Consider the following 68,877-nt stretch of genomic DNA (forward strand, 5'->3'; position numbering starts at 1 on the left):
TCTCCAATAAACGGCTTCAACCAGCCTTTGAATTCAGGGTTTGATTCCCACTCCTTTCTGTATTTTGAGTGTACAGTTTAGACTGTGACATGATGAGCTAGCCAGCTAGATGTTTATCTTATGTCACAGAGAGGAACACACACAGTGGGACAAGGTGAGTAAGTGACTGAGGCTGTGTGAGTCAAATGCAGTGATTTATTTTTGTGCAGTGATTTATTTTAGACAAAGAACATTTCACATTTACATCCCGCCCTGAATGTAAGCCAGGGCGGGATCAGCCAGCTTCCCGCAAGCGCGAGGACTGGGCTGCAAGTGAGTGCTTTGGGACAGGGGTGGGGCCCACTAAGAACAATACATGCTTTCACGTCAGAGTCTCCAATAACACCAGAAAAAGTCTCTAGATTTGTCACTAGTAAAAAAAATTTAAATGTGTCGCTAGAGGGGTCTGAATACTCGCTAAATATAGCGAAAAAGTCACTAAGTTGGCAACCCTGCTTGGGAAGGCCCTACCCCATTACATGATAAGGGGGTCGTAGCCTCCTCCGGGACACGTCTCCTTTGCATAGAGTTGATCAAGATGTTGATTGTGTAATGCTATTTCAAAAATATTGATGATAAAATGATTGTGGGGGCTGACTTGTTAGACTTCAGTGCAGCTTTTTACACTATCGGTCATAGTCTGCTGCTGGAAAAGCATATATGTAATGGCTTTACACCTCCCCCTTACACCCCCCCTGCTATAATGTGGATAAAGAGTTAGACAAGTAACCGAAGACAGAGGGTGTTCATTAATGTGAGTGTCTCCAACATGAGGAATTCCCCAGGGTAGCTGATTAGGCCCCTTGCTTTTTTCAATCTTTACTGATGACATGCCACTGGCTTTGAGTAAGGCCAGTGTGTCTATGTATGAGGACGACTCAACACTATACACGTCAGCTACTACAGCGACTGAAATGACTGCAACACTTGACAAAGAGCTGCAGTTAGTTTCAGAATGGGTAGGGGACAAATCATTCACTGAACGCTAAAAATCTCGTTATGAATAATGTCAAGCAAAGAGGCACTGAGTTTGAAGGTAGGCCTTGAAATACATCTCAGGTACACCTCCAATTGACTCAAATTATGTCAATTAGCCTATCAGAAGCTTCTAAAGCCATGACATCATTTTCTGGAATTTTCCAAGCTGTTTAAAGGCACAGTCAACTTACTGTATGTAAACTTCTGACCCACTGGAATTGTGATACAGTGAATTATACGTGAAAGAATCTGTCTGTAAACAATTGTTGGAAAAGTTACTTGTGTCATGCACAAAGTAGATGTCCTAACCAACTTGTCAAAACTATAGTTTGTGAACAAGAAATTTGTGGAGTGGTTGAAAAACGTGTTTTAATGACTCCAACCTAAGTGTATGTAAACTTCCGACTTCAACTGTAGGTGTTCCTTTTGTCCAAGTGGGAAAGGGCAGTGTGGAGTGCAATAGAGATTGCATCATCTGTGGGTATGTTGGGGTGGTATACAAATTGGAGTTGGTCTAGGGTTTCTGGGATGATGGTTTTGATGTGAGCCATGACCAACCTTTCAAAGCACTTCATGGCTACAGACGTGAGTGCCATGGGTCGGTAGTCATTTTTTTATTTTATTTTTTTTTTATTTTACCTTTATTTAACCAGGCAAGTCAGTTAAGAACAAATTCTTATTTTCAATGACGGCCTGGGAACAGTGGGTTAACTGCCTGTTCAGGGGCAGAACGACAGATTTGTACCTTGTCAGCTCAGGGGTTTGAACTCACAACCTTCCGGTTACTAGTCCAACGCTCTAACCACTAGGCTACCCTGCCGCTACCTTTAGGCAGGTTCCCTTAGTGTTCTTGGGCACAGGCACCATGGTCATCTGCTTAAAACATGTTGGTATTACAGACTCGGACAGGGAGAGGTTGAAAATGTCAGTGAAGACACTTGTTAGTTGGTCAGCGCATGCTCGCAGTACACGTCCTGGTAATCCGTATGGCCCTGCGGCCTTGTTAATGTTGACCTGTCTAAAGGTCTTACTCACATTGGCTGCGGAGAGCGTGATCACACAGTCTTCCGGTACAGCTGGTGCTCTTATGCATGTTTCAGTGTTATTTGCCTCGAAGCAAGCATAGAAGTAGTTTAGCTCATCTGGTAGGCTCGTGTCACTGGGCAGCTCTTGACTGTGCTTCCCTTTGTAGTCTGTAATGGTATGCAAGCCCTGCCACATCCGACGAGCATCAGAGCCGGTGTAGTACGACTCGATTTTATTCCTTTATTGATGCTTTGGCTTTTTGATGGATGGAGGGCATAGCGGGATTTCTTATAATCTTCCGGCTTAGAGTCTCTCTCCTTGAAAGCGGAAGCTCTAGCCTTTAGCTCAGTGTGGATGCTGCCTGTAATCCGTGGTTTCTAGTTGGGGTATGTACGTACGGTCACTGTGGGGACGACGTCATCGATGCACTTATTGATGAAGCCAATGACCGAATGCCCTCAATGCCATTGGAGAAATGCCGGAACACATTCCAGTCTGTGCTAGCAAAACAGTCCTGTAGCTTAGCATCTGCTTCATCTGACCACTTTTTTATTGATCTAGTCACTGGTGCTTCCTGCTTTAATTTTTGCTTGTAAGCAGGAATCAGGAAGATGGAATTATGGTCAGATTTGCCAAATGGAGGGCAAGGGAGAGCTTTGTATGCATCTCTGTGTGTGGAGTATAGGTGGTCCAGAGTTCTTTTCCCTCTGGTTGCACATTTAACATGCTGTTAGAAATTTGGTAAAATTGATTTAAGTGTCCCTGCATTAAAGTCTCTGGCTACTAGGAGCGCCCCCTTTAAAATATATATGTAAATATCACATTTTATTTAACCAGGTAGGCCAATTGAGAACAAGTTCTCATTTACAATTGCGACCTGGCCAAGAAAGCAAAGCAGTGCGACAAAAAACAAGAGTTACACATGGGATAAACAAAAGTACAGTCAATAACACAATAGAAAAATCTATATACAGTGTGTGCAAATGGAGTAAGGAGATAAGGCAATAAATAGGCCAAAGTAGCGAAGTAATTACAATTTAGCAAATTAACACTGGAGTGATAGATGTGCAGATGATGATGTGCAAGTAGAAATACTAGTGTGCAACAAAAAAAAAAGTAAATAAAACCAATATGGGGATGAGGTAGGTAGTTGGATGGGCTATTTACAGATGGGCTGTGTACAGCTGCATCCTCCAGGTGAGCGTTTTCTTGTTTGCTTATGGCAGAATATAGCTCATTCAATGCTATCTTAGTGCCAACCTCTGACTGAGGTGGTATGTAAACAGCTACGAAGAATAAAGATGAGAACTCTCTCGATAGGTAGTGTTTTTTTTTGCTTATCATGATGTAATCAACCTCAGGCATTGCTCGAGACTTCCTTAGACATAGTGCAACAGCTGTTTTTTTTTTTTTAAGTACATAGTCCGCTGTCCCTTGTCTTACCAGACACCACTGTTCTATCCTGCTGGTACATCTATAACCAGCCAGCTGTATGTTGATATTGTCATCGTTCAGCCACGACTCTGTGAAGCATAAGATGTTACAGTTTTTAATGTCCCGTTGGTAGTTTAATCTTCCCCGTAGCTCGTCGATTTTATTGTCCAAAGATTGCACGTTTGCTAGCAGAATTAAGGGAAGTGGGGGTTTATTCGATCGCCTTCGAATTCTCAGCAGGCAGCCCGCTCTCCGGCCTCTCTTTCTCTGCCTCCTCTTTACGCAGATCACGGGGATCGGGGCCTGTTCCCGAGGGAGCCGTATATCCTCCGCCTCGCTCGTCAGAGTCGTGAAAGATGTCCTGATGTCTAGAAGTTATTTTCGGTCCTAAGAGATGGTAGCGGCAACATTATGTACAAAATGAATGAAAAAATAAGTTACAAACGAAGCAGATAAACAAACAACAAAAAACAAATCGGTAAAACATCTGCCTTCTGCTCCGGCAGTGTGACTGTTTGAGGTTGTGGACAGGTGTCTTTTATACTGATAACAAGTGCCATTAATACAGGTAACGAGTGGAGGACAGAGGAGCCTCTTAAAGAAATTACAGGTCTGTGAGAGCCAGAAATCTTGCTTGTTTGTAGGTGACCAAATACTTATTTTCCACCATAATTTGCAAATAAATTCATTAAAAATCCTACAATGTGATTTTCTGGATTTTTTCCCCTCATTTTGTCTGTCATAGTTGAAGTGTACCTATGATGAAAATTACAGGCCTCTCTCATCTTTTTAAGTGGGAGAACTTGCACAATTGGTAGCTGACTAAATACTTTTTTTGCCCCACTGTATATTTTTTTTCTGATTGCTTGGTAGTGTAAACACAAAATAAATGTTAGCTGTACCAGAGTTGATCTGTACAAAGCCTTTACTATTATTATTAAGGCCATTGTATACTGTAGGCTAATTATTCAAGATAATGCTTGACTGGATTTAAATGCAGGACCAGTAGGCTGTGTGATGAAATGAAGTAATAATAAGGACTAATTGATAACAGGCCAGAAAGCTGAACAAAACCAGCGTAATGACATACTAGAGAGTCTAATGGAGAAAAGAAACATGGTGAAGCATTTATTAGGGCTAAAGCATAGCAAAATAAATAAAACAGAATTTGAGAAAATGTGACGTTGGGCAGACCATTATACATTTTTAGAACTTGCGAGTCAATAGGTTAAAAGGCCATTAAGGTCACATGATCACCTCATTCAAAATTGCCAAGCTCCTAAACCATTCTTCTCAAAAAGGGACCATACAAATTACCACCATGCAAATTCATAATTGGTTTAGAAGACAAAATAAGAATCTAGCCTATTAAAACAGACAGAGCAGGTCATTTTGATTATACAACCTTAGTGACCCTTTAAGGTAGGGTGTAGTTAAAGGCTTTTCTTATGCATGTTAGAGTTGCGTAAATTCGAATCTGGTATCAGGATAAATATAACAATGAGTCACCGATTGTATACTATGTATTTTTTATTAGCTAAGTAATAAATGGCAAATGCAACTTTCGTATATACGGGCTCTCTGTAATACCACGCAGGGCAGAACAGAGAACTGACAAGATGTATGTAAACAGTATTCTTTATACTGTGATACAGTTCCAACCCGTCAGTTGGCCTATCACAGTAGAGGCTGGGCGTGGTTTAAACTTGCTCAGCCTATTGCAGGCGCTCAGGCGGGTCCCCGCCTCTTGGCGCTTCTGTTGATAGATGTAACTGTTGCTGTGAAGAACATCCAGGCTCTCATGCTCCATACCGTTATCTCGCACCTGGCTCCTGTTATCTAACAAAAGACCTCTTGTTCTGCAACCCCACGCTCTGAATGTGCCCCCCCCCCCCCAACTCATTGCATAGTTCCTGTCTTCTGTATTTTTCCATCATGAGAAAGGCCAACACAGGATCCAACATGCACAACGCAACTCAGCGCGGCTGGATACAGACTGTAACCATGTATTGTGTGTCCCAGAGGACTTCGCTTTTATGGCTATGACACTCACAGCCATGATAAATGTCATCATAACACATGGGCACTCATGTATTATTGCTTAAATATACCATGGCTGTTAGCCAATCAGCTTTCAGGGCTCAAACCACCCAGTTATTAATACAAAATATACTACAGAATAATTACATGTTTGTAGGTACCATTGACAACAGAGTACACAGTTGTGTTTCCTAGTCCCTGCATTGCGTGATGGTCGTTGAAGTTGAACAAGGACATCAGGCCATTGGTAAAGAGCCTGAAAGTCAAGCACACACAGGATGTTCTTTGTGAATTGAACACTATCAAACTGCTGAGGAGATAAGGCTGTTGGATTTACTGTCTTTGTTGCAGACGGTTTATCACTAACGATACCTTTAAAATTACTTACTGGATCCATTCTAAAGATATGACATACCGGTCCATGACCTTGTGGGCACAGTCCTTTGTGTTCTTACCACCAATGTTGCTTAACCTTAATCTGTGTCAAGAGACTGTTTGAAACCCTGGAAGTTATGCAGTAACCTCTGTCTCAGTAGGACTAATAAAAAATACATTCTACAGGCATTGCTTGTAAGAGTGGAATTAACCAATTGTATCGCTTTAGGTAGTGTGAAAGATGCTGACTAAATCTACAGTGTAAATGAAATGTAAAAAATAAATGTCAATTTCACCATCAGATTCTGTGCATCCACACTTCGGCGCTGCTTCTCTAGTTGCTCAAAGTCTTGCTCCGTCTCCATCATCTTGACATGGAACTCAAAGAGTCTCGGGGCTCTGATCTCCCAACACGTTTCCCCTCCAATATCTCTACCAATTTAGTTAGGACATTGTGTTAACATTGTGGAAATATGGGGTTGTCACACACAAGATGATCCTGACAGACAAGTTGATTGCAAATAAAAGTTAAATTCTACTTGCAATAATACATATAGTTCAACATTTCAATAATAGTATATATTCTAATGGATCAGTGATAACTTTAACACAAGTTTAAAATTTGTAGTACATTTTGTCATTCTACAAAATAGGTGCCTTTTGAATTAGTACATCACTTATACATAACATATCAGAGAGAATCAAAAGGCACACATTTCGTGGAACAATCCACTTACTGGCATTATTCATGGGAAACAGCTCTGGTCTAGCGGAGGGAATGGGAGGGTGAGAGCTCCGATGCTCTTGGCTCTGTTGGGCCTGGCAAGTAGAAGCCCTGGATGAATCTTAAAAATTCAAAGCCAACTCAGTGTCAACCCAGAGGTAAACAGCAAAAATAAATAGTACTTGATTTTTGTCAACCTACACACTACAATACATATTTTAAGGATAGTTTTAATCTTCAGTTATCAAGACTGAACAAGATGTGTATAATTTCTGCTCATTGTAAAGAAACTAGCACTGATGAGCAAACTTTAGTTACTCCATAACTTCTCTCACCTTGTCTGGTAGAGTAACAGGGGGGATTTGGAAAACGTCTGTGCTCCCTGCTCTGGAGGTGGGACTGGCTAGTAGAAGCCCTGGATGATTCGGTAACATTCAAAACCAATTAATAAACCTTCCTTAGTAGTTGACAGGTTACCTGATTTAAGATTTCTGGACTTGTCTGACAAGCTGTACTCTTGACTCACCGTGTGTGAAGTGAGATGGGGAAGGAGAGCATCTAGAACGGCCAGCTGAATCCCTGGATTGCCCTGAAACACAAATAAAAACCCAATTTGGGTGTGATCAGGACAACTTAAAAGCAAGGATTTGGATAGGAAAATGTATATGTACTGTATATCATGTGTGAATAATGATCCTGATAGGCAGTGATGCCTGATACAAAAAGGAAAATCCCATCTATGCTACCCTGTGAAAGGTTTGACATTTCCCACTGACTCTCCGGTTTCTCTTACCACGTCTAGGCGTGTCCCCGTTAAATTCATCCTGGGCTGGGGTAGAGAGAGAACAAGACTGGCTTTTCTGCCTTTTTTGGGCCTGCCCAGGTGAACTTCTGGATAGTGCTGCAACAAACATTTAAGCTCATGACATACAGTAAATCATGCATGTGTGACAGGTTAAAGGAAATATTCATAGCCTGTTATACATTAAAAAGTATTAGTAAGTTTATAGTATGTGAGGATCTTAAAACATCTAAGGTTAAAAAGATGCATTCAGTATTAGTTGATAGAGATTGATAACATTCATATAATTGTGTTAAAGTTAAAATCTGTCAAAGGGTACGAATTGTGAGAGTAATGTGTAAACGTTATATTGATTACTTTATTTTTGTGGTGCCTAAAAGTGTTAATCTGTGATCTACGAAATGCTCTTAATCTATGAGCCGGAGATCGATTGCTCTGGTCTCCACCCATATTCCTGGGGAAAATCGCGGTCTTTTCTCATTACACCAAACGTTGAATTGAGAATACAACACCGTATCACTCTTGTGATAATTTCTCCCCTGTTTTCAGGTACTTTATTGATGATAAAAATAGTAATTTAAATGTTATAACTCGCTAACATGTCAAGAGTGTTTAAGGTGTGTCTTAGTAACGTCTTGAGGAAGTTAGAGTTAAGTTTGAAGAGAGTCATATTAGCCCTGCTCGGTTGAAGTGAAGAATAGCATCGTTCTGAGAGTAGCTGCCATTTTATGTCGACTGTGAATGAACATGTACGTTGTTAATAAGATATTTTGCTGTGTTAGTTGTATAATGGGTTTTCTGTTGTTTTGTAATGTGTTACTTTTGTGAAATATTACACTAAACGTTGAATTGAGAATACAACACCGTATCACTCTTGTGATTATTTCTCCCCTGTTTTCATGCACATCAAAACCCATAATTTATACATAAAATATCAGAGGGAATCAAAAGACACACATTTTGTGGAACAATCCACTTCCTGGCATTATTCAAGGGAAACAGCTCTGGTCTTGATCAGTTGTGGATGTATAATTATAATCTTCACTTTTCATTTTCTGAATAAAAGTTAATAAAAGGTCAATAGTAAACAAACTGTAGTAATGAATACACCGAGAGCAAGTTTGAACTACATTTTGACAGGCTTCTTAGCTAGTTAATTTTGGTCAATGCATTTTACACATTCTCCTCTTAAATGTAACATATCAATGCCCTCTCCCCTGTGAGCTAACGTTCTTAGCTAGCTAGGTAGATAACCCATACTACAGTTAGTTAGCAAACCAACCAGCTTCACAGTAGGTACCCAGAGAGTAACGTTGATGTTGGTCTCTAGCTAGTTAATTTAAAAAAAATGTCTGCCAAAAAACAATGACCCGTTACCAGAAAACATAGATAACCGTAGTTAGCTAGACCGATAGAGTAAGCTAGCTGACTGTTTGTACAACCATAAAATATGTTAGCCCTGCTTTCTCGCCTTACTATCTAACGTTAGATAACGTAAACTCACCTCATTCCGTACAAATGTGCGCTACCGCAACATTCAAACGGGGCTACAAAGAAAACTAATGGGACTGTGTTGACTTCAAAATCGGGGGTGTGAACTAGGTTTCTATTCAAGCGTTGATCGACATGGTAATAGCTCTATAGTATTGGAGAAAAGTTGAAAAAACGGACCCTCCGTCATGTCGTATAAAGCAACTATTTCTGTCTTACAATCTCTCTCCACCAGGTGTAGCACTTCTCTTATCGTTTAAAAACAAGAAATGGACAGTGACGGGGGTAAGGAGGGGATACCTAGTCATTTTTAGCGTCATCATTGCATGAGATCATCATTCTCAAAGCCGCTGTTTACTTCTAAGATCACTTTAGCACCGCCCTAAAAACACGATTCAAATTCGACAGAAACCTTCAAACAGGTATGTAATGACATATTATATAAACTCTTTATAGTATTTTATTGACATTTTAGAGGTGATAAGTTGGACAGATCGAGTGAAAAAAAAACTATTTTCCCACAAGACATCTCTCCTTCTCACTATCACGCATTAGTTTCGCTTCACCCGCAATTTTTAAAAAGATCCAACGGGGCTCATTGCCTGCTTGAATTATGCAGAAACGGGCAGCGTTTAGGCCATGCAATTGATTCATTCTCCCAGTTTGGAGACATGACGGTTATAAATTGTAATAAATTCCATTGTGAAATTGTAAACTAATGATTTAAAATTACAGGTAATTTTCAGTCATTCTGTCTATATCAGAACATCAAACAAGCTATTCGATTTGATTTTAAATCAATATATTTCATTACATTGTGTATATCAAAAAAATAATCAAACTTATACTATATGCAATATTGTATAGTTATATTCGTGTATCTCAGGCATTTCTATGAGTACAAGCTGATCAGGCTGATCTTCGGCTCTTTTTGCAGTGCAGGAGTTAGTCCGTAGCGGGGTGTGTCTTGTTTTTTTTGTAGGGAAATATGGCGAAGCGGAGGTGCTTGTTCGAGACTGATATCTCCCAGTTGAGTAAAGTTGGTAAGAATGAATGGAAGACGGGGACAACGAAAAATGTACCAAAAATACCAGCAGTTGTAAACTAACATCGGGTTCTTTTGGAGTGCGATTCATCAACAATTATGTATTTTTGGGAGATCATTTGAGGCCAGGAAGATGGTAAAGGAGGCATTAGGAAAGGTAGAGTCAGCCAGAGTGACCAGTAGTGGTTTTGATTTCATGCGTCACAGAAGAGCAGAAGGAGAGAGCATTCTTTTTCGGAGCAGGGCACGGATAAAAGGTGTTATATCTGGAGTTTCGTTGGGAGAGTTAAGAGTTTCTGTGAATCTGTGATATGTAAGATACGCAGTGATTTTGGTATTTATTAGGATCCCCGTTAGCAGCTGCAAAAGTATCAGAATTCTTCACTTCTCTCATTGACTTGTCAAACCCAGGCTTGGTCTGCTTCGCAATCGTTCTCTGAAGTCTCGCGTTGTTTACGTCTCTGGGTTTAGAAACTGGTAGTGGGGGAACAGGAAGTTCCGCGCAGGCGCACATCATTCTTCGGAATAAAGGATACGCCAGAATTGTGCACTAGAGACAACTTCTGTGTCAGTTTCAAATATATTACTACTGGTATGTAATAGCACTTTATAATATCGAAATAACATGTCATAACAGGCTAGGTAACAAATACGTCAAGTTATTATGACGTTTTGATAAAGGTTTTATGTGCTATTTTTATGTCAAACCGCATGAGTGAACGTGATCACTTTTTTTTACAAATCACATAGTGACTTTGGTTTAGTCTGAGTGGATGTATATCATTTCGTCAAGGTCATTTCATAAAGGATCAATTTCTTTGAGATTTCTGGGTTCGTTTTACATGTCCTTTTTGGTTTTGTGTAAAATTCACGAGCTGGTAAAATGGCGGATTCCACTCCGTCTGCATCGACGTACTTCAGTGTAGGCACTGAGGGTGCAACAGAGAGACAATTTTGTGGTTGCACTACTGTTTTGGAGCTAAATGTAATTATTATAAAAAAAATTACACGTGTACTAATATTCAGAGACATTCAGTTGTTTCTGTCTATCTATAAATGTTACTATGGTGTGAAAGGAAATACTATTGGTTTTTGATTGGAGTAATTCAGTGAAGACCAGGTTATTCAGGAAAATAGTACATAGTGCTGCCTGAAACATACTACAACCTTGTACTAAATGTTTTTTGAGTCATTTATGCATTTGTGTATAGGGGATATCTACTACAGATTAAGTGCATTTACAGTTGTGTAGCCTAATTTTAAAGTGTATAATTTGTCTAATATTTATTAATTAATTTTTTGTCAATGCTTAGTTACCAGATCTATTGAAATGAGATCAGTGCTCGACTTGGACAGGAGCTCACTGGAGCTGAGTACCGTCACCTCAAATTTCTAGTGTTTGAGCTCATGTTCCTCTTATAGAATATTAGCTCAACAGTATTGTGGAGCTCCTGCAGCTAAATATCAACATTACCGGCACCTATTTCAGTTCAAGTCAAGCACTGAATTAGATAATTGAACAGGAAAAAATGAAAAATGACAGTGGAGCCCAGTTTGCTCTGCAGGATCCAGAGATGGTATCAGTGAAGCTGGAAGACTGCAGTCAAACACTGGAGCTGAATGTCAACATTAAAGATGACGAAGAGGAAGAGAAGATTGGGAAATCTGTTTCTCATGGTGAGATCAGGTTCTATCTAAGTTTGTTTTTCATTCCAAAGTTCCACTGCATGAGAAGTTGCAGTAGAATTGTTTCAATGAAAAAATGAAAAAGTAGCTGTTTTTTCATGCTACTGAGACTTGCATGGTTTGACACCAGTATTGTCAGCATTTGTTTTATTCACTGGTCTATCTGGAGTGATCAGAGAGTAGACTAAAGAAGTGAAGTAGACAAACTGCCCGTGTTTTAAAGTCCTATGAAATGAGTCTGTGTAGTATCTAACCCTTGTTATAGTTAGTAGAGGATGACAAGCTCCCTTTTAGCTTTCATCTCTTACCCACTTTTAGAATAGTTTTATTCCCCTGTATTGTACAGGCTACTGATATGACTACATATGTCACCCGGTACAGCCAGAAGAGGACTGGCCACCCCTTTGAGCCTGTTTCCTCTCTACATTTCTTATAAGGTTCCTGCTTTCTGGGGAGTTTTTCCTGGCCACTGTGCTGCTATATCTGCATTGCTTGCTCTTTTGGGATTTTAAGCTGGCTTTCTATAGAACACTTTGTGACAGCTGCTGATGTAAAAAGGGGTTCATAAAATACATTTGATTGACATGTTTATCACACCAACTGACTGTTTCTTCTGATGTTGTTCACACAGGAGACCATGTTGAGACATTCTCTACATCCAGAGAGCAACAGAGGGAAGATCACAGAGCTAACAGGTCTCACCACTGCCCACATTGTGAGGAGATTTTCCCAATTCTATCGAAGCTAAAAATACACCAAAAAATACACACAGGACAGAATCCGTATTCCTGTATTGACTGTGGGAAGAGATTCACAACATCAGGGAATCTGACGGTTCATCAGAGAGTGCACACTGGAGAGAAGCCTTACTCCTGCTCTGACTGTGGGGCGAGTTTCTCTCGACTGGGCCACTTAAAAACACATGAACATATACATACAGGAGTGAAGCCTTACTTCTGCTCTGATTGTGTAAAATGCTTCACAACATCAGCTGAGCTAAAAGTTCACCAGAGAACACACACAGGAGAGAAGCCTTTCTTCTGCTCTGACTGTGGAAAGAGTTTCTCTCAACTTTCCCACTTAAAAACACATGAACGTATACATACAGGATTGAAGCCTTACTCCTGCTCTGACTGTGTAAAATGCTTCACAACATCAGCTGAGCTAAAAGTTCATCAGAGAACACACACAGGAGAGAAGCCTTTCTTCTGCACTGACTGTGGAAAGAGTTACTCTGTACTGTGCAACTTAAAAACACATGAACGTATACATACAGGAGTGAAGCCTTACTCCTGCTCTGACTGTGGAAAGAGTTTCTCTCGACTGGACATCTTAAAAACACATGAAAGTATACATACAGGAGTGAAGCCTTACTCCTGCTCTGACTGTATAAAATGCTTCACAACAACAGCTGAGCTAAAAGTTCACCAGAGAACACACACCGGAGAGAAACCTTACTCCTGCTCTGACTGTGGAAAGAGTTTCCCTCTACTGAGAACCTTAAAAACACATGAACATATACATACGGTAGTGAAGCCTTATTCCTGCTCTAATTGTGGAAAGAGTTTTTCTCAACTGGGCCACTTAAAAACACATGAACGTATACATACAGGGGAGAAGCCCTACTCCTGCTGTGACTGTGTAAAATGCTTCAAAACATCAGCTGAGCTAAAAGTTCATCAAAGAACACACACATCAGAGAAGCCTTGCTCCTGCTCTGACTGTGGGAAGAGTTTTTCTCGACTGGACCTCTTAAAAACACATGAACGTAGACATACAGGAGTGAAGCCTTACTCCTGCTGTGACTGTGTAAAATGCTTCAAAACATCAGCTGAGCTAAAAGTTCATCAGAGAACACACACAGGAGAGAAGCCTTACTCCTGCTTTGACTGTGGAAAGATTTTCTCTCAACTGGGCCACTTAAAAACACATGAACGTATACACACAGGAGAGAAGCCGTACTCCTGCTCTGACTGTATAAAATACTTCACAACATTAGCTGAGCTAAAAGTTCATCAGAGAACACACACAGGAGAGAAGCCTTACTCCTGCTCTGACTGTTGAAAGAGTTTCTCTGGAATGTGTCAGTTAAAAAGACACCAAGGTAAACAAAGAGAAGCCTTAGCACTGATCTGACTGTAAACAATTGTTTAAAACAACAGCTGACCTAAAAGGTCATCAGTGAACAGACACAGGAGAGAAGCCTTAATTCTGCTCTTAATGTAGCAAGAGTAACTCAAGTGAAAGTCACCAAGTAAAATACTACTTGAGTTAAAGTCTAAGTATTTGGTTGTAAATAGACTTAAGTATCAAAAGTAAAATAATTAATAATTTAAAATTCCTTAAATTATCCTCTTGGTGGGCATTTCCAGTCCTCGAGGGCCTGATTGGTGTCACAGTTTTGCCCCAGCCCCAGCTAACACACCTGACTCCAATTATCACCTAATCATGATCTTCAGTTTAGAATGTAATTTGATTAATCTGTTGTGTTTGGTGTCACACTTTTCTCCATCCCTAGCAATCAGGCCCGAGGACTGGAGTTGCCCACCCCTGCTCAACGGGATGGGTGTCCCTAAACCGGGACGGTTGTTGCTAACGTGCGCTAATGTGACTAGAATGAGGTTGTATACAACAGACGACTTTCTGGTACATAGACATTTCTTTATATCGACAGAAAGCTTAAATTCTAGTTAATCTAACTGCAGTGTTCAATTAACAGTAGCTATGAAAGTGAAAAAAATATAATGCTATTGTTTGAGGAGAGTGCACAACAACAAAAAATATCTAAACATCATTGCCAATCAGATGCGTCCCTTCATGGCAGGACTGTATGCATCTGCAAATATACTTTTTCAGCAGGATTATGCCTTGTGCCACAAGGCTTGTCCAGTAATGGTTCAAAGAACAGCTGAATTCACTGTAATTGTGCATCTGTGGGAGGAGATGGAACGGGCTATTCAGAGTAGATCCAGTCCCAGCCAACTTGACACAATAAAGCATTGGAGTCAACATGGACCAGCATCCCTGTGGCACACTCTCAACACCTTGGACAGTCTATGTACTGATGCATTGAGGCTGTTCTGAGGACAAAGGGGGGTGCTACTCAATATTAGGAAGGTGTTCCTGATGTTTTGTACACAGTGTATATCAGATAAAGATGGTGTGATGATCAGTTTTTAGCATTAGTTTGGGTGGATTATTTTATATTACTAAACAAATTTTGTTTAATGATGAACAGGCTATGAATCAACTACTTGTGTTTATTAATTTGTCTTTTAATACTAGATTTATTATTTTAGTCATTGATGATGAATGTGTTTTAATCACTATGTTGAAGTTAATTGATCTGGCAGGTAGCCTAGTGGTTAAGAGTGTTGGGCCAGTAACTGAAAGGTTGCTGGTTTGAATCCCGAGCTGACTTGGTGAAAAATCTGTCATTGTGCCCTTAAGCAAGGTAATTAACTCTTATTTGTCCCATAAGTTGCTCTGGATAAGAGCATCCGCTAAATGACAAGATTGTAATGAAAAATAATGTTTGTACATACATGTTTTTCTCTCTTGTGTATAATTCAATGAAATAAACTGTTTGAAGTGAAATTCTGTATATACAATACACAACATTACAACTTTGCCTTCCCTGGCCAGAGGTACAGGGCCATAGTAAGTTAGTAGCCTACAATTTCCAGGCAATACAGCATGTCAGATCGCTAATGATTAGGTGTATAGGCTGCTACATTTTTGCCTGTGTCTGTCGGGAGTGATGTGTTATCAGGCTAAGTAACTACTATTATGTTGTTTTTGGTTTGCTAGTTGCACCAGTAGCATGGTATTTTCCTGCAATGGTAGTGACCAAAAAACAATATGTTTTCCATTGTACTAGACCTAGAAACATAGATGACACTGCCAGATGTGTCATAATAGCCTGGAAGTAAAGCTGCACTGGGAGAATACATTGAATACATTCAGCAGGGTGGAACAATCACAGTAAAACATGATTTAAATGTATTGTTGGAAGGGCTGTGGTCACCAGTCATGTAATACATTAAATATATACATCAGATGGTATTGGGGAGCTATTTCATAGGGTTTTCATGGGTACATTATTTACCCATTTCAATCTTATACCAACCAACCCTATGCTTGGTGTGACTGTTATGGACAGAGCAGACCATCTGATATGCCCTTAAATTTTGTAATATGTGTTGTGGAAATTTCCTGTATTTGCCAAATCATGAGAGAAAACCACACACAAGTCAGAGTTAGTGATCACAAAGTCCATCTTTAATTATATGAGCTCCATCACAACCCTGTGACTCTCAGATCAATTCAGTGTCTATCAATGAATTCTCTGAGAGTCCCTTACACATTGCAACTGAGATCCTTTATAGCAAAGACACACATAGCCAGACAGCATCGGCATAATTTATTGTTCAGCTTTGTCTCCTAAACGATGTTATTTTCTCAAACTCAGAACCTTAACAAATCCTCCATATCAACAGACATATATCAAATCCATCCTATCTTGACAAGATCACAGAGACACATTGACTGGCACACAGACATTGTGGAGCCAAGAGATACACGCTTGACCTCTCCCGTCTCTCCGGCCCAAATAACTTAGTCTTGACAGAGAACAGACACTGCAACCCCGCCACAGTATTATACAAACACGTTCTGATGAGAAGTAACTTACAAACATATGATGAATATAAAACATCTTACCTATGTTACCAACTAATTCTGATTATTCCCCAACATATGCAACCTGGAATTAAAATGTAAGAGGACCAGTGCTTCTACAGTGTAAGTTGATAAGAACTGCCTAGTTAAATAAAGGTTCAATAAAAACAGCCGAAACAGTTCGGAAGAGTTCGTGCATACAGTGGGGCAAAAAAGTATTTAGTCAGCCACCAATTGTGCAAGTTCTCCCACTTAAAAAGATGATAGAGGCCTGTAATTTTCATCATAGGTACACTTCAACTATGACAGACTAAATGAGGGAAAAAAATCCAGAAAATCACATTGTAGGATTTTTAATGAATTTATTTGCAAATTATGGTGGAAAATAAGTATTTGGTCAATAACAAAAGTTTATCTCAATACTTTGTTATATACCCTTTGTTGGCAATGACAGAGGTCAAACTTTTTCTGTAAGTCTTCACAAGGTTTTCACACACTGTTGCTGGTATTTTGGCCCATTCCTCCATTCAGATCTCCTCTAGAGCAGTGATGTTTTGGGGCTGTTGCTGGGCAACACGGACTTTCAACTCCCTCCAAAGATTTTCTATGGGGTTGAGATCTGGAGACTGGCTAGGCCACTCCAGGACCTTGAAATGCTTCTTATGAAGCCACTCCTTCGTTGCCTGGGCGGTGTGTTTGGGATCATTGTCATTTTTATTTTATTTTTTTATTTCACCTTTATTTAACCAGGTAGGCTAGTTGAGAACAAGTTCTCATTTGCAACCGCGACCTGGCCAAGATAAAGCATAGCAGTGTGAACAGACAACACAGAGTTACACATGGAGTAAACAATTAACAAGTCAATAACACAGTAGAAAAAAAGAGAGTCTATATACATTGTGTGCAAAAGGCATGAGGAGGTAGGCGAATAATTACAATTTTGCAGATTAACACTGGAGTGATAAATGATCAGATGGTCATGTACAGGTAGAGATATTGGTGTGCAAAAGAGCAGAAAAGTAAATAAATAAAAACAGTATGGGGATGCGGTAGGTGAAAATGGGTGGCTATTTACCAATAGACTATGTACAGCTGCAGCGATCGGTTAGCTGCTCAGATAGCAGATGTTTGAAGTTGGTAATGGAGATAAAAGTCTCCAACTTCAGCGATTTTTGCAATTCGTTCCAGTCACAGGCAGCAGAGAACTGGAACGAAAGGCGGCCAAATGAGGTGTTGGCTTTAGGGATGATCAGTGAGATACACCTGCTGGAGCGCGTGCTACGGGTGGGTGTTGCCATCGTGACCAGTGAACTGAGATAAGGCGGAGCTTTACCTAGCATGGACTTGTAGATGACCTGGAGCCAGTGGGTCTGGCGACGAATATGTAGCGAGGGCCAGCCGACTAGAGCATACAGGTCGCAGTGGTGGGTGGTATAAGGTGCTTTAGTGACAAAACGGATGGCACTGTGATAAACTGCATCCAGTTTGCTGAGTAGAGTGTTGGAAGCAATTTTGTAGATGACATCGCCGAAGTCGAGGATCGGTAGGATAGTCAGTTTTACTAGGGTAAGTTTGGCGGCGTGAGTGAAGGAGGCTTTGTTGCGGAGTAGAAAGCCGACTCTAGATTTGATTTTCGATTGGAGATGTTTGATATGAGTCTGGAAGGAGAGTTTACAGTCTAGCCAGACACCTAGGTACTTATAGATGTCCACATATTCAAGGTCATGCTGAAAGACCCAGCCACGTTTCATCTTCAATGCCCTTGCTGATGGAAGGAGGTTTTCACTCAAAAGCTCACGATACATGGCCCCATTCATTCTTTCCTTTACACGGATCAGTCGTCCTGGTCCCTTTGCAGAAAAACAGCCCCAAAGCATGATGTTTCCACCCCCATGCTTCACAGTAGGTATGGTGTTCTTTGGATGCAACTCAGCATTCTTTGTCCTCCAAACACGACGAGTTGAGCCTTTCCGTTCAACTTCACACTCCTGGGCCAGACTACACTCAATCATATGACCCACTGAAGAGATGAGTCTTCAGTAAAATACTTAAAGGTTGAGACCGAGTTTGCGTCTCTCACATTGTTAGGCAGACCATTCCATAAAAATGGAGCTCTATAGGAGAAAGCCCTGCCACTTTAATTCACTAATCGGCTCCATTTCAAGTGGATAATATTATAACTGATACATCTGGTAGATATATTTTGACACAGGAACGTCTTTGAATGAGCATATTAAATCTAGTTAATGTTTATGTTCCAGATGATGATGATGATCCCATTTCTATTGATAACCTCCCTTCCAAATGGCAGGGGATTTTAATTGGTCCTCCTCTAGATCACTCTTCTGGTTTAGACACTTTCCATTCGCAAAGTAGAAAGAAATTACAGCATTTCTTTACGGACTTTAATCTATGTGAACCTTGGAGGATTCAGAACCCGAGGAAAAGGGAGTAATCACGTTACTCATCAACATTTTAATCATTCTCCTATAGATTACTTTTTTAGTTTCTTGCTCATTGCTTCCCAATGTAGCAGGAAGTGGATATGATAGTGTTGTTCTGAGTGACCTTTCACCTGTCATTATTCTATAGGGATACAAAACTGGTAAAAGGATCCTCCTAGATGGCGTTTGCATCCCAGATGGTTACAGGACCCAGACGTCTTACATTATGTTGTAGTGCATATAGATGTTTATTTTACATTGAACACTGACCAAACGTCAGCGACTACCAGATGGGAGGCTTTCAAAGCATGTATTATGGGCCAATTATACATTTTACAACTTTGAATCTCCTGAGAACTTAACTAATCAGGTCTTGATTTTCCCTCTATGTCAGAAGACATTAAATTGGATCTGGAAAAGGAATTGGATTGTGTTGAAACATCTATTTTCAATATGAAGGGAGGTAAAAAGGCAGGTCCAGACGGGCTCCCAATAGATATGTAGAAGATAATTAAGGACAAACTTCTAGGTCCACTTCTGGATATGTACATTGTATTGGGGTATGTTATGCTCAAGAGACACACCCACTCAGTCAAGGGTTTTTCTTTATTTTTACTCATTTCTACCTGCCGCCAGATCAATTAACTTCAACACAGTTATTCAAATACATTCATCATCAATGACTAAAATAATGAATCTAGTATTAAAATACAATTTAATAAACACAATTAGATGATTCATAGCCTGTTCATCATTAAACAAAAGTTGTTTAGTAATATAAAACAATTCACTCAAATTAATGCTAAAAACTGATCATCACACCATCTTTTCTGACACACACGGATAGGAGAGAACAGCCTCAATGCATCAGAACATGGACTGTCCAAAGTGTTGAGAACGTTCCACAGGGATGCTGGCCCTTGTTGACTCCAATGCTTCCCACCATTGTGTCAAGTTGGCTGGGAAATGATATCTACTCCGAATAGCTCGTTCCATCTCCTCCCACAGATGCACAATTGGATTGAGATCTGGTGACTCGTCAGGCCACTGCAGTAAACTGAATTCACTGTCATGTTCTTGGAACCATTCCTGGACCAGCCTTGTGGTGTAATCCTGCTGAATAAATCTATTTGCAGATGGATACACTGCTGCCATGAAGGGATGCACCTGATTGGCAATGATGTTTAGATATCCTGTGGCATTCAAATGTTGTTCAACTTTTATCAAGGGGCCCAATGTGTGTCCTGAAAACACACCCCACACCTTCACACCACCAGCCTGCAATGCTGACACAAGTCATGGATGCATACAGTGGTGTAAAGTACTTAAGCAAAAAAACCTTTAAAGAACTACTTTAGTAGTTTTTGGGGGGGTATCTGCACTTTACTATTTATATTTTTGACAATTACTTTTATTTCACTACATTCCGAAAGAAAATAATGTGCCGTTTACTACATACATTTTCCCTGACAGCCAAAAGTACGTTTTTACAATTAGAACAGGAAATAAAATGGTCCAGTTCACGTACTAATCAAGAGAACATCCCTGGTCATCCCTACTGCCTCTGATCTGGCGGACTCTCTAAACAGAGAACATCTCTGGTCATCCCTACTGCCTCTGATCTGGCGGACTCTCTAATCAAGAGAACATCTCTGGTCCTCCCTACTGCCTCTGATCTGGTGGACTCACTAAACAGAGAACATCCCTGGTCCTCCCTACTGCCTCTGATCTGGTGGACTCACTAAACAGAGAACATCCCTGGTCATCCCTACTGCCTCTGATCTGGTGGACTCTCTAAACAGAGAACATCTCTGGTCCTCCCTACTGCCTCTGATCTGGTGGACTCTCTAAACAGATAACATCTCTGGTCCTCCCTACTGCCTCTGATCTGGTGGACTCACTAATCAAGATAACATCCCTGGTCCTCCCTACTGCCTCTGATCTGGTGGACTCACTAAACAGATAACATCTCTGGTCCTCCCTACTGCCTCTGATCTGGTGGACTCTCTAAACAGAGAACATCTCTGGTCCTCCCTACTGCCTCTGATCTGGTGGACTCTCTAAACAGAGAACATCTCTGGTCCTCCCTACTGCCTCTGATCTGGTGGACTCACTAATCAAGATAACATCCCTGGTCCTCCCTACTGCCTCTGATCTGGTGGACTCACTAAACAGATAACATCCCTGGTCCTCCCTACTGCCTCTGATCTGGTGGACTCACTAAACAGATAACATCCCTGGTCCTCCCTACTGCCTCTGATCTGGCGGACTCACTAAACAGAGAACATCTCTGGTCCCCTCTACTGCCTCTGATCTGGTGGACTCTCTAAACAGAGAACATCTCTGGTCCTCCCTACTGCCTCTGATCTGGCAGACTCACTAATCAAGAGAACATCTCTGGTCCTCCCTACTGCCTCTGATCTGGCAGACTCACTAATAAAGAGAACATCTCTGGTCCTCCCTACTGCCTCTGATCTGGCGGACTCTCTAAACAGAGAACATCTCTGGTCATCCCTACTGCCTCTGATCTGGCGGACTCTCTAATCAAGAGAACATCTCTGGTCCTCCCTACTGCCTCTGATCTGGTGGACTCACTAAACAGAGAACATCCCTGGTCCTCCCTACTGCCTCTGATCTGGTGGACTCATTAAACAGAACATCCCTGGTCATCCCTACTGCCTCTGATCTGGTGGACTCTCTAAACAGAGAACATCCCTGGTCCTCCCTACTGCCTCTGATCTGGTGGACTCACTAAACAGATAACATCCCTGGTCATCCCTGCTGCCTCTGATCTGGCGGACTCACTAAACAGATAACATCTCTGGTCCTCCCTACCGCCTCTGATCTGGTGGACTCACTAAACAGATAACATCTCTGGTCCTCCCTACTGCCTCTGATCTGGTGGACTCACTAAACAGAGAACATCTCTGGTCCTCCCTACTGCCTCTGATCTGGTGGACTCACTAAACAGAGAACATCTCTGGTCCTCCCTACTGCCTCTGATCTGGTGGACTCACTAAACAGAGAACATCTCTGGTCCTCCCTACTGCCTCTGATCTGGTGGACTCACTAAACAGAGAACATCTCTGGTCCTCCCTACTGCCTCTGATCTGGTGGACTCACTAAACAGAGAACATCCCTGGTCCTCCCTACTGTCACTGATCTGGTGGACTCTCTAAACAGAGAACATCTCTTGTCATCCCTACTGCCTCTGATCTGGCGGACTCACTTAACACAAATGCTTCGTTTGTAAATTATGTCTGAGTGTTGGAGTGAGCCCCTGGCTATCCGTGTTATAAAAAACAACACAGTTGTGCCATCTGGTTTGCTTAATTTCAGGAATTTGAAATTATTCATACTTTTACTATTGATACTTAAGTATATTTACAAACAAATACTTTTACTCCAGTAGTATTTTAATGGGTGACTTTCACTTTTAATTGAGTCATTTTCTATTAAGGTATCATTACTTTCACTCAGTCTGACAGTAAGGTACATTTTCCACCACTGGATGTATGTCCTCGTGGTTTCCTCCATACCCCAGTCCTCCCATCAGCATGAAACAGCAGGAACAGGGATTCATCAGACCAGGCAATACTTTTCCAATTTTCCAGTGTCCAGTGTTTTCATTCCTTAGCCCACTGCAACCGCAGTTTCTTGATTTTTGCTGAAAGCTAAATGGGGATCCATAATAAATACACAACAACTACATTACTAACGATCATAGCTTTCACCTGGGTTCACCTGGTCAGTCTATGTCATGGAAAGAACAGGTGTCCTTAATGTTTTGTACACTCAGTGTATGTTGTGTCTACTAGCTCATTCCCACAGAAAACTGCAGAGTGAAGCAGTACCACCCAGTCAACCACTCCATTGTGAGACGCCTCACAGAGGATATTCAACCTTAAGGGCAAATCCAAGGTCAGATCAATATCTTTACAGTAGAAGCTAACAAAACTCACCAAAACCGACAAGGTGCACACTGATCAGTAAAGTAAAGAGAGGCTAACATTCTATAAACGCCCCCTTTCCTCTGCACACTTCTCTCACAGTGAGAAACAATAGGATTACAATAGAGTGTTCTACACTTTCTTTATTTGAGCCAATTCAACGTTGCCAATTACTTAATGAGATGAGAATTAAGTGGCGTGATTAATCTTAGCTGGTCTGAGAGAACTGATGAGGCTTCTCTCCTTTATGTATACATTGGTGTCTTTTTAAATGGCCCAGTCTGTAGAATATATTATCACAGTCAGTGAAGTGATAAGGCTTCTCTTAAGTGTGTATCTGTTGGTGTGTTTTTACATTGCCCAGGCTTCTCTCCTGTGTGTGTTCTCTGATGAACTTTTAGCCCAGTTGATGTTGTGAAGCATTTAACAAAATCAGAGCAAGAGTCAGGCTTCTCTCCTGTGTGTTCTTTGATTAACTTTTAGCTCAGCTGTTGTTTTAAAACATTTTCTAGTCAGATCAGTGGTAAGGCCTATTTCCTTTATGTTTACGTTGGTGTCTTCTTAACTGGCCCATTCGAGAGAGACCCTTTCCACAGTCAGAGCAGGAGTAAGGCTTCTCTCCTGTGTGTGTTCTCTGATGAACTTTTAGCCCAGTTGATGTTGTGAAGAATTTTACACAATCAGAGCAGGAGTAAGGCTTCTCTCCTGTGTGTTTTCTCTGATGAACTTTTAGCCCAGTTGATGTTGTGAAGCATTTTTCACAATCAGAGCAAGAGTAAGGCTTCTCTCCTGTGTGTGTTCTCTGATGAACTTTTAGCTCAGTTGATGTTGTGAAGCATTTTACACAGTCAGAGCAGGAATAAGGCTTCTCTCCCGTATGTACATGTCGGTGTCTTTTTAAGTGACCCAGTACAGAGAAACTCTTTCCACATTCAGAGCAGGAGTAAGGCTTCTCTCCTGTGTGTATATGTGTATGTCGTTTTAAGTGGCTCAGTAGAGAGAAACTCGTTCCACAGTCAGAGCAGGAGTATGGCTTTTCTCCTGTGTGTATATGTGCATGTCGTTTTAAGTGGCTCAGTAGAGAGAAACTCACAGCACAGTCAGAGCAGAAGTAAGGCTTCTCTCCTGTATGGGTTCTCTTATGAACTTTTAGCCTAGATGATGTTGTGAAGCATTTTACACAATCAGAGCAGGAGTAAGGCTTCTCTCCTGTATGTGTTCTCTGATGAACTTTTAGCCCAGTTGATGTTGTGAAGCATTTAACACATTCGGAGCAGGAGTAAGGCTTCTCACCTGTATGTATACGTTCATGTGCTTTCAAGTGTTCCAGTACAGAGAAACTCTTTCCACAGTCAGAGCAGGAGTAAGGCTTCTCTCCCGTGTGTATACGTTCATGGTGTTTTAAGGTGCCTAGTTGAGAGAAACTCTTTCCACAATCAGAGCAGGAGTAAGGCTTCTCTCCTGTGTGTGTTCTCTGGTGAACTTTTAGCTCAGTTGATGTTGTGAAGCATTTTACACAGTCAGAGCAGGAATACGGCTTCTCTCCTGTAAGCACTCTCTGATGAACTGTCAGAGCCTTTGATGTTGTGAAATTCTTCCTACTGTCAGTACAGGAATACCGATTCTCTATTGTGTGTATTTTTAGGTGTATTTTTAGCTTTGATAGAAATGGGAAAATCTCCTCACAATGTGGGCAGTGGTGAGACCTCTTAGCTCTGTGATCTTCCTGCTGTTGCTCTCTGGATGTAGAGAATGTCTCAACGTGGTCTCCTGTATGAACAACATCAGAAGAACCAGTCAGTTGATGTGATATACATGTCAATCACATGTATTTATGTAGCCCTTATTACATCAGAAGTTGTCACAAAGATCTTTACAGTAACCCAGCCTCAATCCCCAAAGAGCAAGCAATGCAGATGTAGATGCAAAGTGGTCACACAAAAAACTCCCTAGCAAGCAGGAACCTAGGAAGAAACGTAGAGAGGAACCATGCTAAAAGAGGTGGCCAGTCCTCTTCTGCTGTACCAGGTGACATATTTATTCATATCAATAGGCTGTACAAAACAAAAGAGAATAAAACCTTTCTTAAAGTCGTTAAAATTATGAGTCACATCATCTTCCACTCACTATCACAAGGGTTAGTAACAAGGCTGTATCACATGATTGGAAGTCCCATAGGGCGGTGCACAATTGGCCCAGCATCGTCCGGGTTTGGCAGGATGTAGGATGTCAATGTAAATAATAAATAAATGTACATTTAAAAAATTAAAATAAATTCAATCATAGAACTTTAAAAACACCAGCAGTTTGTCTACTTCACTTCTTCAGTCTCCTCTCTGATCACTCCAGATAGCCCAGTGAATAAAACAAATGCTGGCAATACTGGTGTTAAACCATGCAAGTCTCAGTAGCATGAAATAACATCTACCTTCTCATTGAAACAGTTCATCGTGAAACAGTTCTACTGCACATTTTCAAGCACAGTGGGAAGTTGGAATGAATAACAAACTTGGATAGATAGAACCTGTTCTTACCATGAGAAACACATTTCCCAATCTTCTCCTCCTCTTCTTCATCTTTAATGTTGACATTCAGCTCCAGCGTTTGACTGCAGTCTTCCAGCTTCACTGATGTCATCTCTGGATCCTGCAGCGCAAACTGGGCTCCACTGTCACAATCAGGACCCAGTGACTGTAGGTTTGGACTCAGTGTGGAAGGAGAGGGGCAGGCTGGGTTTGTCCTCACTATTGATGTTACCGGCCTCAGACTTAATTCTAGTCGTCCTGAGGTAACAATGTGAAACAGACACAAAAAGTTCATTGTCTTGACATTTCTGGCTCTTTTTCTCTATTAAAATATATTATATTTCTTCTTGTTCAATTATCAAATTCAGTGCCTTACTTGGACTGAAATAGGTGTATGTACTCATTATGGGTGCCAGTACTGTTATTATTTAGATACACAATACTGTTGAGCTATTTTTCTATAAGAGGAACATGAGCTGAAGCAGTAGAACATTGAGGTGCTGGTCCTCAGCTCCAGTGAGCTCCTGTCCATCTCATTTCAATAGATCAGGTAGGTAAGCATTGACAACAAAACATGAATAAATTCAAAATTAGACAAAAGTACACGCTACACAACGTAACTAAACTTAACCTATAGTAGATTTCTTGAATTTACATAATTTAATGAATGACTCAAAACAGTTTTCTGTTCCCAAAACTAAAATCTGTTATGAACAGAGTGGACTAATATTTGTAGACATTACCCTTTGCAGAAGTTTTTTTTAAATTGCATTGTTTGGAAGGAATGCAAAGGTGAATTGAGTTATTGCACACGAGCACTTCAGAGCTCGAGAAATGTGCAGATGTGTCCTAGAAATCAGGTGCAGTCCATGAGGAGGAGATACACTGCAGTACTTAATGCAGCTGGTGGCCACTTTTGATTTTGACCCCCCCCCCCCCCCCCCCCTTTATTCAGGGACACATTATTCAATTTCTGTTAATCACGTCTGTGGAACTTGTTCACTTTATGTCTCAGTTGTTGAATCTTATGTTCATACAAATATGTACACATGTTAAGTTTGCTGAAAATAAATGCCTGCCCATACCATAACCCCACCGCCACCATGGGGCACTCTGTTCACAAAGTTGACATCAACGTTAACTTGTTATTTATTTGTCTGGTTGGTATATGTTTTTGTCTGTCTTTGTGTTGGGGGGGGGGGGGGGGGGGGGAATAAAACAAATCAATTGTAGTTCTGTAATTGTTGATTGTCCTACTAGGAACAAATAAAATACACATTTAAAGAATGATTGATGGAAGCCACTGTGTTCTTGGGGACCTTCAACACTTCAAGGGGCTCCTGAGTGGCGCAGCGGTCTAAGGCACTGAATCTCAGTGCTAGAGACTTCACTACAAACCCTGGTTTGATTCTCGGCTGTATCACAACCGGCTGTGATTGGGAGTCCCATAGGGCGGCGCACAATTGGCCCAGCGTAGTCCGGACCGTTATTGTAAAAAATAATTTGTTCTTAAACGACTTGCCTAGTTAAATAAAGGTTACGGGGACACACACCAAAAAGTTATTTTGTTGACATTTACATATGTCCCCATTACCAGTACAACATAATCAAAACCTAGTTATTTCACTTACTTGCTGTGCTGTTTCGTTCATTTGTTCAGTCGTTTCATTCTCAACCAGGATTTCTATGGAACGCCGTTTGGGTCTTTGCGTGTCGAAAAATATACATGTCAAATAACACTTTTTGACGTGTCAAATAAGCTTGTTGACCAATCAGGACCTGAATATGACTTCCCGTCACATATTCATTTTACACGTTTACGTAGTTATTACACATTGATTACACTCTCACTTGTATTTCATATGTCAACGATTCATCACTACATATGCTATGATGCTAGTTGTCTCGTACACCTACAGTGCTGGTCATTAAAAAAAAGCTAATGGATGCAAACAATGTTCTTCCCCAAAAACATAGCAAACCGACATAATCTGTTTCAGTTGCTAGCCACAATAGTGGACTTTGGCATAATTCTACTATTTGTATTCATTGGCATCACTGTAAATGACATACTTTTATTTTGAAGACCAACGGCAAATTCCACTTTTGTGCCTAATCCTTATTGTGGCTAGCTTCACAACACATAACCCGGTCCAGTCGAGCCTCACTAGCCAGATGAAGCTAGTTGGCTGCTTATAACGGAAACTTTCGGCAACAGGGTTAAGTAGCTGGCTAGCTATTTATTTTCATGAACTGAAGTTCATTTTCAATAGGCGAACATCAAGTGGCAACCTAGCTAATACTTACAATGATTCCTAAATCATTGCTAAGAATAATTAAAATGACTGCAGTTTCTACTGGTCATTGGCTGGTTGTATTTGTGCTAGCTAAGGTACCAGGCTAAAGCTAGCTACCCCAAAAGTTGCGTTCGAACAAATGATGCTTTATTACCAACGTGGTATTGTAAATACATAGTTCGTGACCGGTGTTTGCTTGTTTGCAGACCTTTTTTTGTACAGCTTTGACAGTGCAACTGTGTCTTTTTTGACACGCAAAGACCCAAAAGGCGTTCCATAGTATGTATGTCGTGAAGCTAATAGCAGTGACAATATTACTGTGTAACTCCGGTAGGGCAACATCGGAAAATTAGCGCACTTGGTTGTGTTGACCGGTGCTTGACCAGTCGGCGAAAGCCAACATCACCCACCGCAGATAACGGTTGATTGTCAAGGGCAATGAATACCATTATATTGGCTTTAATGGATTTCGCCTTTGTTTCACTGAAATGTCCTTACTCTTTCAAATGACTGCTCGATCCACACAGCAGACATGGTGGGCTAAGTTAGGAATGCTGTGTTGTAGCGCAAAATTTCACGTGAGTTCATTACGTCCTGTACCTACGTTATATAGGTTGGAGGCAGGGCTTTCTCCTATAGATCTCTATTTTTGTGGAATGGTCTGCCTACCCATGTGAGAGACTTGCAGACTCGGTCTCAACCTTTAAGTCTTTACTGAAGACTCATCTCTTCAGTAGGTCATATGAATGAGTGTAGTCTGGCCCAGGACTGTGAAGGTGAACCGCCCTTGCTGTCTCTGCCTGGCCGGTTTCCCTCTCTCCACAGGGATTCTCTGCCTCTAACCTCTAACTCTAATTACAGGGGCTGAGTCACTGGCTTACTGGTGCTCTTCCATGCCATCCTTAGGAGGGGTGCATTACTTGAGTGTGTTGAGTCGCTGATGTGGTCTTCCTGTCTGGGTTGGCGTCCCCCCTTGGGTTGTGCCGTGGCGGAGATCTTTGTGAGCTATACTCGACCTTGTCTCAGGATGGTAAGTTGGTGGTTGATATCCCTCTAGGGGTGTGGGGGCTGTGCTTTCGGCAATGTGGGTGGTTATATCCTGCCTGTTTGGCCCTGTCCGGGGGTATCATCGGGTGGGGCCACAGTGTCTCCTGACCCCTCCTGTCTCAGCCTCCAGTATTTATGCTGCAGTAGTTTATGTGTCGGGGGCTAGGGTCAGTCTGTTATATCTAGAGTGTTTCTCCTGTCTTATCCGGTGTCCTGTGTGAACTTAAGTATGCTCTCTCTAATTCCCTCTTTCTTTCTCTCTCTCGGAGGACCTGAGCCCTAGGACCATGCCTCGGAAATACCTGGCATGATGACTTCTTGCTGTCCCCAGTCCACCTGGCCGTGCTGCTGCTCCAGTTTAGTTTCAACTGTTCAACTGCCTGCGGTTCAACTGCGGCTATGGAACCCTGACCTGTTCACCGGACATGCTACCGGTCCCAGACCTGCTGTTTCCAACTCTCTAGAGACAACAGGAGCAGTAGAGATACTTTCAATTATCGGCTATGAAAAGCCAACTGACATTTAGTCCTGAGGTGCTGACTTGTTGCACCCTCGACAACTACTGTGATTATTATTATTTGACCATGCTGGTCATTTATGAACATTTGAACATCTTGGCCATGTTCTGTTATAATCTCCACCCGGCACAGCCAGAAGAGGACTGGCCACCCCTCATAGCCTGGTTCCTCTCGAGGTATCTTCCTTGGTAATGGCCTTTCTAGGGAGTTTTCCCTAGCCACCGTGCTTCTACACCTGCATTGCTTGCTGTTTGGGGTTTTAGGCTGAGTTTCTGTACAGTACTTTGATATATTAGCTGATGTAAGGAGGGCTATATAAATACATTTGTATGCACGTGTAACAGTATAACTTTAGACCGTCCCCTCGCCCATACCCGGGCGCGAACCAGGGACCCTCTGCACACATCAACAACTGACACCCACGAAGCATCGTTACCCATCGCTCCACAAAAGCGATGGGTTCCCCTTGCAGAGCAAGGAGAGAGCAAGTGACGTCACCGATTGAAACGCTATTTAGCGCGCACCGCTAACTAAGCTAGCCGTTTCACATCCGTTACACGTTACACACGTCAGCTTTGACATCGGTTTTGCACATCGGCGTTAAACTACACATCCGATATGTTCACCGATATATCATGCATCCCTAGGCAGTAGCATGAAATAACATCTACCTTCTCATAGAAACAGTTCATCATGAAACAGTTCTACAGCAACCTTTCATGCACAGTGGGAAGTTGGAATGAAAAACACAAACGTAGAACCTGCTCTTACCATGAGAAACAGATTTCCCAATCTTCTCCTCCTCTTCTTCATCTTTAATGTTGGCATTCAGTTCCAGTGTTTGACTGCAGTCTTCCAGCTTCACTGATGCCATCTCTGGATCCTGCAGTGCAAAATGGGCTCCACTGTCACAATCAGGACCCAGTGACTGTAGGTTTGGACTCAGTGTGGAAGGAGAGAGTGTCGTGGAAATATTCAGTCAATGTCTTTCCAGCCTTGGCACAAACTTTGTTTATACAGTTTTCCTCCTTACCTCACACACATATAAACTCCTCTTTATGTTAATGTTTCATCCCGCTGGCATTTACCCACCCTTATCTTATTGCCTTGCACTAATTTTAGCTTGGTTTCACATTAGGGCATAGATTCCATTTGTGGCGTAACCATAGCAACAGTAAATATTAGGCCATAGCATTGGTACAAAAATAAACAGACACGCCCACTCCCAAGACAGGTGCATGTAGGGCATTTGTGGTGTAACCATAGCAACAGTAAATATTAGGCCATAGCAATGGTACAAAAATAAACAGACATGCCCACTCCCAAGACAGGTGCATGTTTAATGGTGCCTAATGACCTAGACACATATAGAGTGCACTTATTCTGCTGACTACTCTAAGATGTATAATGTGCACACATTTACTGGAAAATTCCCAATAAGAGGCAGGCTGGGGTCTGTCCTCACTGTTGATGTTACCAGCCCCAGACTTAATCTGAGTCGGCCTGTAGTAATAAAGAGAAACGAACACAAAAGTTACTCTTGACAGTTCTGGCACTTTCTTTATTCTTTAAAAATATTGTTTATATTTAGGTGCAGGAGCTCCACAACACAGTTAAGCTAATATTCTATAAGAGGAACATGAGCTCAAACAGTAGAAATTTGAGGTGACGGTACTCAGCTCCAGTGAGCTCCTGTCCAAGTCAAGAACTGATCTCATTTCAATAGATCTGGTAACTAAGCATTGACAAAACATTAATTAATTCACACTAGACAAAGTATACACTTTATATTAGGCTACACAACTGTTAATGCACTTAATCTATAGTAGATTTCCTGAATTCACATAAATGCATAAATTACAACAACAAAAACATTTAGTACAAGGTATGTTTTAGGCAGCACTATGTACTATTTTCCTGAATAACCTTGTCTTCACTGTATTATTAAAATCAAAAACCAATAGCATTTCCATTCACACCATAGTAACATTTACAGATAGACAGAAACAACTGAATGTCTCTGAATATTAGTACACATGTAGAAAACTGATAATCATTACATTTAGCTTCAAAACAGTAGTGCAACCGTGAAATTCTCTGCTCCACCCTCAGTGCCGACACTGAAGTGTGTTGACGCAGACCTGATAGGAGCCGCCATTTTACACAAAACCAAAAACGACATGTAAAACGAACCCAGAAATCTCAAAGAAATGTATCCTTTATGAAATTACCTTGACGAAATGATATACATCCACTCAGACTAACACAAACTATCTAACTATGGCCTTTTTTTGCCTTTACCTCCCTTCTCACCTCATTTGCTCACATCCTATATAGACTTGTTTATACTGTATTATTGACTGTATGTTTGTTTTACTCCATGTGTAACTCTGTGTCGTTGTATGTGTCGAACTGCTTTGCTTTATCTTGGCCAGGTCGCAATTGTAAATGAGAACTTGTTCTCAACTAGCCTACCTGGTTAAATAAAGGTGTTCTCAACAAGCCTACCTGGTTAAATAAAGGTGTTCTCAACTAGCCTACCTGGTTAAATAAAGGTGTTCTCAACTTGCCTATTTAACCTGGTTAAATAAAGGTGAAATAAATAAACTTGTAAAAAAGTGATCAAGTTCACTCACGCGGTTTGACCCAAAAATAGCACAAAAAAAACTTTAACAAACGTGATAATACCTTGACGTATTTGTTACCTAGCATGTTATGACATGTTCTTTCGATCTTAAAACGTGCTATTACATACCAGTAGTAATATATTTGAAACGGAAACAGAAGTTTCGTCTCGACTGCACAATTCTGGCGTATCCTGAAGAATGATGCGCGCATGCGCGGAGCTTCCTGAAAAAAAGCCAACAACTAATCAAATCAAATCAAATCAAATTTGATTAATTTCACCCTGGCTCTGCCATGTCTTGCAGAGTATTCTTAAAATATTCAGACCCCTTTTTTTACACATTTTGTTACTTTACAGCCTTATTCTAAAATTGATAAAATATGCAGACAATACCCCATAATGACAAAGCGAAAACAGGTTTTTGGACCTTTTTCCAAATGTATAAAAAATATAAAACAGAAATACCTTATGTACATAATTATTCAGACACTTTGCTATGAGACTCGAAATTGAACTCAGGTGCATCCTGTTCCATTGATCATCCTTGAGATCATTCTACAACTTGATTGGAGTCCACCTGTGGTAAATTCAATTCCTTGGACAAAAACCAAGACATGAGGTCGAATGAATTGTCCGTATAGACCCCCAGAGACAGGATTGTGTCAGCGCAGATCTGGGGAAGTGTGCCAAAACATTTCTGCAGCATTGAAGGTCCCCAGTAACACAGTGGCTTCCATCATTCTTAAAGAAGTTTAGAACCACCAAGATTCTTCCTAGAGCTGGCCACTCGGCCAAACTCAGCAATCGGGGGAGAAGGGCCTTGGTCAGGGAGGTGACCAAGAACCCGATTGTCAGTCTGACAGAGCTCCAGAGTTCCTCTTGAGATGGGAGACCCTTCCAGAAGGACAACCATCGCTGCAGCACTCCACCATTCAGGCCTTTATGGTAGAGTGGCCAGACGGAAGCCACTCCACAGTAAATGGTCACATCACAGTACGCTTGGAGTTTGCCAAAAGGCACCTAAAGGACAAGATTCTCTGGTCTGATGAAACCAAGATTAAACTCTATGGCCTGAATGCTGTGGGGATGTTTTTCAGTGGCAGCGACTGGGAGACTGGTCAGGATTGAGGGAAACATCCTCTCAAGCTCTGTTAGGTTAGATGGGGAGTGTCGCTGCACAGTTATTTTCAGGTCTCTCCAGAGTTGTTCAACACCCCCCCCCCCCCCCCCCTATATTTCACATTAGGACCACACCAAATTATTTTCCCAATTTCCTTTGTGTCATCACAACTTTTGGAGATATTTACACCAAATTATTTTGTGGTAAAAAAAATACATATATATTATGGAAAAAAAAGTTGTAGATATATATTAATTAAGTTAGATCTATAATAGTTTTTTAAAACATACAAGTAGGAAAGCCTTAAGATAAATAATAACTTGTTTAGAGAGAAACATTTGGGGAAAAAATTGTAAAGTTGTAATATGGTGGATGAGTGTGTTGGGGGCAACTCGCCCTACTTGGGGGTAACTAACCCCTGGGCTAAATGGTATAGACGTTGTGCAATCTCAATGTACATTCGGGTTCTTTCATAAATTTGCTCGGGCTATCCACACCGATTTCAGAGTTATCTACCCTGATTTTTCTCATCTGAGTGTACCAGAACGCAGAATAATGAATTTACGAGCGCTCAACACTCGTTGAATATGGCCGGTGTCAGTAAACGCAAAAAAAGCGTCATTAAATTGTTGCCAGCAGCACAGTTACAGTCACCAACGCTCTGGATAACATGAAAACTGCTTAACTAGCTCTGCTAGGGCGAGTCAAATGGTCAGAGTGGTCTCATTTGAGTCTGGAAGTAGCTAGCAAGCTAGCCAATGTTAGTTTGGGTGTTTGAATGCTGTTGTAAGGTCAGAGTGCTCAAATCAACCCTATTCCTCAGCCCGAGTGTCTAATGTGCGCTCTGAATTTACAAACGGACAATCTGACAATGCTCTGAATTTTGGAGCACACTCTGGCACTCCAGATTGAATTTAAGAACACACCCAGGCACTCCAGGTTGAATTTAAGAACACACCCAGGCACTCCAGATTGAATTTAAGAACACACCCAGGCACTCCAGGTTGAATTTAAGAACACACCCAGGCACTCCAGATTGAATTTAAGAACACACCCAGGCACTCCAGATTGAATTTAAGAACACACCCAGGCACTCCAGGTTGAATTTAAGAACACACCCAGGCCCTCCAGGTTGAATTTAAGAACACACCCAGGCACTCCAGATTGAATTTAAGAACACACCCAGGCACTCCAGGTTGAATTTAAGAACACACCCAGGCCCTCCAGGTTGAATTTAAGAACACACCCAGGCCCTCCAGGTTGAATTTAAGAACACACCCAGGCACTCCAGATTGAATTTAAGAGCACACCCTGGCACTCCAGGTTGAATTTAAGAACACACCCAGGCACTCCAGATTTAATTTAAGAACACACCCAAAGTCGTAAAATGTCTAACTAGTAATTTGTTACGCTATAACTAGCTAGACATGTGAAGAGCTAGTACGCTCAACTGAGAGCATACTGTTCATTTACAGTATACTAAAATGAACTAATAGTATGTAGCATACACTCATTAAGTATGTAGTATACAGTATGTTAGTATTCGAACACAGTTAATGACACAGTTAGTACTAGTTTATTCTAACTTGCTGGCTAGCAACTTCACTAGCAGTAAATGCTAGCTCGTCAGCAAAAGCTGCTAGGAGTGCTAGTTAACAACCTTCCTTCCAGATCGTCTGAGGTAAAATACATTAAAAAGATACCGTAGCTTAATTGCAGTTGTAAATGTTTGCACTAGTGACTGACCGCTTTAGAGTTAACGTTACTTCATAGCCTTGTAGATATTTTACACAGCATTTTATGTCATGTAGCTAGATAGCTAGCTAAGCGTTTGAGAGAGCTTTTAAATTGGCATCTCTCCCCCTATTTCAGTAGGGACTAGATTAGGTCTGAGCAGTGCAGGAGGTGGGCTCATGAGTGCTCCAATTTTACTGGGGATCGCTTTATTTTTGACCTTTATACAAATTAGAATTGTGCAATAGCAGAGCATAAGAGAGTCGCCACATCAATGTTACACTGAATTAATTAGTTACGTTATTGTTGTAAAATGTTGTATTCCAGTGTTCTTTAACGTTCTTTTACATTCCAATTTGTTTCATGAATTTAAAACAACTATTAAAAACCTTTTGCTCCTGAATGTCTTTTTAAAGACTGCTGGGATTTTAAATATTCAAATAATATTTAGTGCAATTGTACATCATGGATTGTATGGAAAAGGATCCACAAATAAAGTACAATGAAAATGAATGTGCAGGTAGTGCTGATATTAATGGTGACATGTGCAACACCATTTCCACCCCCACATATTTTATTAAAATAATTAAAAGAAGACAACTAGACTTAGCTTTGAAGTATTACTTACCAAATAATTTCTAAATAAAACTAGATTAACACACCTGTGTGAAACCCTATGCCATAATCTTCTACCAGGGTAACTGTAGCCATTAATTTCCCTTTACAGTTTACTCACCTAAGCGTGACCTTAATCTACATACCATTTTTTCCCCCAAACGTTGCTTTTTTTATGTCAGCAATTCCCCCATTGTACCCTTACTTGTGACAATGTAGGACTACTGAAATCATTTGTAACACATCATTTTTTCACATCAGTTTGTCTAAGGTGCAAGCATGCTTCCCATTCGAAAGAGTTTGGAAGAATTATGTGCATATATTATGATGCCATTTTGTGACCTATGTTTGTAAACACAGAAAGGGGTCTATGGCGTCTCAAAGTGGACATACAGCTGCCGACTTTTTTCTCTTTTTTTAAGCAAAGGTCTTTTAAGGGAGTATGAGAGCACACTCGTTAGGTTCGCCTAGCCTCCTTAAGATAATGTTTATTTATAGCACATGCTTAGAGCAAATCCATCTCTAACTAAATGAAACTCCAATGAAACTCCAATTAAAGGGATAGTTCATTAAAATGACAAATGTACACATTGGTTTCATCACCCTGTATACAATCCCAAATAATGTACACGTCAACAGTGAAGTTCTGAAGATGGAGGACTTTCAGTACAGCCGTGTTCCCCAATCCTGGTCCCAAAGGGGTGTACATGTGTGTTTTTGCCCTCGCACTCACATACCTTATTCAATTCAAAGGCTTGAGTTGCTTAGTTGAATCCAGTGTGTGAGTGTTAGGGGCAAAAAAAAAAAAAAACGCACCTCTTTGGTCCCCTGGACCAGGATTAAGAAACACTGCAGTACAGATCAAAAAGTGTGATGATGCAATTATCATTTTGCTCATTTGCGTATCATTTGCATCATCACACTTTTTCCTCAGTACTGAAAGTGCTCTATCTTGAAAACTTGATTGCTAACAGGAAACATGCAACATTTTTGGCATTGTAATAACAATGGACTAATGAAGGAAATACAAAGATTTCATTTTTTTAAACACCCCTTTCATAGCACCTACCAGTCCATTAAAAGAGTAGTTCACTATTTGAAGGCCTGTATGTAAGATTACTAGGTTTGTATTCAGGGGACTAGGTATGTACTCAAGATTCGATGGTTTGTACTCAGGAGATTAATGTTTGATTTTAGCAGCGCCATTCTTCCACCTTCATGTCATTGTGCTGTGGTTCTTCAATGTTTTCCAGATTTTTTTTGGGAGGGGGGGTTGTTGATTTTTTTTATATATTTTTTACATTTTGAACACTGGCTTCCTAAAATGCTGTGGTGCTGACTAACACAATAGGAAAGGTTGTGGTAGACGTGGGCCATCACAGGAGAGTTCACAGCTCTTTCACTCTGAACATTCATATTAATGACTCACCCTCAAATGGACCATCAATACCACAGTTCTACAAGACTATTTACATAACCAAACTGCGTTTCGACAGCCTGATGCTCAATATAGTACTGGGGATACAGTATATTAAACTCTAACAATGGGGTTTATGAAAGGGTTTGCAAGATGGAAGGCCACCTCAGTTCAAGAATGAATGTTCCATGTAGTGTCACTATTGTTTGGTCACCTCACCAGACCTCCATTTTGGTTTCTCCCTGTTTGACTATTCTATCTTCTATCCTTATTGAACCGTATTGAAATAACATTGTGCAGTCAACCCAAGCATATTCATCATTTTGTTAAATTAATAGTACTTAAAACATTTTTAATTGTGTGCTCTCACTGAGTGCAAAAAGCAGGGAGGGAGGAGCCCTCCAAACAGTAATCTTTGCCTCTCTGTTATGTTGTCAACAAGGCAGCTAGGTGCATCGACCAGAAACATGCATTTATTTTCCATAAAAAAAAGTTTACATGTTCAGACTATACTGAACAAAAATATAAGCGCAACATGTAAAAATTTTAAGAAATGTTCTACATGCACAAAAAGCTTATTTCTCTTAACTTTTGTGCACAAATTTGGTTACATCCCTTTTAGTGAGCATTTCTCCTTTGCCAAGATAATCCATCCACCTGAAGCTGATTTAAACAGCATGATCATTACACAGGTGCACCTTGTAAACAGCAGGGGATCCTACAGATTTGACAGATTTTAGTATAACTGAAATAACTGTTTGATACATGGAACTAGGAAGCACTGAATTAAGTGACATATGTGTTGTCATGTGTAAACACGGGAGCTACTTTGTCCCAAAATGCTAAATAGAATTCTTGAATTCTAATTCCCCAATAGTAAGTGGGCCATTCTTGAATTGTTGTGGTAATGCTGTGGACTGTGGCACCTTATAAAACTATTGGAAATGAAAATAGACAAATACGTTTTTAATTTTATTTAACTGGTTTTACATAAGAAAACATGTAAGTCCTTTATACTGATTACCATATATTTGTATGCATTGTAGAAAAATATTGGTGGCTAGCAAAGTGGCTTGTCCCCGTGGTGATGTGTAAAGGTGTATTGACATGTTTTTTGAGTAGATTCATGTAAATATATTTTGAATGGCAACAAAAACATTGTATTTTCTGTAAAGATAACCCAGAGGTTGACCAGCAAAAATGTATGTAGAACATTTATTTTTCAGTAGTAATTCAATGACATTCATTGCAGTTATCCAAATACATTAATCATCAATGACTAAAATAGTGAATCTAGTTTTAAAAGACAATTTAATAAACCCCTTTGTTTTATAACCTGTGTATCATTAAACAAAAAACATTTAGTAGGAATAAAAGTATCCACCCAAACTAAAGGTGAAAACTGATCATCACATCATCTCTATCTGACATGTGTCTACTAACTCATTCCCACAGAAAACTGATCATCACACCATCTCTATCTGACACATGTTGTGTCTACTAACTCATTCCCACAGAAAACTGATCATCACACCATCTCTATCTGACACATGTTGTATCTCATTCCCACAGAAAACTGATCATCACACCATCTCTATCTGACACGTTGTCTACTAACTCATTCCCACAGAAAACTGATCATCACACCATCTCTATCTGACACATGTTGTGTCTACTAACTCATTCCCACAGAAAACTGATCATCACACCATCTCTATCTGACGCATGTTGTGTCTACTAACTCATTCCAACAGAAAACTGCAGAGGGAAGCAGTACCTCCCTCCATTGTTTTAACAAGAGATCTCTCAGAGGGTTTTCAACGATAAGGGCAAATCCAAGGTAATCTCAATATCTTTACAGTAGAAGCTAACAAAACACACTGGAACTGACAAGGTGAATACTGATCAGTAAAGTAAAGAGAGGCTAATGTTCTATAATGCTCCCTTTTCTCTGCACAGTTCTCACAGTGAGAAACAATAGGATTACAACAGTGTGTTACTCTCTCGTAATGTTATCAAATTCACTGTTACCACTTCCTTTATGAGATGAGAATGAAGTGATGGAGTGACTAATCTTAACTGGCCTGAGAGAACTGATGAGGCTTCTTTCCTTTATGTATACGTTGGTGTGTTATTAAGTTGCTCTGTTGAGAGAAACTCTTCCCACAGTCAGAGCAGGAGTAAGGCTTCTCTCCCGTGTGTGTTCTCCGGTGAACTTTTAGCTCAGATGATGTTGTGAAGCACTTCACACAGTCAGAGCATGAGAAAGGTTTCTCTCCTGTATGTATAAGTTGGTGTGTTTTTAAGTTGCTCTGTTGAGAGAAACTCTTCCCACAGTCAGAGCAGCAGTAAGGCTTCTCTCCTGTGTGTGTTCTCTGGTGAACTTTTAGCTCAGCTGATGTTGTGAAGTACTTCCCACAGTCAGAGCAGGAGTAAGGCTTCTCTGCTTTATGTATATGTTGGTGTGATTTTAAGCTGCTTTGATGAGAGAAAGTCTTCCCACAATCAGAGCAGGAGTAAGGCTTCTCTCCTGTGTGTATACGTTGGTGTGACTTTAAGCTACTCTGTTGAGAGAAACTCATCCCACAGTCAGAGCAGTAGTAAGGCTTCTCTCCTGTGTGTGTCCTCTGATGAACTTTTAACTCAAATGATGCTGTGAAGCATTTTCCACAGTCAGAGCAGTAGTAAGGCTTCTCTCCCGTGTGTATATGTTTGTGCGAGTTTAAGCTGCTCAGTTGCGAGAAACTCTTTCCACAGTCAGAGCAGGAGTAAGGCTTCTCTCCTGTGTGTATACGTTGGTGTCTTTTTAAGTGACCCAATCCTGAGAAACTCTTCCCACAGTCAGAGCAGGAGTAAGGCTTCTCTCCAGTGTGCACTCTCTGATGAACTGTCAGAGCCTTTGATGTTGTGAAGTGCGTCCCACAGTCAGTGCAGGAATAAGGCTTCTCTCCTGTGTGTATTTGTAGGTGTATTTTTAGCTTTGATAGAAATGGGAAAATCTCCTCACAATGTGGGCAGTGGTGAGACTTCTTAGCTCTGTGATCTTCCTGCTGTTGCTCTCTGGATGTAGATAATGTCTCAACATGGTCTCCTGTGTGAACAACATCAGAAGAACCAGTCAGTTGGTGTGATATTCATGTCAAATGTATACATGCCATATCATCCTCCACTCATTATCACAAGGGTTAGTAACTACCAGGGTTGGGGTCAATTTCAATTTTTAATTAGTCAATTCAAATAAACCAAATTTCTATTTCAAATGTTCCTCTTTGAAAGGCATTGAAGAGAATTGTAATTTCAGTGATCTTCCTGAAATAACTGGAATTTAATCAAACAAATTCTGACAATACTAGTGTCAAACTATGCAAGTCTCAGTAGAATGAAGTAACATCTACCTTCTCACTGAAACAGTTCATCATGAAACAGTTCTACTGTAACATTTCATGCACAGTGGGAAGTTGGAATGAAATACACAAGCAATAGAATGTCAGGGGTCATGTGTGAGTCAGAATTACAGAATACTACCTAGCAAGACTGGGTGATAGCTTATGGAGGTCTAGCTTATGAAGATAACTCATAGAGAGATAGAACCTGCTCTTACCATGACTAACAGATGTCCCAATCTTCTCCTCCTCTTCTTCATCTTTAATGTTGACATTCAGCTCCAGTGTTTGACTGCAGTCTTCCAGCTTCACTGATGCCATCTCTGGATCCTGCAGTGTAAACTGGGCTCCACTGTCACAATCAGGACCCAGTGACTGTAGGCTTGGACTCAAGTGCGGAAGGAGAGAGGCAGGCTGGTTTGTCCTCACTGTTGATGTTACCAGCCTCAGACTTAATCTGAGTTGGCCAGTAGTATTAAAGAGAAACGGACACAAAAGTTATTTTCTTGACAGTTCTGGCACTTTCTTATTCTAAAAAAAATATATTTCATTTTTCAACTATCTCATTTCAACAGCTCAAGTAGCTAAGCATTGACAACATTCATTCACATTAGACGAGTGCACACGTTAAATTACACAACGTAAGTGCACTTAACCTATAGTAGATTTCCTACATTCAAATAATGCATAAATGAATCACAAACCATCTAGTACAAGGTTACAGTATGCTGTAGGGAGCACTATGTACTATTTTACTGAATAACCTTGTCTACACTGTATTGTTTCACTCAAAAACCATTGGTCAGTGGTGGAAAAAGTACTAAATATTCATACTTGAGTGAAAGTAAAAAGTTAAAGTAAATGTCATACATCAAATTCCTAATATTAAGCTGATGATTTTCTAGTTTGTTATGTATTCATTTACAGACGGCAAGGGGCACACTCCAACACTCAGACATAACTGACAAATTTGTGCGTCTCCCCTTCTCGTAGGCCTATTTTAAGGATACGTCATTTGTATTGATCTGTTTGTCATTGTTAGCAGAGTAGACTAGGCTACCCAGGATCTTTTTTCGATTTGACAAATATTCTTCTAATGTGTCCAGTCATATAGAGTGTACTAGAATAGCATTAAATATCTTTCTAAAAGGCCAAGAAACGTATCTGATATAGCTCGCCTATTCTATGGACCTACGTGCTCAGCCATGCATTGAACAGTCTTTTTTGCAAGCAGAGATTGAGTTATATTATTAGCCTAAATTATTACTATACCAACTACTGTCTCGGCGCTCTACGGACAATTCCTTCTACCAAATGGCTTGGCTTTTGCTCTGACATGCACTGTCAACTGTGGGACCTTATATAAATAGGTATATGCCTTTCCAAATCATGTCCAAGTATTGAATTTACCCCAGGTGGACTCCACTCAAGTTGTAGAAACATCTCAAGGATGATCAATGGAAACAGGATGCACCTGAGCTCAATTTCGAGTCTCATAGCAAAGGGTCTGAATATGTACCCAAATAAGGTATTTCTGTTATTTATTGATTTTTCATTTGCAAAAAAATCTTTCAAAGCCTGTTTCGCTTTGTCATTATGGGGTATTGTGATGTCATTATGGGGTATTGTGATGTCATTATGGGGTATTGTGTGTAGATTGATGCGGAAAACATTTTATTTCATCCATTTTAGAATACGGCTGTAACGTAACAAAATGTGGGAAAAGAAAAAGGGTCTGAATACTTTCTGAATGCGCTGTCCTCGTGGGTAAACAAAACAACCGTGTGGGTTAGTATTATGGATAGAGCTAGCTAGCAATTGCATTTTTATTCATCAAGAGGACCAAGCTTTGTGTGGTAGCAGGTTGTAGCAACGCTTGCTGTGCAAATGTGATTTTCTCAATGGCCACGCAAATGAAACGCTTTAAAAAGTGCGGGCGAATTTGACATCGACTCGTCAATCTGCGGGGGACATTTAACTTTCATGGCTATCAACAATGGAAGGAGGGCTTCAGCACAACGTTACTTTTCAAATTGGATGCTGTCCATACCAACAACGTGGTTAGAAAGTATCACAAACAGCCAGCAGCAGCAGAGACAGAGCATTATAGTTTCACCGGGTAAGTGGCAGTGCTAGTTTACTATGCTAAGGCTAGCTAACTACAGAGCTACCGCATTCAGCTCACGTGTTCCATCTAAATCAACTTGGCCATCTCTTCTTAATGTGATTTTTAAACCTAACCACAACGATTAACGCTGAAGTAACATGTCTGCTAGATGTTAGTAGCTAACTTCTGGCGCTGTCATACTATAAATCGTGCAAACATACGGGATAAAATAGTAGTTTTGGTCACGATGGAGATTAATGTTTACGTATAGAGACAGGTACGTGCACAGAAAGGGCTCTCCCTCTGCAGAGCACATTCCCTTTTGCCCTTCCAGTGTCCAAAATGCACTTTTCGGCGGTGGTGTGTGTAATATATATATATATGTTTTTTTGTTGTTGTTCTGAACCCACTGCCCGCAAGTCTTTTATACATTCTCATCCATGCTTCAGAACCAAAACGTTGCACGTCTTGATTGTTGATCAATGACTGTACAAAAGGCGTTGGTGGAAGAATCCTTTAATTCATGGCCACTTTGCTCAGCTGGGCCAGGGGCGCTTTAATTAGGTCAGGTGGAAATGTCCGACAGATCTCAACTCATTAAAAGGAGGAAATCGCCATCGACCGAGCTCGCTGCTTCCTCTTCTTTAACTCCGTCTAATCCAGACGTTCTGTGCGTCCGTAAATCCACCGAATGTGTTACCTTTCATCTGAACTATCCGTTGAGATCGGGAGAGCGGGCCATCAGTTATTGTTTATAGTTATTACAGCGGAACGCGGCTTGGAGCGCACGCTTCAAACCTATTGTGTAATGTAAATGGCAGGCCAGGCCAGTCATCACAGGCCAGTTATGTCATCGATATATGTATGTTAATATGTAATGAAATGACATGTACATATGAGGACAAACATGAAAGGATGAAATATGAAACGTCATTGTTTGCTGAACTGATCGATTCTGATATCAAACTGATGGGGATTATAGACTGAATTACCGATCACTGATTTAATTATTTATATTCTTCTCATGATTATGATGAATAGTTACGAGCCTAAATAACTCAAGGATGATTCCTATTGACTTCTTATTGAACTGAATTGCTGAATTACCTAATTATGTTAATAATGAATGATTGTTATGATTGGGTCTTTGTGATTATGAATTTGATTGGATACATGTTATTCTGTTTCCTGTGTGATGCAACACAGACTACCCAGTAAATACACCACTTTATGGTTAAAGGAATTCCTGCCTCAGTCTCATCCATTCCTCTGTCAGCTGACCCGTACTCATCTCTACTACCGACTCATCTCTACTACCGACTCATCTCTACTACCTCTACTACCGACTCATGTCTACTACCTACCTACTCATCTCTACTACCTACCTACTCATCTCTACTACCTACTCATCTCTACTACCGACTCATCTCTACTACCGACTCATCTCTACTACCTACCTACTCATCTCTACTACCGACTCATCTCTACTACCTACCTACTGACTCATCTCTACTACCTACCTACTCATCTCTACTACCGACTCATCTCTACTACCTACCGACTCATCTCTACTACCGACTCATCTCTACTACCTACCGACTCATCTCTACTACCTACCTACTCATCTCTACTACCGACTCATCTCTACTACCGACTCATCTCTACTACCTACCTACTCATCTCTACTACCGACTCATCTCTACTACCTACCTACTCATCTCTACTACCGACTCATCTCTACTACCTACCTACTCATCTCTACTACCGACTCATCTCTACTACCTACCTACTCATCTCTACTACCGACTCATCTCTACTACCTACCTACTCATCTCTACTACTGACTCATCTCTACTACCTACCTACTCATCTCTACTACTGACTCATCTCTACTACCTACCTACTCATCTCTACTACCTCAAATCAAATCAAATCAAATTTTATTTGTCACATACACATGGTTAGCAGATGTTAATGCGAGTGTAGCGAAATGCTTGTGCTTCTAGTTCCGACAATGCAGTAATAACAAGTAATCTAACTAACAATTCCAAAACTACTGTCTTGTACACAGTGTAAGGGGATAAAGAATATGTACATAAGGATATATGAATGAGTGATGGTACAGAGCAGCATAGGCAAGATACAGTAGATGGTATCGGGTACAGTATGTACAAATGAGATGAGTATGTAAACAAAGTGGCATAGTATAGTATAAAGTGGCTAGTGATACATGTATTACATAAGGATACCGTCGATGATATAGAGTACAGTATATACGTATGCATATGAGATGAATAATGTAGGGTAAGTAACATTTATATAAGGTAGCATTGTTTAAAGTGGCTAGTGATATATTTACATCATTTCCCATCAATTCCCATTATTAAAGTGGCTGGAGTTGAGTCAGTGTCAGTGTGTTGGCAGCAGCCACTCAGTGTTAGTGGTGGCTGTTTAACAGTCTGATGGCCTTGAGATAGAAGCTGTTTTTCAGTCTCTCGGTCCCAGCTTTGATGCACCTGTACTGACCTCGCCTTCTGGATGATAGCGGGGTGAACAGGCAGTGGCTCGGGTGGTTGATGTCCTTGATGATCTTTATGGCCTTCCTGTGACATCGGGTGGTGTAGGTGTCCTGGAGGGCAGGTAGTTTGCCCCCGGTGATGCGTTGTGCAGACCTCACTACCCTCTGGAGAGCCTTACGGTTGAGGGCGGTGCAGTTGCCATACCAGGCGGTGATACAGCCCGCCAGGATGCTCTCGATTGTGCATCTGTAGAAGTTTGTGAGTGCTTTTGGTGACAAGCCGAATTTCTTCAGCCTCCTGAGGTTGAAGAGGCGCTGCTGCGCCTTCTTCACGATGCTGTCTGTGTGAGTGGACCAATTCAGTTTGTCTGTGATGTGTATGCCGAGGAACTTAAAACTTGCTACCCTCTCCACTACTGTTCCATCGATGTGGATAGGGGGGTGTTCCCTCTGCTGTTTCCTGAAGTCCACAATCATCTCCTTTGTTTTGTTGACGTTAAGTGTGAGGTTGTTTTCCTGACACCACACTCCGAGGGCCCTCACCTCCTCCCTGTAGGCCGTCTCATCGTTGTTGGTAATCAAGCCTACCACTGTTGTGTCGTCCGCAAACTTGATGATTGAGTTGGAGGCGTGCGTGGCCACGCAGTCGTGGGTGAACAGGGAGTACAGGAGAGGGCTCAGAACGCAACCTTGTGGGGCCCCAGTGTTGAGGATCAGCGGGGAGGAGATGTTGTTGCCTACCCTCACCACCTGGGGGCGGCCCGTCAGGAAGTCCAGTACCCAGTTGCACAGGGCGGGGTCGAGACCCAGGGTCTCGAGCTTGATGACGAGCTTGGAGGGTACTATGGTGTTGAATGCCGAGCTGTAGTCGATGAACAGCATTCTCACATAGGTATTCCTCTTGTCCAGATGGGTTAGGGCAGTGTGCAGTGTGGTTGAGATTGCATCGTCTGTGGACCTATTTGGGCGGTAAGCAAATTGGAGTGGGTCTAGGGTGTCAGGTAGGGTGGAGGTGATATGGTCCTTGACTAGTCTCTCAAAGCACTTCATGATGACGGATGTGAGTGCTACGGGGCGGTAGTCATTTAGCTCAGTTACCTTAGCTTTCTTGGGAACAGGAACAATGGTGGCCCTCTTGAAGCATGTGGGAACAGCAGACTGGTATAGGGATTGATTGAATATGTCCGTAAACACACCGGCCAGCTGGTCTGCGCATGCTCTGAGGGCGCGGCTGGGGATGCCATCTGGGCCTGCAGCCTTGCGAGGGTTAACACGTTTAAATGTCTTACTCACCTCGGCTGCAGTGAAGGAGAGACCGCATGTTTTCGTTGCAGGCCGTGTCAGTGGCACTGTATTGTCCTCAAAGCGGGCAAAAAAGTTATTTAGTCTGCCTGGGAGCAAGACATCCTGGTCCGTGACTGGGCTGGGTTTCTTCCTGTAGTCCGTGATTGACTGTAGACCCTGCCACATGCCTCTTGTGTCTGAGCCGTTGAATTGAGATTCTACTTTGTCTCTGTACTGGCGCTTAGCTTGTTTGATAGCCTTGCGGAGGGAATAGCTGCACTGTTTGTATTCGGTCATGTTACCAGACACCTTGCCCTGATTAAAAGCAGTGGTTCGCGCTTTCAGTTTCGCACGAATGCTGCCATCAATCCACGGTTTCTGGTTAGGGAATGTTTTAATCGTTGCTATGGGAACGACATCTTCAACGCACGTTCTAATGAACTCGCACACCGAATCAGCGTATTCGTCAATGTTGTTATCTGACGCAATACGAAACATCTCCCAGTCCACGTGATGGAAGCAGTCTTGGAGTGTGGAGTCAGCTTGGTCGGACCAGCGTTGGACAGACCTCAGCGTGGGAGCCTCTTGTTTTAGTTTCTGTCTGTAGGCAGGGATCAACAAAATGGAGTCGTGGTCAGCTTTTTTTTACCTACTCATCTCTACTACCGAATCATCTCTACTACCTACCTACTCATCTCTACTACCGACTCATCTCTACTACCTACCTACTCATCTCTACTACCGACTCATCTCTACTACCTACCTACTCATCTCTACTACCGACTCATCTCTACTACCTACCTACTCATCTCTACTACCGACTCATCTCTACTACCTACCTACTCATCTCTACTACCGACTCATCTCTACTACCTACCTACTCATCTCTACTACCTACCTACTCATCTCTACTACCGGCTCATCTCTACTACCTCTACTACCGACTCATCTCTACTACCGACTCATCTCTACTACCTACCTACTCATCTCTACTACCGACTCATCTCTACTACCTACCTACTCATCTCTACTACTGACTCATCTCTACTACCTACCTACTCATCTCTACTACCTACCTACTCATCTCTACTACGACTCATCTCTACTACCTACCTACTCATCTCTACTACCTACCTACTCATCTCTACTACCTACCTACTCATCTCTACTACCTACTCATCTCTACTACCTACCTACTCATCTCTACTACCTACCTACTCATCTCTACTACCGACTCATCTCTACTACCGGCTCATCTCTACTACCTCTACTACTGACTCATCTCTACTACCGGCTCATCTCTACTACCGGCTCATCTCTACTACCTCTACTACTGACTCATCTCTACTACCGGCTCATCTCTACTACCGGCTCATCTCTACTACCTCTACTACTGGCTCATCTCTACTACCGGCTCATCTCTACTACCTCTACTACTGACTCATCTCTACTACCGGCTCATCTCTACTACCGGCTCATCTCTACTACCTCTACTACTGACTCATCTCTACTACCGACTCATCTCTACTACCTACCTACTCATCTCTACTACCTACCTACTCATCTCTACTACTGACTCATCTCTACTACTGACTCATCTCTACTACCTACCGACTCATCTCTACTACCTACCGACTCATCTCTACTACCGACTCATCTCTACTACCGACTCATCTCTACTACCTACCTACTCATCTCTACTACTGACTCATCTCTACTACCTACCGACTCGTCTCTACTACCTACCGACTCATCTCTACTACCGACTCATCTCTACTACCTACCTACTCATCTCTACTACTGACTCATCTCTACTACCTACCGACTCATCTCTACTACCGACTCATCTCTACTACCGACTCATCTCTACTACCTACCTACTCATCTCTACTACTGACTCATCTCTACTACCTACCTACTCATCTCTACTACCTACCGACTCGTCTCTTCTACCTACCGACTCATCTCTACTACTGACTCATCTCTACTACTGACTCATCTCTACTACTGACTCATCTCTACTACTGACTCATCTTTGCCAAAACTCGGTGATTTGATTGATAATTTTCCCATTTCATACAGGCCTTGTTTGGGTGCCTACTGGCTATATGTCTATAGATAAGCAGCTGTTACATCACACTGCCTTCAATATCATAGGATGAAGATTTAACATGGAGAATTTATTATGATATTTGTTTGGAAGAACAGGGCTGGCAACAAGCATATGCACTCTGCAGACAGGCTGCCCTCCACAGTACCCGGCTGGCAACAAGCATATGCACTCTGCAGGCAGGCTGCCCTCCACAGTAACCGGCTGGCAACAAGCATATGCACTCTGCAGACAGGCTGCCCTCCACAGTGATGGCTGGTGTAGACAGCACATGCTTTCCATCTGATCCTGCAACCTCCTCTTCTACAAGTAGCTGTATGATTCTGACATGATATATCCCTAGTTGATTCTGCTCTGGACTCCAGAGAAGTGACATGATATATCCCTAGTTGATTCTGGTCTAGACTCTAGAGAAGTGACATGATACATCCCTAGTTGATTCTGCTCTGGACTCCAGAGAAGTGACATGATATATCCCTAGTTGATTCTGCTCTGGACTCCAGAGAAGTGACATGATATAGCCTGCTACCAAGAATGACTTTCAGCTCCAAATGCAGGTGTTAAAACACAGTTTGTTTCTGTAGCCTAGCGTGCATGTTATGGCTGTAATGACAGGTTACATTTGCGTAGCAATTGTGCACTCATGTTGGCGTGTGCACGCATATTGCACAATATTGTACCACTCCTTTTTGTGGGTCACGGGTCAAAAAAGTTTGCAAACCACTGGGATACACGATAGTGGCAACAAATGGAGTTGGGTTGGATATAGTCATGGTAGGAATCACGATAGTGGCAACAAATGGAGTTGGGTTGGATATAGTCATGGTAGGATACACGATAGTGGCAACACAGAGTTGGGTTGGATATAGTCATGGTAGGATACACGATAGTGGCAACAAATGGAGTTGGGTTGGATATAGTCATGGTAGGATACATGATAGTGGCAACACATAGAGTTGGGTTGGATATAGTCATGGTAGGATACATGATAGTGGCAACACATAGAGTTGGGTTGGATATAGTCATGGTAGGCCACAGTAAGTTTTTACAATCTTCTATTTTGACTGGAATTCAGAAGCCTTTTTAAACCTCAATGCATTTCCTGTTCTAAATAGTTTATCTGAATACTTTACTCCTCAGATGGTGATGCTTTCCCCTTGTAATAATAGCTCAATAGAGCCCCACAGTGTTGGTGTCATAATACCCATAAAACCTAGCGGCCAAGAAAGGAAATGGTTCCAATCCATAGGGGATTTCTATTAGGATTTGTGTCATTCATGTGTATTGAAGGGCACATAAAGAACATGTACCATACATACACAACATTTATTTGCTGTCTTTACAAAGGAGCGGAGTTACATTCCCATGTTGTGGGAACATTTTGCCTGTATAGAGCAAATATTTCAAGAGTCTGAATAAGAACACAATTTGGATGAAGCCACAGAAAACCAGAAATAATTTTTTTAAATCCAGAAATTACAGAATAAGAGCTGTACAATGTCAGGAACTGTGGCCAGATCATAGGGGATTTATTAATAACCATGTAAATCTCTCTCGGACGAGGCAACCTTTTTTCCCTCCAATATATTTGGCTCTATTTCCTCTCAGATTTGAAAATGCTAATTAGCGTCAACGTAGACATCATGAAAAACTACAATTCCCTGCAAGCTCCTGCACGTCATCTCGAGCTGACACCTTTTGCTAACAGGTATTATGTCAATTTAAAACTTGCACAAGACGGTACACAGAATTGGTCATTTAAATAAATGTAGCCAATTGATCCATTAATACATTTAGCTAACGTTATATAGTTAATCCAGATATTCTTACTTTTTCTTCACTTCCGGCAGTCTCATCCAGATCAACATGGCATTTGTAGTTCTTTATGATAGCCACATTAGAAGCTAATTAGTGCTTCTTTTTTGGAGGGGGGGGGTATTTCATGTTATCAAAATGTTACGCCGGGATAAGTCTACGCGAAACGCAGCCCTTATTTTAAGTGTTTCTAAAATCCCCTATGGGAAAAAATGAATGGTGGGAAAATGATTTGGAACCATTTCATGTTTGACTGCTAGGCTTTATGGGTATTAGGAAAGGACAGGGGGATACCTAGTCAGTTGTACAACTGAATGCCTTCAACTGAAATGTGTCTTCCAAATTTAACCCAACCCCTCTGAATCAGAGAGGTGGAGGGGGGGGGGGGCTGCCTTAAATTGACATCCACATCATCGGCGCCCGGGGAACAGTGGGTTAAAATGCCTTGCTCAGGGGCAGAACGACAAATGTTTTCCTTGTCAGCTCAGGGATTCGATCCAGCAACCTTTCGGTTACTGGCCCAACACTCTAACGACTAGGTACTCTATGAGTCTGTGACCAAAGCTGCTGGGAATTACTTTTTTGGGGGGCTGCCCTTTTTTAGCTTGAGCACATGCTTCCCAAAAGGTCTCGGCATGGCTCTGTATAGAGGCCCTGTGGCTGGGGTCGAAACTGTGTGTGTGTGTGTGTGTGTGGATGGATGGTTTGCTAAACCAAAATGTGGCCATGTATTCCATCGTGGATCGGTTGGCATTTTGGAGTAGTCCAGGAGCCAGGTTTTCTTTAGAGGGGTGGATTGTGGATTTTGCTCAATGGGAAAGTTTATTTTGGGAGTTTAGGGTCAATGTTGTCACAGTTTCTTGTTGAAGAGGCATCAGCCAACCTTAGCTTGCTCCTATTCTGAATAAATGTGTGTCCGTTTCTTTCTAGCTGACAAAATAAGTGAGCTAACCTTTGTTTGGTCCTGCCATGTATCAATAACATAGCCAAGTTTGTCACTGGTATGGGCTAATTATCCTAAACCTAGACAGTGATAGCAGCTAGATAAAACCAGGGAGATGGGGAGATAATTCAGGTTCTGTTTCACCTGCTGCTGGCTTGATAATGTTCACTCAAATACGTTTTTCCATACATTAAATGAGATTTGCATTCTCTAAAGATTGTAATTGTGATCATATCTGATTAATATTGAAGAAAAATCCTCACAGCCGTTTGCCATACCAAAATGTGAACTAAAATTTGGCGCGCACCATTTTACTATGTACAGTAGGCAGTAAACCATCTTCTGTACGTGGTTTATATATGAGGGGAGCATAAATTGTACAATTGTAAACGAATAAATAACGGTATAAGTTAGAACAAATGTATATTAGTTAATATACTGCACCAACTACATAAATATATGATCGGGTCCACTGTCTTCTGTCTGGACGTTAAAACGCAGACAGCGGTCGCCGCCATTTTACCAGCTCGTGAGAGTTATTTTTTACACAACCAAGAACCATATAAAATGAACTCAGAAATCTCAAATAAATATATTATTTTTAAATTACCTTGACGAAATTGTGTACATTAACTCAGACAAACCCCAAATCTCAAGTTATATGACTTGTAAAAATCGTTTTCATCACGACACAGAAATAACACAATCTGGTAATCCCTTGACGGATTTGTTACCTATCATGTTATGACATGTTCTGTCGATATTAGGAAGTGTAAACGTGCTATTACCAACCTGTAGTAATAAATCGAAACGGAAACAAAAATGATCGTCTTCACATCTGCTGCTTTCTTTATTCTGAACAATGGTGCAAGTCCATAGAGATGGATAGAGGACTCATCTTTGTATCTGTGTAATTATCACGTCTGTGACAGAACACACAGCGGCATTGAGGGGATTCAATTAATCTGGCCTGGGCTCCCGGATTGGCTTGTTTTTGCAAGGAGGTGAAAATTGATGTCATTCGTTTTGGAACTGGGTTGCCTTCCAGATGGGAGCCAGGTGCCACATTCAAAGCCCACAGAGAAGTCTCCTCAAAAACAAAAGTGATGTAATTAAGCACTTGGCGCAATGAGCAGGATTCTGTGTTTTCACATGAAAAAAATTCTAACAAATATTTGATGGAAAGAGATGTATGTTTCTGGATGATGCACCTTGTTGACTAAAGGACAGAAAGGCACAGATTACTGTTCTATTGGAGAAGAGCGATTCCTCCCTTGCCGCATTTGCCTGTTTACCGTTTACATCACAGGCCATAAAACGATGCCCTGTGGCTCAGCGGGGGCAGGGGCGGCAGGGTAGCCTAGTGGTTAGAGCATTGGACTAGTAACCGAAAGGTTGCAAGTTCAAATCCCCCAGCTGACAAGGTACAAATCTGTCGTTCTGCCCCTGAACAGGCAGTTAACCCACTGGAAGCCTTTACAACAAGACAGGGTTGTCCCCCCTCTCCCTCCTGTTTTGCACTGGCAGTTGAACCGCTTGCAGAAAGAATTAGCCAGGACCCAAACGTAACAGGTATCAGTATTGGTAAACATGAATATAAAATAAACTTATTTACAGATGATCTCCTGATGTACCTGTATTTACAGATGATCTCCTGATGTACCTGTATTTACAGATGATCTCCTGATGTACCTGTATTTACAGATGATCTCCTGATGTACCTGTATTTACAGATGATCTCCTGATGTACCTGTATTTACAGATGATCTCCTGATGTACCTGTATTTACAGATGATCTCCTGATGTACCTGTATTTACAGATGATCTCCTGATGTACCTGTATTTACAGATGATCTCCTGATGTACCTGTATTTACAGATGATCTCCTGATGTACCTGTATTTACAGATGATCTCCTGATGTACCTGTATTTACAGATGATCTCCTGATGTACCTGTATTTACAGATGATCTCCTGATGTACCTGTATTTACAGATTATCTCCTGATGTACCTGTATTTACAGATTATCTCCTGATGTACCTGACCAATATTAGACCACAAAATATGAAATACTTTGGCCGCTTAATAAGTGACAACAAATAACAAAACACTATATAAAGATAACTTTATTCCATTACTTAACAATATGACAGCAGATGTATTTAAATGGAATAATCTTCCCAATCTGGCAGGTAGAGTAAACCTCTAAAGAATGGCATGGCTCCCAAAGTTTTAGTATTTATTTTCCATAATACCAATTATCCCACATTCTTTAAAAAGTATACTGTCATAACACTGTATATGGACAAATACAATTCATAGAGTAAAAAGGAAAGTTTCACATCTTCCTAAATCTGAGGGTGGTTTTAACCTTCCAGATTTGGAATTGTATCAACTCACTACTCAAGGCTTTACCTTGCGACATGTAGTTAAATGCACTAAAGAGGAACAATGGGTGTTTGGTTCATATTGAAGACGTGCGTGTTCATCCCCAGAATATTTTACGTGTTTATATTCTAAAGAAAAAGCTAAGAACATGAACAACATAGTTAAGAACACAATAACAATATGGAAGAAGATGAAACGTATTCTACAAGAATCAATATCAGTCCCTAGAAACCACAGGAATTAGTGGACTCTGTTCATTAGTGGAATGTTACAATAGATGAAACATGGTTTCCATGGTTTCCAGGTGGTTGATGTCATTCCATTGGCTCCGTTCCGGACAATATTATGAGCCGTTCTCTCCTCAGCAGCCTCCTGTGCTAGAAACACAACCCCCTGTATATAGCCTTGTTATTGTTATTTTATTGTGTTACTTTATTTTATTTTCTACTTTTAGTTAATTTAGTAAATATTTTCTTAACTCTATTTCTTGAACTGCATTGTTGGTTAAGGGTTTGTAAGTAAGCTTTTCACGGTAAGGTTTACACCTGTTGTATTAGGCGCATGTTACGAATCAAATTGTATAAAATGTATGGAACAATCCCTGGACGGCGTTTCAGAATTCATCCATAAATTGGTCCACATGGAAAACTAAAGGCATAGAAACTGTAAAAGACGTGGTAATAGGAAATACATGTATCTCAGTGACAGCTCTAAAAAGCCATTTTGGAAGGACCAATGTAGATATCTTCAAATACACTCAACTTAAAGGTTTTATATCACAATGTTGATTTGGAATCTTTTGGACATCACAGCAATCTTGAGGGAATTCTATTTGAGTCAGAAAATGATATTAATATGATAGGTAAGCTATAGAAAACCTTGCAGAAAACCTATACAACTGACAAGCTCTTAGAAAAACTGCTGGAACCAAGATTTAACAATAACTGATATTGTAGCTGGAAAAAATAGAAAATCCCATCAACTGGATGAGTCACTATTATGTAGGTGGATGGAAATGATCCAGACATTATGTTGAATATAACAATAATAAACTACATTCATCAATCTGACTCCATTACTATGTGAATGCTACAGACCTAGAATCGTATCCAGTGGGTATAAACCAAGGTTGCAAACCTTTTGTCACCACTCGGAATACTATAAGATGCAAGTGTCTAGGTTTACCGTTCTGCAATTATTAAGAGGCTGAGGAACAGCCTATGTCTTAGCATTAAATAATTGATATAACCTCAGCTCAGAGATGCACAGGTATACCGAGCATATAAGCTATGTACAGTGCATTTGGAAAGCAAACTAACTGCACTTGATACAATCATCTTGGCAAAGGAGATAAAACATTTTTTTTAAATTAACCTTTATTTAACTAGGCAAGTCAGTTAAGAACAAATTCTTATTTTCAATGACAGCCTAGAAACAGTGGGGCAGAACGACAGATTTGTACCTTGTCAGCTCAGGGGTTTGAACTTGCAACCTTACGGTTACTAGTCTAACGCTACCCTGCCACCCCTGCTCCCTAACTTTGAGAGAAATTAGCTTTTTGTGAGTGTGGGAAATTTGACAGAGCGGCAAAGAGTATTGTTTGATTTGAGATGGGAGCTCCTCCCTCCCCGATTTTTCCGTTGACATGACGGGCCATTGCCCGGTTCAACCCTGGCCAGTGTAATAAAACTCCCTCAATGAAAGCGCACTCAGTGAGAGCACACAATTAAAAATGTTTAAGTACTTTTAATTTAACAAAATTACGAATACACTTGGTTTAACTGCACAGTGTTATTTCAATGTGGTTTAATAAGGATAGAAGATAGAATAGTCCAACAGGGAGAAACCAAAATGGAGGTCTGGTGAGGTGACCAAACAATAGTGACACTACACGGAACATTCATTCTTGTATTGGGGTGGCCTTCCAACTTGCAAATCCTTTCAATTGTTAGAGCTACTGTACTGGGACTACATAGAGGATCAGGCTGTTGAAATGCAGTTGATTATGTAAATAGTCTTCTAGAACTCTGGTATTGATGGTCCATTTCAGGGTGAGTCATTGATATGAATGTTCAGAGTGAAAGAGCTGTGAACTCACCTATGATGGCCCACGTCTACCACAACCTTTCCTATTGTGTTAGTAAGCACCACAGCATTTTAGGAAGCCATTGTTCAAAATGTGTTCATACACACAGTAACAACGGGAGGGGGTGTAGCATGCACGGGGGAGGACCAGGAGGTTGATCTCAGATTCTATTCAGAGTTGACAGATTGACAGTGGAGACAAATCCAGGCTCCCTCTCTCTTTCCACACTGTAAATCTACAGTCACTGGGTCCTGATTGTGACAGTGGAGTCTAGTTTGCACTGCAGGATCCAGAGATGGCATCAGTAGGCAGGTTTCCATTGACCCAGGTTAATTAGACAAAATATCCCACAGAAAAAAAAATATCGGGAAACATCGAAGAACCACAGTGACATTACGTGGGGGCATAAGAATTGCACTGCTAAGATCAGAGATTCATCTCCTGAGTACATACTGTACCTCGTCCCCTGAATACCAACCAAGTAATCAGACTTCTAATTATCGTTTATATTTTTAGTTTTTCCCTCAGTTTTTTCCCTTGGACGTGGTTCGTCAGGACCTCCACCAGCCGAAGCTAAGCAGTAACATTAACATGATGCCTTCTAATTGCAGTCGCTGTACTCATAATATATAGGAGAACGAGGATAGCTGTGCTGCAAGCCCAGCTTCAGACGCAATCGTTAGGCAAGGGTCATTTCAGTGTAGGAAAGGATGAAACAGCATCTGTGCCACCAGTATGTACAGATAGTAGTATAAATCCCCTGGCACAGTCCCCGCAGTCGGAAACTTTCTCATGGCTTCTAGAGGGAAATGGTGTAGGAACGCTCAACCGGTGTCGCTCATTCAGCCGACAGAAACTTTCAACCGGTTTTCCCCATTAAGCAGCAAGTTGGAGTCTGAGGTCGAGCATTCTCTGGTCTCTACTCCTCCCATTACGGGGTCTGAGACGCCGAAGCCTCCCACCATTAGCTCTGACAAATTGAAAACCCTAGTCATTGGCGACTCCATTACCCACAGTATTAGTCCTGTGTGAATTTAAGTATGCTCTCTTTAATTATCTCTTTCTTTCTTTCTCTATCTCAGAGGACCTGAGCCATAGGACCATGCCTCAGGACTACCTGGCATGATGACTCCTTGCTGTCCCCAATCCACCTGGCCGTGCTGCTGCTCCAGTTTCAACTTTTCTGCCTGCGCCTTTGGAACCCTGACCTGTTCACCGGACGTGCTACATGTCCCAGACCTGCTGTTTTCAACTCTCTAGAGACAGCAGGAACGGTAGAGATACTCTCAATGATCGGCTATGAAAAGCCTTCTGACATTTACTCCTGAGGTGCTGACCTGTTGCACCCTTGACAACTACTGTGATTATTATTATTTGACCATGTTGGTCAGTTATGAACATTTGAACCTCTTGGCCATTTTCTGTTATAATCTCCACCCGGCGCAGCCAGAAGAGGACTGGCCACCCCTCATAGCCTGGTTCCTCTCTAGGTTTCGGCCTTTTTAGGGAGTTTTTCCTAGCCACCGTGCTTCTACACCTGCATTGCGTGCTGTTTGGGGTTTTAGGCTGGGTTTCTGTACAACACTTTGTGGCATCAGCTGATGTAAGAAGGGCTTTATAAATACATTTGATTTGATCTTTACATACAGGACTTCCAAGTTATAAAATAGTGAACTTCTCCTTTAATGGAGTGGTAGGCTCTATGAAAGGGATGTTTCACAAAAAAAAAACTTTATTGTAGTATTTTGTTCATTAGTACACTGCAATCACGTTTTCAAGAACTTTCAGTATAAATTAAAAAGTGTGATGATGATAATAATGATATGAAAATGACAAATGACAATAGGCTGTAATTTGCATCATCACACTTTTTTGTTGTTTTACTGCAGTGTACCCTAATCCTGGTCCTGGGGATCCACAGAGGTGTGCTTTTTTGTTTTTGCCCCTAACACTCACACACTGGATTCAACTAAGCAACTCAAGCCTTTGAACTGAATAAGGTATGTGAGTGCGAGGGCAAAAACACACATGTACTCCCCTTTGGACCAGGATTGGGGAACACTGCTGTACTGATTGTCCTCCATCTTCAGAACTTCACTGTTGACATGCACATTTTTGGGATTGTATACAGGGCGATGAAACCAAGGTGGACATTTGTAATTTGATTGAACTATCCCTTAAATTAGTTCCTTTGGAGTTACATTTAGTTAGAGGTTAATTTGCTCTCAGCATGTGTTATAAATTAACATTCATTTATTTTATAAAGAAAACGGCTTTTGTCATCTCTTAAATGTTGTTTACCTTTGTACTTTAGTTTACACCACTGAGAAGGCGGCGGCAGCAGTAGTAGCATCTACCGCCTTCTTGTGGCATGGGATAGGGCCATCCCAAGGATCCCGGAATGTTGCACTGTGGTAGTGGGGAACAGGAAGTTCCCGGCACGCGGGCTCCATTCTTCAGAATAAAGAAAGCCCCAGAACGATGCAGTCAAGAAGATAACAATTTACTAGTACAGGTATGTAATAGCGCGTTTAAACTTTACAATGTCGAAAGAACATGTCATTCCATGCTAGGTAACAAATCCATTAAGGTATTATCACGGTTGGTAAAGGTTTGATGTGTAATTTTTGTCAAACCGAGTGAAGAATGTGGTTAACTATTTTTCCTTGAGTAAGGAGACAACGCTGAACGATTTATTATGTCTATGCTGTCTTATCCTGTGTGTGTGTCTTTACTATAAAGGACCTCATTTGAAATGTGGAAGGGGCTCTCAGAGAATTCATGGTTAGACACTGAATTGCCTGAGAGTCACAGGGTTGTGATAGAGCTCATATAATTAAAGATGGACTTTGATAACTAGCTCTGACTTGTGTGTGTGGTTTGCTCCCATGATTTGGTAAATAGAGGACATTTCCACGACAGTGGTAAACTATTTTTCAAGTCACATAGTTAGAGACTTTGGGTTTGTCTGAGCGGATGTACATATTTTTCTCAAGGTAATTTCATAAAGAATTCATTTCTTTGAGATTTCTTTGTAGCATGTTATTGGTTTTGTGTAAAATTGACGAGCTGGTAAAATGGCGGCGCCCCCCTCGGTCTGTTTCTGGAGTGTGAACGGGAAAAACAATTGTTTTTTGATTGAAATAATACAACGAAGACGCAAACAGTAACCTTGCAATGTACTACATGTTTTTTTTTTGTCATTTTATGTGAATTTAGAGAATCTACTATAAAGTGCTTTTACGTTGTCCTTTGTGTCTAATGTGAATGAGTTCATGTTTTCAAATCACATTTTATTTGACGCTTGTGACAAATAAAATGTGATTTGAAAACATGAACTCATTCACATTAGACACAAAGGACAACGTAAGAGCACTTTATACAACATGTATAGACCTTAAAGTGAAATGCTTGCTTACTACAAGCCCTTAACCAACGGTGCAGTTTTAAGAAAATACCTTAAAGTAAGAGATAAGGATAATTAAAGAGCAGCACTAAATAACAAGAGCGGGCAATGTACCTGTACAGAGTCAATGTGCGGGGGGCACCGGTGTCGAGATAATTATGTATTTGTAGGTAGAGTTATTAAAGTGGTTATGCATAGATACAAGTAGTAGCACCGGTGGGTGGGGGGGAATGCAAATAGTCTGGGAAGCCATTTGATTAGCTGTTCAGGAGTCTTATGGCTTGGGGGTAGAAGCTGTTTAGAAGCCCCTTGGACCAAGACTTGGCACTCTGGTACCGTTTGCCATCCGGTAGCAGAGAGAACAGTCTATGACTGGGGTGGCTGGAGTCTTGGACAATTTTAGGGCCTTCCTCCGACACCACCTGGTATAGAGGTCCTGGATGGCAGGAAACTTGGCCCTGGTGATGTACTGGGCCGTACATAGTAGTAGAGGTCGACCGATTAATCGGAATGGCCGATTAATTGGGTCCGATTTCAAGTTTTCATAACAATCGGAAATCTGTATTTTTGGGCGCCAATTTTAATATTATTTATTTTTTATTTTTACACCTTTATTTCATCTTTATTTAACTAGGCGAGTCAGTTAAAAACACATTCTTATTTTCAATGACGGCCTAGGAACGGTGGGTTAACTGCCTCGTTCAGGGGCAGAAAGACAGATTTTCACCTTGGATCCCCCGAGCTGACAATCTTGCAACCTTACAGTTAATGAGTCCAACGCAATAACGACTTGCCTCTCTCTCATTGCACTCCACAAGGAGCCTGATTGCCTGTTACGCAAATGCCTCTCTCTCGTTGCACTCCACAAGGAGACTGATTGCCTGTTACGCAAATGCAGTAAACCGAGATGAGGCTGGTGTTACCGAAGTGAAATGGCTGGCTAGTTAGCGCGCGCTAATACCGTTTCAAACTTCACTCTCTCTGAGCCTTGGGGTGGTTGTTTCCCTTGCTCTGCATGGGTAACGCTGCTCCGATGTGGTGGCTGTTGTCGTTGTGTTGCTGGTTCGAGCCCAGGGAGGAGCGAGGAGAGGGACGGAAGCTATACTGTTACACTGGCAATACTAAAGTGCCTATAAGAACACCCAATAGTCAAAGGTTAATGAAATACAAATGGTATAGAGGGAAATAGTCCTATAATAACTACAACCTAAAACTTCTTACCTGGGAATATTGAAGACTCATGTTAAAAGGAACCACCAGCTTTCATATGTTCTGTGCAAGGAACTGAAACGTTAGCTTTCTTGCATAGCACACACATTTACGTTCTTCTCCAACACTTTGTTTTTGCATTATTTAAACCAAATTGAACATGTTTCATTATCTACTTGAGGCAAAATTGATTTTATTGATGTATTATATTAAGTTAAAATAAGTGTTAATTCAGTATTGTTGTAATTATCATTATTACAAATACATTGATTAATCGGTATCGGCTTTTTTGGTCCTCCAATAATTGGTATCGGAGTTGAAAAATCATAATCGGTCGACCTCTACTCTGTAGCGCCTTGCAGTCAAAGGTCAATTAGTTGCCATACCAGGTAGTGATGCAACCCGTCAGGATGCTCTCGATGGTGCAGCTGATTAACTCTTTGAGGATCTGAGGACCCATGCCAAATGTTTTCAGTCTCCTGAGGGGAATAGGTTTTTGTTGTGTCCTCTTCACGACTGTCTTGGTGTGCTTGGACCATGTTAGTTGGTTGGTGATGTAGACTCCAATAAACTTGAAGCTCTCAACCTGCTCCACTACAGCCCCGTCAATGAGCACACTCCCATTCTCAGTCTTCCTTTTCCTGTAGTCCACAATCATCTCCTTTTGTCTTGATCACGTTGCGGGAGAGGTTGTTGTCCTTGCACCACATAGTCAGGTCTCTGATCTCTTCCCTATAAGCTTTCTCATCATTGTCGGTGATTAGGCCCACCACTGTTGTGTCATCAGCAAACTTAATGGTGGTATTGGAGTCGTGCCTGGCCGTACAGTCATGAGTGAACAGGGAGTACAGGAGGGGACTGAGTACACACCCCTGAGGGGCTCCCGCGTTGAGGATCAGTATGGTGGATGTGTTGTTACCTACCCTTGCCACCTGGGGGTGGCCTGTCAGGAAGTCCAGGATCCATTTGCAGATGGAGGTGTTTAGTCCCAGGGTCCTTAGCTTAGTGATGCGCACTATGGTGTTGAACGCTGAGCTGTAGTCAATGAATAGCATTCTCACATAGGTGTTCCTTTTGTCCAGGTGAGAAAGGGCAGTGTGGAGTGGAATAGAGATTGCATCATCTGTTGGTGCAGTATACAAATTGGAGTGGGTCTAGGGTTTCTGGGATAATGCTGTTGTGAGCCATGACCAGCCTTTCGAAGCATTTCACTGCTACAGTTCGTGAGTGCTACGGGTCGGTAGTCATTTAGGCAGGTTGCCTTAGTGTTCTTGGGCACAGGGACCATGGTGGTCTGCTTGAAACATGTTGGTATTACAGACTCAGACAGGGAGAGGTTGAAAATGTCAGTGAAGACACTTGCCAGTTGGTCAGCGCATGCTTGGAACGTCTGGCCCAGCGGCCTTGTGAATGTTGACCTGTTTTAAAGGTCTTACTCACATCAGCGGCGGAGAGCATGATCACACAGTCGTCTGGAACGGCTGATGCTCTCATGCATGTTTCAGTGTTCCTTGCCTCAACGCGAGCATAGAAGTTATTTAGCTCGTTATGGTAGGCTCGTGTTACTGGGCAGCTCTCGGCTGTGCTTCCCTTTGTAGTCTGTAATAGTTTGCAAACCCTGCCACATCCGACGAGCGTTGGAGCCGGTGTAGTACGATTCGATCTTTGTCCTGATGTTAGTCCTGTATTTGTTGCCAATGCTTAGCTACCTGATCTACTGAAATGAGATCCGTGCTTGATTTGGACAGGAGCTTACCAGAGCAGAGTACTTACATTTCTACTGCTTGAGATTATGTTCCTCTTATAGAATATTAGCTCAACAGTATTGTGTAGTTCCTGCCCCTAAATATAAACAGTACCGGCACCCAAAATGAGAACAGGCACCTATTTCAGTCCAAGTCAAGCACTGAATTAGATAATTGAACAAGAAATATAATATATTTTTAGGGAATGAAGTGCCTGAACTGTCAAGACTAACTTCTGTGTCTTTTTTTCTTTATTACAACTTGCCAACTCAGATTAAGTCTGAGGCCGGTAACATCAACAGTGAGGACAAAACCCACAGTCACTGGGTGCTGATTGTGACAGTGGAGCCCAGTTTGCACTGCAGGATCCAGAGATGGCATCAGTGAAGCTGGAAGACTGCAGTCAAACACTGGAGCTGAATGTCAACATGAAAGATGAAGAAGAGGAGGAGAAGATTGGGAAATCTGTTAATCATGGTAAGCACAGGTTCTATCTAAGTGTGTTGTTCGTTCCAACTTCCCACTGTGTATGAAAAGTTGGTGTAGAACTGTTTCAATGAGAAGGTAGATGTTATTTCATGCTACGGAGGCTTGTATGGTTTGACACCAGTATTGTCAGCATTTGTTTTATTCCCTGGGCTATCTGTATTTTATTTATTTTTCATTTCACCTTTATTTAACCAGGTAGGCCAGTTGAGAACACCTTTATTTAACCAGGTAGGCCAGTTGAGAACACCTTTATTTAACCAGGTGGGCCAGTTGAGAACAAGTTCTCATTTACAACTGCGACCTGGCCAAGATAAAGCAAAGCAGTGCGACACAAACAACAACAACACAGTTACACATGGGATAAACAAACGTACAGTCAATAACACAATAGAAAAGTATATATACACTGTGTGCAAATGAGGTAAGGCAGTAAATAGGCCGTAGTGGGGAAGTAATTACAATTTAGCAATTAAACACTGGAGTGATAGATGTGCAGAAGATGAATGTGCAAGTAGAGATACTTGGGTGCAAAGGAGCAAAACAATTAATAACAGTTTGTAGATGATGTACTTGGATGGTGAGCTGCTCTGACAGCTGATGCTTAAAGTTAGTGAGGGAGATATGTCTCCCAAAATGGATGGCACTGTGATAGACTGCATCCAATTTGTTGAGTAGAGTGTTGTAGGCTATTTTGTAAATGACATCACCGAAGTCAAGGATCAATAGGATAGTCAGTTTTACGAGGGTCTGTTTGGCAGCATGAGTGAAGGATGCTTTGTTGCGAAATAGGAAGCCGATTCTAGATTTAATTTTGGAATGGAGATGTTTAATGTGAGTCTGGAAGGAGAGTTTACAGTCTAGCCAGACACCTAGGTATTTGTAATTGTCCATATATTCTAAGTCAGAACCGTCCAGAGTAGTGATGCTGGATGGGCAGCCAGGTGCGGGCAGCGATCGGTTGAAGAGCATGCATTTAGTTTTACTTGCATTTAAGAGCAGTTGGAGGCCACGGAAGGAGAGTTGTATGGCATTGAAGCTCGTCTGGAGGTTAGTTAACACAGTGTCCAAAGATGGGCCAGAGGTATACAGAATGGTGTTGTCTGCATAGAGGTGGATCAGAGAATCACCAGCAGCAAGAGCGACATCATTGATTAATACAGAGAAAAAAGTTGTCCCGAGAATTGAACCCTGTGGCACCCCCCCTCAGCGGGGCTGAAGTGCACCCATGACCAGCTCGGAAACCAGATTGCATAGTGGAGAAGGTACGGTGGGATTCGAAATGGTCGGTGATCTGTTTGTTAACTTGGCTTTCGAAGAACTTAGAAAGGCAGGGTAGGATAGATATAGGTCTGTAACAGTTTTGGTCTAGAGTGTCTCCCCCTTTGAAGAGGGGGATGACTGTGGCAGCTTTCCAATCTTTGGGGATCTCAGACGATATGAAAGAGGTTGAACCGGCTAGTAATAGAGGTTGCAACAATTGCGGTGGATAATTTTAGAAAGAAAGGGTCTAGATTGTCTAGCCCAGCTGAATTGTAGGGGTCCAGATTTTGCACCTCTTTCAGAACATCAGCTATCTGGATTTGCGTGAAGGAGAAATGGGGGAGGCTTGGGAAAGTTGCTGTGGGGGGTGCAGGGCTGTTGACTGGGGTAGGGGTTGCCAAGTGGTAGCAGATTTTTTAAAAGTTCTATGAGTGAGGGAAAAGCAGCCAACAAGTGCTCAGCATATGTGGGAACTCCTTCAAGACTGTTTTATTCCCCTTTTGTATTGTACAGCCTACTGACATGAATACATACACTACCAGCCTACTGATATGAATACATACACTACCAGCCTACTGATATGAATACATACAGTACCAGCCTACTGATATGAATACATACACTACCAGCCTACTGATATGAATACATACACTACCGTTCAAAAGTTTGTGGTCACCTAGAAATGTCCTTGTTTTGAAAGAAAAGCACTTTTTTTGTCCAATAAAATATAAAATTGATCATAAAAACAGTAGACATTGTTAATGTTGCAAATGACTATTGTGGCTGGAAACTGCTTTAAAACATTATTTTTATTTTTATATTGAATATCTACATAGGTGTACAGAGGCCCATAATCATCACTCCTGTGTTCCAATGTAATGTTGTGTTAGCTAATCCAAGTGTATCATTTAAAAAAAGTGTTTTGTAATGATCAATTAGCCTTTTTAAAATGATAAACTTGGATTAGCTAACACAACGTGCCATTGGAACACAGGAGTGATGGTTGCTGATAATGGGCCTCTGTACGCCTATGTAGATATTCCATTAAAAAATCAGCCGTTTCCAGCCACGATAGTCATTTACAACATTAACAATGTCTACACTATTGATCAATTTGATATTTTATTTTACAAAAAAAATGTTTTTCTTTCAAAACGAGGACATTTTATAAGTGATAGAGTGCCAAGACTGTTGGAAAAGCATTCCTGGTGAAGCTGGTTGAGAGAGTGCCAAGACTGTTGGAAAAGCATTCCTGGTGAAGCTGGTTGAGAGAATGCCAAGACTGTGCCAAGCAGTCAAGGCAAGGGGTGAATACTTTGTTTGGGAGGGGGGTTACTACATGATTCCATATGTGTAATACCATGGTTTTGATGTTTCACTATTATGTAGAAATTTGTAAAAATGAAGAAAAACCCTTGAGTAAGTGTGTCCACACTTTTGACTGGTACTGTATATATTACACCAACTGACTGGTTCTTCTGATGTTCACACAGGATACCATGTTGAGACATTCTCTACATCCAGAGAGCAACAGCAGGAAGATCACAGAGCTAAGAGGTCTCACCACTGCCCACATTGTGAGGAGATTTTCCCAGTTCTATCAAAGCTAAAAATACACCTAAAAATACACACAGGAGAGAATCTGTATTCCTGCACTGACTGTGGGAAGAGATTCACAACATCAGCTCAGCTAAAAGTTCATCAGAGAACACACACAGGAGAGAAGCCTTACTCCTGCTCTGACTGTGGAAAGAGTTTCTCTCACTCGAAATTTCTAAAACAACATGAACGTATACACACAGGAGAGAAGCCTTTCTCCTGCTCGGACTGTGGAAAGAGTTTCTCTCAACTGAGCCACCTAAAACAACATGAACGTATACACACAGGAGAGAAGCCTTTCTCCTGCTCGGACTGTGGAAAGAGTTTCTCTCAACTGAGCCACCTAAAACAACATGAACGTATACACACAGGAGAGAAGCCTTACTCCTGCTCAGACTGTGGAAAATGCTTCAGAACATCACCTGAGCTAAACGGTCACCAGAGAACACACACAGGAGAGAAGCCTTACTCTTGCTCTGACTGTGGAAAATGCTTCACGTATTTAAATGTTCTAAAAGTTCACCAGAGAACACACACTGGAGAAAAGCCTTACTCCTGCTCTGATTGTGGAAAGAATTTCTCTCAATCGAGCCACCTAAAACAACATGAACGAACACACACAGGAGAGAAGCCTTACTCTTGCTCTGACTGTGGAAAATGCTTCACGTATTTAAATGTTCTAAAAGTTCACCAGAGAACACACACAGGAGAGAAGCCTTACTCTTGCGCTGACTGTGGAAAATGCTTCACGTATTTAAATGTTCTAAAAGTTCACCAGAGAACACACACTGGAGAAAAGCCTTACTCTTGCTCTGACTGTGGAAAATGCTTCACGTATTTAAATGATCTAAAAGTTCACCAGAGAACACACACTGGAGAAAAGCCTTACTCTTGCTCTGACTGTGGAAAATGCTTCACGTATTTAAATGTTCTAAAAGTTCACCAGAGAACACACACTGGAGAAAAGCCTTACTTCTGCTCTGACTGTAGCGCGAGTTTCTCTCAACGGAGCCACCTAAAACAACATGAACGTATACACACAGGAGAGAATCCTTAGTCCTGCTCTGACTGTAAGAAGAGTTTCTCTCAAATGGGCCAGTTAAAAAGACACCACGGTATACATCATGGAGAGTAGCCTTACTCTTGCTCTGACTGTGGAAAATGATTTAAATCATCAGCTGAGCTAAACGGTCATCAGAGATCACACACAGGAGAGAAGCCTTTCTTCTGCTCTTACTGTGGCAACAGCTTCTCCCGATTTGGGCAATGTAAAGACACACCAACGGATACATAGTTGACCGAAGCCTTATCAAAGCACTGACTGTGAGAAGAGATTCTACAGATTGGGCCATTTAAAAAGACACCAATGTATACATGAAGGAGAGAAGCCTCATCAGTTCTCTCAGACCAGCTAAGATTAGTCACTCCTCTTAATTCTCATCTCATAAAATAAATGGCAACGTTGAATAGGATCAAATGAAGAAAGTGTAGAACACTATTGTAATCATATTGTTTCTCACTGCGAGAGAACAATGCAGAGGAAAGGGAGCATCATAGAATGTTAGTCTCTCTTTACTGATCAGTGTGCATCTTGTCAGTTTTTTGCTGTGTTTTTTTTTTTTTTGCTTCCGTCCATAGACAAATCCCAGCTCTACTGGTACCAGCAGTACTGCACCTGTCAACGACACAAGTTGTTCTGCTTCCATAAGCACATCCAATGCTAGCATCAGTAATTCTCCATTTGCTGTTAACCCAGCTAGCATGGACACTGGGCTGCATCACAATCACAACTGTCAGAGCTACTGCCTCCTTATCCGGCAAAACACCAAACAACAGACAGGGATGTGCCTTTCCTCAGCCACAGTGTGTTTATATCTCACAACTCGATGAAACCTTCACTCGTGCGCAGACATTTAGAAACAAAACATGCCAATTTGAAAAATAAGCCACAGGAGTTTTTTCAGCGAGAGTTGAGACTACTTTCGAGTAGTAAGACATGTATAAAAGCAACAGATGCCATTAATAAGAAGGCGCTAGAATCGTCTTATATGGTGAGCTATCGAGTGGCTAGGACAGGCAAGCACCATACTATTGTGGAGGACTTAAGTCTTCCTGCTTCCGCAGATATGGCTTGGGGGAAAAATCCCAAAAAACTATACAGTTTTCACGACGCATCAGTGACATGGCAGATGTTTGGAACAATTACTGCTTCGCCTTACAAGCCAATAATTATATGCGTTACAGCTAGATGAGTCAACAGACGTGGCGGGCCTGGCACAGCTCCTGGTATATGTCTGTTACAGCTGGATGAGTCAACAGACGTGGCGGGCCTAGTACAGCTCCTGGTATATGTCCGTTGTTTTTGGAGGGTCAATTAAGGAAGATCCTCTTCTACAAACTACTGGAAACCAGGACAACAGGATATATTTTTAAAGTACTGGCCAGCTTTGTGACATCAAATGGACTTTGGTAGTCAGGTTTGATGAAAACCTGCTCCGGAGTGCTCAGGGCCTCACACAATGACCCTAAGCACACAGCTAAGACGATGTTTGCGAAAATTTTGAAAAAGCTGATTTTTGTTGTAATTTTGGAGTGTTGTGTGTAGATTGATGCATTTTATAATAATGCTGTAATGTACCAAAAGGTGGAAAAAGTCAAGCAGTTTGAATACTTTTTGAACACACTGTATCAGATAACGATGATCAGTTTTCTGCATTAGTTTTGGTGGATTATTTTTTTTTTTATTACCAAACACGTTTTGTTTCATGATAAACAGGCTATGAATTGACTAGTGTTTATTAAATTGCCTTTTAATGCTAGATTCATTGTTTTAGAGATTGATGAATTTATTTTAATAACTGTTGAAGTTAGATATGTTTGTACATTAATTTGTTCCGGGCAACATCTTCTCTTGTGTATAGTTTTAAATAAAATTGCAAATAAATTCATTAAAAATCCTACAATGTGATTTTCTGGATTTTTTTTTCTCTCATTTTGTCTGTCATAGTTGAAGTGTACCTATGATGAAAATTACAGGCCTCTCATATTTTTAAGTGGGAGAACTTGCACAATTGGTGGCTGACTAAATACTTTTTTGCCCCACTGTATGTATATTATGTATTTTTTAGTGTTTCCTGTTTGACCCCAGGAAGAGTAGCCGCTGGGGATCCTAATAAAATACTAAATGTATCAGATATTGATGACGTGTTGATCAGTTTTCACCATTAGTATTTTAATGAATGTTTCATTCAATGTGTTTCTATGGGATATAGTAGAAAAGGCCAAATTCAATATATATTTTTTTATACGTAATGTCATAAAATACTAAATCAATTATCTAAACAATCCATGGTATGACCTTCTTAAAACAATTCCATATGTTAGCATTATATTGCAATGTAATGACCCAGTTAGTATTGGGGAATGGAACCAGAGAGGAAGCTTGTGTTACCTTTCTCACACCACTACAGTATTCATTTCAACAGAACTTTTCCACGCCCCTTTGTTAGAGCTCAATATATACCCAAGACTATATAGAGGGTCATCTACCAGAACCTTTCCTATTGGGTTAGTAAGCACCACAGAATTTTAGGAAGCCATTGTTCAAAATGTGTTCATATACACAGTAACAATGGGAGGGGGTGTGGCCTGCACAGAGAAGGACCACGAGGTTGATCTCAGACAGAGTTGACAAATTAACAGTGAGGACAAACCCAGCCTGCCTCTCCTTTCACACTGCCTTCCAAACAGATTCTAAACCTACAGTCACTGGGTCCTGATTGACAGTGGAGACTTGTTGCACTGCAGGATCTAGAGATGGCATCACTGGACAGGTCTCCATTGGGCCAAGTCTACAACAAAAACATTTAGCAAATCAATCATTGCAACGTGGATGGAAACGGCAGAAACAGGAGACATTTTG

The 68,877-nt window shown here is 41.3% G+C and overlaps 4 protein-coding genes and 4 long non-coding RNA genes across 10 annotated transcripts; 3 read left to right on the plus strand and 5 right to left on the minus strand.

The window, feature by feature from the left end:
• Positions 1-4,989: 4,989 nt before the first annotated feature.
• LOC149975396 (uncharacterized) lies at positions 4,990-6,324 on the minus strand. Its single transcript, XR_016488264.1, has 2 exons — positions 6,189-6,324; positions 4,990-5,773 (listed from the first exon to the last, which is right to left on the minus strand). It is a non-coding gene; the product is annotated as an uncharacterized LOC149975396 (long non-coding RNA).
• Positions 6,325-6,629: 305 nt separating this feature from the next.
• Positions 6,630-9,017, minus strand: LOC118965196 (uncharacterized). The gene is made up of 5 exons (XR_016488261.1): positions 8,923-9,017; positions 7,410-7,517; positions 7,143-7,205; positions 6,952-7,031; positions 6,630-6,737 (listed from the first exon to the last, which is right to left on the minus strand). It is a non-coding gene; the product is annotated as an uncharacterized LOC118965196 (long non-coding RNA).
• Positions 9,018-11,358: 2,341 nt separating this feature from the next.
• LOC118941022 (uncharacterized) lies at positions 11,359-15,237 on the plus strand. Its single transcript, XM_036951258.2, has 2 exons — positions 11,359-11,631; positions 12,272-15,237. Exons 1-2 carry the CDS (start codon positions 11,484-11,486, stop codon positions 13,702-13,704), a joined length of 1,581 nt encoding a protein of 526 aa, XP_036807153.2. The 5' UTR covers positions 11,359-11,483; the 3' UTR covers positions 13,705-15,237.
• A 7,603-nt stretch (positions 15,238-22,840) lies between these two features.
• On the minus strand, positions 22,841-30,177 carry LOC118941028 (uncharacterized). 2 transcript variants are annotated; one of them, XM_090207070.1, is made up of 3 exons: positions 29,873-30,177; positions 25,249-25,497; positions 22,841-24,484 (listed from the first exon to the last, which is right to left on the minus strand). In XM_090207070.1, the coding sequence occupies exons 1-3, from the start codon at positions 29,973-29,975 to the stop codon at positions 23,232-23,234; spliced, it is 1,605 nt and encodes a 534-aa protein (XP_090063196.1). In that variant the 5' UTR covers positions 29,976-30,177; the 3' UTR covers positions 22,841-23,231. The 2 variants fall into 2 exon arrangements, with proteins under 2 accessions (XP_090063196.1, XP_090063197.1); XM_090207071.1 differs by lacking the exon at positions 25,249-25,497 and having other exon boundaries at positions 29,873-30,110.
• LOC118965197 (uncharacterized) lies at positions 27,364-29,442 on the plus strand. The gene is made up of 3 exons (XR_005052463.2): positions 27,364-27,458; positions 28,398-28,566; positions 28,853-29,442. It is a non-coding gene; the product is annotated as an uncharacterized LOC118965197 (long non-coding RNA).
• Positions 30,178-30,636: 459 nt separating the features above from the next.
• On the minus strand, positions 30,637-32,183 carry LOC149975397 (uncharacterized). Its single transcript, XR_016488262.1, has 2 exons — positions 31,643-32,183; positions 30,637-31,576 (listed from the first exon to the last, which is right to left on the minus strand). It is a non-coding gene; the product is annotated as an uncharacterized LOC149975397 (long non-coding RNA).
• A 5,631-nt stretch (positions 32,184-37,814) lies between these two features.
• LOC118965194 (uncharacterized) lies at positions 37,815-51,642 on the minus strand. 2 transcript variants are annotated; one of them, XM_036981909.2, is made up of 3 exons: positions 51,566-51,642; positions 40,215-40,453; positions 37,815-39,704 (listed from the first exon to the last, which is right to left on the minus strand). In XM_036981909.2, the coding sequence occupies exons 2-3, from the start codon at positions 40,315-40,317 to the stop codon at positions 38,689-38,691; spliced, it is 1,119 nt and encodes a 372-aa protein (XP_036837804.2). In that variant the 5' UTR covers positions 40,318-40,453; positions 51,566-51,642; the 3' UTR covers positions 37,815-38,688. The 2 variants fall into 2 exon arrangements, with proteins under 2 accessions (XP_036837804.2, XP_090063248.1); XM_090207122.1 differs by lacking the exon at positions 51,566-51,642 and having other exon boundaries at positions 40,215-40,494.
• Positions 51,643-55,815: 4,173 nt separating this feature from the next.
• LOC149975398 (uncharacterized) lies at positions 55,816-67,913 on the plus strand. Its single transcript, XM_090207117.1, has 3 exons — positions 55,816-57,762; positions 61,881-62,084; positions 64,850-67,913. Exons 2-3 carry the CDS (start codon positions 61,982-61,984, stop codon positions 66,010-66,012), a joined length of 1,266 nt encoding a protein of 421 aa, XP_090063243.1. The 5' UTR covers positions 55,816-57,762; positions 61,881-61,981; the 3' UTR covers positions 66,013-67,913.
• Positions 67,914-68,877: the final 964 nt, after the last annotated feature.

The sequence above is a fragment of the Oncorhynchus mykiss genome, chromosome 18 (genome assembly GCF_057628025.1).
Source record: "Oncorhynchus mykiss isolate SJ-2025 chromosome 18, ASM5762802v1, whole genome shotgun sequence".
Taxonomy (NCBI): domain Eukaryota; kingdom Metazoa; phylum Chordata; class Actinopteri; order Salmoniformes; family Salmonidae; genus Oncorhynchus; species Oncorhynchus mykiss.

Excerpts from the sequence above, each read along its gene's own strand:
- LOC118941022 (XM_036951258.2), top strand. The coding sequence starts at position 11,484 with ATGAAAAATGACAGTGGAGCCCAGTTTGCTCTGCAGGATCCAGAGATG. Across the intron at positions 11,632-12,271 it reads TGGGAAATCTGTTTCTCATG|GAGACCATGTTGAGACATTC; the intron begins GTGAGATCAGGT and ends TTGTTCACACAG.
- LOC118941028 (XM_090207070.1), bottom strand. The coding sequence starts at position 29,975 with ATGGCATCAGTGAAGCTGGAAGACTGCAGTCAAACACTGGAACTGAAT. Across the intron at positions 25,498-29,872 it reads TGGGAAATCTGTTTCTCATG|GACGACTAGAATTAAGTCTG; the intron begins GTAAGAGCAGGT and ends TTGTTACCTCAG. Across the intron at positions 24,485-25,248 it reads TGGGAAATGTGTTTCTCATG|GAGACCACGTTGAGACATTC; the intron begins GTAAGAACAGGT and ends TTGTTCATACAG.
- LOC118965194 (XM_036981909.2), bottom strand. The coding sequence starts at position 40,317 with ATGGCATCAGTGAAGCTGGAAGACTGCAGTCAAACACTGGAGCTGAAT. Across the intron at positions 39,705-40,214 it reads TGGGACATCTGTTAGTCATG|GAGACCATGTTGAGACATTA; the intron begins GTAAGAGCAGGT and ends TTGTTCACACAG.
- LOC149975398 (XM_090207117.1), top strand. The coding sequence starts at position 61,982 with ATGGCATCAGTGAAGCTGGAAGACTGCAGTCAAACACTGGAGCTGAAT. Across the intron at positions 62,085-64,849 it reads TGGGAAATCTGTTAATCATG|GATACCATGTTGAGACATTC; the intron begins GTAAGCACAGGT and ends ATGTTCACACAG.